Source organism: Castor canadensis, chromosome X (assembly GCF_047511655.1).
Source record: "Castor canadensis chromosome X, mCasCan1.hap1v2, whole genome shotgun sequence".
Classification (NCBI taxonomy): domain Eukaryota; kingdom Metazoa; phylum Chordata; class Mammalia; order Rodentia; family Castoridae; genus Castor; species Castor canadensis.
In genome coordinates this window covers 52,291,771-52,363,859 of record NC_133405.1, presented here as the reverse complement: position 1 = coordinate 52,363,859, position 72,089 = coordinate 52,291,771, and the positions used below count along the sequence as shown (strand labels likewise).

Sequence of the window (72,089 nt, the reverse complement as noted above, 5' to 3'; positions counted from 1 at the left end):
TCTTATACAAAGGTGATGATAGAAGCTCTGTAAACAATTACCTAGAATATGTATTCCTCTCAAAAGATACATTAACTTTTTCAAAGGGTGAAGAAGCCCAGTCTACTTAACTTCCCTCATATTTGGGACTCAACATATTTGCTAGCATCAGGACATTCAATAATAGTATAGCTATATTCACCTAGATAAGTCAAGGTCTTAGAAGTCCAGGCATAGTCTCCATATTTCCCACCATGTCCACTTTACACATGTTCCCATCAATACAGATAAATAAGTATTAAAGTTAATATGCACAGGATTTTGTTAGACTCCCTATTTTCCAGGTGCTGGGGCTTTTCTCAACCTTAGATGAACTCATATTCCAGCAAAATTCTTTTTCTCTCAATCAAAACAAATGTCACATTATTCCTAATGGGTCTTGCTTCCATTGTGTGATGTAAGATATCATGAAGGAAATATCTCCATCATCAGATCTTCAAAAATGGATGAGTTGAGAATATATTGAGTATTTGAATTACTAGTTCTTCATTTGTCCTGGCACTCTCTGTCCTTTAGCAGCAGCAAAGCCTGAACCTTATTCTATGTTTATATATTAGTGGATGCTGGTTTTCTACATATTCCAAAGATTTTTCTCCTGGAAAATTTACAAGCATTTTGTTATTCATGTTCCAAAGATAATTTCAAATATTTTCAGCCAAAGTGGTGAATAAAAATTGTGGGCATTTCGAAGAGATATTTTGAGACAAGACGTCTAATGGTGCTCCGGCCTGGCCGCTCCCTTGGCCTTCCATGTTGATGACAAGGTCTTAGAAAGAAATGTATTTGGATTAGGATTAGGCATTTCCCAATGTATGCCCTTCATCAAAGCCACAGGTCTCAAGAACTGTAACAGCTACTGAAATTTATCTTTGGCTGCATTACATCTTTCTCCAACTCTTTAATGTGTGTACACTTTTTTCTCTCTCTCTCTCTCCATGATGAGCTTCATAAGGAAAGTAACAGGAATCTTCGAAGCCTTTACAGTCTTTTGTACGGTAATTGTTGTGGTCATATGTATTGTGAATGCATCTATCTAAAGTCATTGAATTGTATGCCTAAAATGAATGAATTTCACTGAACATAAATTATAATCTCTCTAAAGGTGATTTTTGGCTTGCATATTCATTACTTTATAGTTATCATTTTTGTGGTGAGAACACTTACTCTATTTTGAGCATTTTTTAGTAACATAAAATATTATTAACTATAGCCACCATGTTGTACAATAGATTTCTTGAGCTTATCCTTCCTATCTAATTGAAATTTTGTATCATTTGATCAACAACTTCCTAAACCACCCTTGTAACCAACATTCTACTCTCTACTTCAACATTTTTAGATTCCACATACAAATGATATCATGGCATATTTGTCTTTCTGTGCTTGGTTAATTTCATATAACATAATGCCCTCTAGGTTCATGCAAGATGTCATAAATGATAGGATTTTCTTTTTTAATGCTGAATAATGTTTTATTTTGTATATGTACCATATTTACTTTCTATTGCTAGATATTCATTCATCTGTTGCTAGATATTAATTTTAATTCCATATTGAAGAGGCTGTGAATAATGCTGTGACAAAATGGGACTGCAGATATCTCTTTGACATACTGCCTTCATTACCTCAGTAAAGTTGATTTTGAAAATGTTTTTGCTGCATCTATTGAGATGATTAATTGGTTTTTGTCTTTACTTCAATTAATGTGCTGTATTGCATTTGTAGATTTGCATATGTTGAATGACACCTGCATCCCTGGGATGAAGCTGACTTGGTCGTGGTGAATGAGCTTTCTGATATGTTGTTGGAATCTGTTTGCCATTATTTTATTGAGGATTTTTGCATTGATGTTTATTAAGGAGATTGGCCTATAGTTCTCCTTTTTGGAGGTGTCTTTGTCTGATTTTGGGATGAGTATAATACTGGCTTCATAGAATGAGTTAGGCAGTTTGTTCCCTTTCTATTTCATGGAAAAGTTTAAGGAGAATTGGTATTAGTTCTTCTTTAAAGGTCCGATACAATTCAGCAGAGAATCCATCAGGCCCTGGACTTTTCTTTTTTGGGAGACTCTATTGCTGCTTCAATTTCATTTCTTGTTATAGATCTGTTTAGGTGGTTAATATCCTGTTGGTTCAATTTTAGATGGTCATAAGTATCTAGAAATTTGTCCATTTCTTTAAGACTTTCACATATATTGGAATATAGGTTCTCAAAATAGTCTCTGATGATTCCCTGAATTTCCATGGCGTTTCTTGTTATCTCCCCTTTAGCATTTCTGATTTTACTGATTTGGATTTTTTCTCTCCTCATTTTGATAAAATTCAACACCACTTCATGATAAAAGCCGTAAGGAAACTAGGAATAAAAGGAATGTACCTCACATTATAAAGGCTATATGTGACAAACCTATAGCCAACATCATACTTAACAGAGAAAAACTGAAACCATCTCCTTTAAAATCAGGAACAAGACAAGGGTGCCCACTCTCCACACTCCTATTCAACATAGTCTTGGAATTCTTAACCAGAGCAATAAGGCAAGAAGAAGAAATAAAAGGAATACAAAGGAATACAAATAGGTAAAGAATATCTCTATTTGCAGATGACACGATCCTATACCTCCAAGACCCAAAAAACTCTACCAAAACCTCCTAGACACCATAAAAAGCTTCAGCAATGTGGCAGGATACAAAATCAACTTACAAAAATCATTAGCTTTTCTATACACCAACAATGAACCAATTGAGAAAGAATATAGGAAAACCATTCCATTTATAATAGCCTCAAAAAAATCAAATACCTAGGAGTAAACTTAACAAAGGATGTGAATGACCTCTACAAGGAGAACTACAAACCTCTGAAGAAAGAGATTGAGGAAGACTACAGAAGGTGTGGAAAGATCTTCCATGCTCATGGATTGGTAGCATCAACATAGTAAAAATGGCTATACTACTAAAAGTAATCTACATGTTTCAAGCAATTCCCATCAAAATCCAAATGACATCCATCACAGAGATTGAAAAATCTACCCTAAAGTTCATTTGGAAACACAAGAGACCACCAATAGCCAAGGCTCAGCTGGAGGTATCACAATATCCATCTTCAAACTATATTACAAAGCAATAGCAATAAAAACAGTATGGTACTGGCACAAAAACAGATATGAAGACCAGTGGAAAAGAATAGAGGACCCAGATATCAATCCACACAGCTATGTCCACCTTATTTTTGACAAAGGAGCCAAAAACATACAATGGAAAATAGCCTCTTCAACAAATGTTGCTGGGAAAAGTGGTTATCTGCCTGCAGAAAACTGAAACTTGACCTATCACCCTGTACTAGTATCAACTCAAAATGCATCAAAGACCTTAATATCAGACCTGAAACTCTGAAGCTAGTACAGAAAAGATTAGGGAATACTCTGGAAGCAATTGGTATAGGGAAGGACTTCCTAAATAGAACCCCAGTAGCTCAGCAACTAAGAGAAAGGAAGGACAAATGGGACTACATGAAATTAAAATCTTCTGCACAACAAATGAAATGGTCTCTAAACTGAAGAGACCACCCACAGAGTGGGAGAATATATACACTGGTTATACATCAACGGGCTGATAACCAGAATATACAGGGAGCTCAAAAAACTAATCTCCCCCCAAATCAATGAACCAATAAAGAAATGGGCAACTGAACTAAACAGAACTTTCTCAAAAGAAGAAATTCAAATGGCAAAAAAACACATGAAAAAATGCTCACCATCCCTAGAAATAAAGGAAATGCAAATTAAAACCACACCAAGATTCCACCTCAACCCCTGTTAGAATAGCCATCATTAGCAACACCACCAACAACAGGTGTTGGTGAGGATGCGGGGAAAAAGGAACCCTCCTACACTGTTGGTGGGAATGAAAACTAGTACAACCACTCTGGAAAACAATATGGAGGCTTCTTAAAAAACTAAACATAGATCTGCCATACGATCCAGCAATCCCACTCCTAAGGATATACCCAAAGGAATGCAACACAGGTTACTCCAGAGGCACCTGCACACCCATGTTTTTTGCAGCACTATTCACAACAGCCAAGTTATGGAAACAGTCAAAATGCCCCACTACTGACGAATGGATTAAGAAAATGTGGTATTTATACACAATGGAATTTTATGCAGCCACGAAGAAGAATGAAATCTTATCATTTGCAAGTAAATGGATGGAACTGGAGAACATCATCTTAAGCGAAGTTAGCCAGGCTCAGAAGGACAAAAATTGTATGTTCTCCCTCATATTTGGACTTCAGTCCAAAACAAATGCAGTAATATTATTGGACATGGGTCACATGTTAAGGGGAGAGCACATACAGGAGGAATAGGGAAAGGTAAGAAACCCAAAACTTGAAAGTGTTTGATATCCCCACTGTAGAGAAGCTAATATAGTAACCTTAAAACAACAGAGGTCAATATGGGAAGGTAACTGGGAAGTAGTGAAGAGGTTTGGTAGAGATGAATCAATTCGTGTTGTAATACACTTGTGCATGGAAGCAATGCTAGGAATCTCTCTGTATAGCTATCCTTATCTCAAAGTAGCAGACACAATATATCTTTCTTGTTATTGCTTATGTCGTCTCTTCAACAAAATTGGAGAAGAGGGCAGACACATTCTGCCTGGAAGTAAGGAGGGTGGGGGGAGAGAAGGAGATGGCAGAGGGCAGGGTGGATAAATGGCCCAAACAATGTATGCACATATGAATAAATGAATAAATAAACCAAAAAGAAAGAAAATGTCTTTGCATTCTTTCCAGGCTTTAGCTGTGTAATGCTTATAAATGTACTCTCCTTGAATTTTCTTATTGAATTATACTGTGGAGTAGTATAAGTTTTTATTTTTTATTGCCCATTTTATTTCTTAATTGATTTTACTTTTATTATAATTATTAATGCCTTATTCATTATATATGGCAATATATTTCACTGTGACTTTTTCTGACATGCATATATTGTGCTTTGATTGTATCTACCCTCCCATCTATCCCGTTACACTCCTCTCTCTTCCTCATTCTCCAGCTCACCCTAGAATTTCCTCTACTACTTTCAGGTCATCTTTTAAACTTCTTTCTCCTCGCTGTCACAAATGAAACAATGCATGTGATATGTGCCTTTTTGCTTTTGACTGTTTTACTTAATATGATGACCTCTAGTTCCATACCTGCAAGTGGCATGATTTTATTCCTCATGGCTGAATACTATTCTGTTGTGTATATTTGTGTGCATATATGTTTTCTTTATCCATTTATCTGTTGATAAATATCTTGGTTGATTCTATAGTTTGGCTATTGTGAGTAGTGGATAACATTGATATGAAGGTATCTCTCTGTAAACTGATTTTATTTCATTCGATATATACCCAAGAATGGTATAGCTGGACCATATGTTACTTTTATTTTAATTTTTTGGAGGAACTTCCATACCATTTCACGTAGTGACAGGACTAATTTACATTTCCACCAACAATGTATAAGTGCTCCATTTTGTCCACATCCTCACCAGAGTTTTTTAAATAGTGATTCCGTTGCGGTGAGATGGAATCTCATTGTTGTTTTAATTTGCAATTCCCTAATAGTTGACAATGCTGAGTATGTTTTTCACATTTTATCAGTGATTTGTGCTTCTTTTTTAAAAATTATATATATTTAAATGTATGTATTACATTTTAAATCTATTCAACTGTTTATGTGTACCTAGGCTGATTCCATAGCTTGGCCATTGTGAATAAAGCTTCAATAAACATGGTGTACAGGTATCTCTATTGTATGCTGACTTATAGTTCCTTGGATATAAACCCATGAGTGGTACAGTGAGCTCATATGGTTGCTCTGTCTTAGGTTTTTAAGGAACCTTCATACTGATTTCTATAGTGGATGTTCTAATTTACGTTCTTACCAACAGTGTATAAAGGTTCCTTTTACCCTCAAATCCTTGCCAGCATTTGTTATTTGTTTTCATGATAATAACCATTCTGACTGGGCTGGTATGGAATCTTGGTGTTTTTTTTTTTTTTTTAGTATTTCCTTTATGGCTATGCGTTTTGAACACTTCTTCATGCATTTTCACATTTGTATTTCTTCTTTTGAAAACTGTTCAATCCATTTACCCATTTATTAATCAGATTATTCTTTTGCTGTTTGATATTTTGAGCTGGATATTAATCCTTTGTTAGACAAATAGTTAGCAATGATTTTCTACCATTCTGTAGGCTATCTCTTGATTCTGGTAATAGTTTCATTTGCTATGCAGCAGCTTCTAAGTTTGATACAATGCCATTTGTCAGTTCTTACTCTTATTTGCTGAGCTATTGGAAGTAGCTGAATAGGAATTCAGAAAGTCTTTCCCTTTGTCTAGATCATGAAGTGTTTCCCCAATGTTTTCCTTTAGTAGTTTCAAAGTTTTAAGTCTCCCATTAAAGTCTTTGATCAATTTTTAATTGATTTTTATACAAGATGAGTGATAGAGATCTAGTTTCAGTCTTCTACATGTGGATATCCATTTTTCCCAGCACCTTTATTGAAGAGGCTGTCTTTTTTCTGATGTAAATTTTTCCTACCTTTGTCAAGAATCAGATGGCTGTAGCTGTGTAGACTTATATCTGGGTCTTCTACTTATTCCACATGGTTTTTGTCTTGCTTCTTCTTCTATGTATATGGTTCCTTCAAGTATTTTCTATAGTTCTAGTTTAGAGGTCATGAGTTCCTTTAGTTTATGTTATTTGTAAGCTCTTTATTTCTCTTTCAATTTTAAAGGATAATTTTGCTGGAAATGTAATCTAGGCTAGCAGTTATTTTTCTGTCAGGACTTGAAATGCATCATTCCATGCTCTCCTGCCTTTAAAGTTTTTGCTGAGAAATCTGGTGTTACTCTGATGGATCTGCCTTTATAAGTGACTTAGTACTTCTCTCTCTGCAGCTTTCAATACTTTTTCTTTGTTCTGTATGATTAGTGGTTTAACTCTAATATGATGTGGAAAGGTTCTTTTCTGGTCATGTCTGTTTGGGCTTCTTTGAAGCTGGATGTCATCTTTCCCAAGATTTGGAAAATTTTCTGTTATTTTACTGAATATGTTTTCTATTTCTTTAGCTTGTCCCTCTTCTCCTTTATCTATGCCATTTATGTATGTTTGTTTTTTGTGTGGTCCCATAGGTTTTGAATATTCATTCATAATTTCTTATTTTTCTTGATTACTGGCTGAATCTGATAATTTACTAACCTTGTCTTCAAGTCCTGATAATCTACCTTTTGCCTGATCTTGTCTCTTGGTGAAACTTTTCACTGAGATTGGGATTTTTATTTTCAAGATTTCTGTTTGACTCTTTTTTCAGAATTTCTACCTTCTCATTAAATTGTTCTTTCATTTCCTGTATTGTCTTCCTTAATTCATTCATATCCTATTTGAATTCATCAATCATTTAAAAATCAGCATTTTGATGAACCTTTTTTGTCCAGTATTTTATCACCATCAATGATTTTGGATTCAGATATTGAGACTTTGAAAGGAGTTATGTTGTTTTATTTTTTCAAATTCATTGTGTTTCTACATTAAAAATTGTGTACCTGTTAGCTTGGATATCTCTTCTGCTTTTATGTGAGAGTCTTTTTAGAGTGCAGCCTTTTCTTGAGAGCTAGATCCCCAGTACTACTCAGAAAGGAGGAAACAAACAACAGTAACAGCACAAAAACAAACAAGACATAGAAATACAATAAAAACCAATTAAAAACAACTACTCCACCAATAACAATTTAAAAGAAAGGGACAAAAATAATATAGAATAAATAACATGGTCAAAAATGAATAAAGAGAAAATTATTAATAAAACAATAAAAAGGGAGCAGGGAAAGGGAAAAGAAAGAAGTAATATAAAAAGAAGAAACAAAGAGAAAAAAAAGAAAAAGTGAGATAAAAAATCTAATTGAAGAATAAAAACATTAAAATTTGATAGCAATGAGAGAAAAAAATGAGAAGAAAGAAAATGAAAAACAAATAAAAAATTCCTCTCAGATAAGTTACTTTGATTGAAGTTGCTTCTTTCTGGCTCCTCTGATACTGAATCTGCCAAGCATAGAGGGGGAAGATAGTGGGTCTCAGATGAGTCCTTTTGCAATTCGACCAATTAGGTTGGTGCTTTATATAGGCTGAGCCCTGGTGGGTGTTTCCTGCTGAGCATATTTTCTATAGCAGTAATGTATTCACTAGAGAAGCCTTTTCTTACCCACATTTGGAGCTGCTACTAGTCCCAACAAGATGAGGTAGTATGAGGACAGTTCAGTGGCTCACTCTCTCCACAAGTCTGTGCAACTTAGGCACAGACTTAGGGTGTTATAAATGTCCAAACTACAGTGTATCCCCTAATGCCTCAAAGAGTAGAGAAAGCAAACAGACCACTGAGATATGTGCTTGAGGTGGGAAGCCAGAGGAACCAAGAAATCCACTGGCCTTGGTCTCGGCACGCTCTGACTCAGACCCACAGTAAATCACATGTGACTGTTCTTACTTCTTACCACAGAGGGTGGGGGCACTGAACACCATGCCCTCTGTAGCTAGTGTTCCCCACTGCTGAATCTGCTCAATGGCTTTTTAACAGACTCTCAATCTCTCCATGTCTGTCTCTTGTGGCCATCTGTCACTCGCCTAATCATTTTGGTAGGATGTCCACAATCACCCTGAATTGAGATTGTTCTGATTTTCCTTATCTCCAGAGTAGGTTAGTCACTAATCAATAGGTCCCTTCTCAAGATGGCTCCTGGTGGTAGCACTCTGTGAAATGGTGAACTATGTAATGGAGTTCTTCTGTAAAGCTAGTTTCCATGCACGAGGATCACTTTCAGACCAAATTCCCACACTGTTAAAAACCCTGAGTTTCTCCTGTGACCAGGACTGCCAGTGTGTTGTTATATTGGAGCTGCTTGCACTCTCCAGGCTTACCTGGTGCATGTGGCATCAGGGTCTTCTTTCCCATATAGGAGCTGGGGTTGAAGTTGTGGAGTGCTTTGTACTTTTCTTTGAGTTGTCTTTCTGCTTCTCCATGCTTTTTAGCTTTTCTTTCACCTCTTTCTTGATTCCCAGAGCTTTCCCCCTCTTTTTCTCCTTGAATATAGTTCCTATTTTGTTGTCCTTGCTCTTCCCATTCACAGATTTGCAGGAAGGATACTTCTATTCTTCCATCTAACCCTGGAAGTCCAAGCTTTCTCTTTTTTCTTTTCTCTTTTTTTCTATAGTCAAGAACTTTTTCAGGACTTTCAGACTTCTGTATCCAACACGTGGCCTTGTCCAGATTCTTTATAAGCTCCACAAACACTATAGCTGAAACAGAACTGCTAGTGTCTGTGTCTCACACCACCTATGGTCTTTCCCTCACTTTCCCATTTCCTGAATTAGTTCCAATGACATATAATCCAAGAGACACACTTGATTCCCTTGAATCACTTATCACAAATATCTATTTAATCAGAAAGCTCAGCACTCCCAGAGTGCATTCTATTTCAAAATCCTTTCCACATCCTACATTGCTAAGACCATGGACATTTGCACTGTAACCTCTCATCTTCATGACAACAGTAGTCCCCTGTTACAGTTTGGACCTAAAATGTACCTCAAAGTCTCATACATTATAAGCTTGTTTGCCAGCTTGGGGCACTATTGAGAGGTGGTGGAACCTTTAGGAGGTGGGGCTCAATGAAAGGAAGTTTTATCATTGGAGGAATGCCCTGGAAGGGATATTGGTATCCCAGTCAATTGGTACTCCCTTGCTTCCTGGTTGTAATGAGGTGAATAGCTTTGCTTCACCATGAACTTCTCATGATATTCTGCCTCAGCACAGGCCAAAAGCAAGTGGGACTATGGGATCATGGACTGAAACCCCTGAAACCATGAGCCAAAATAAATTTTTTCTCCTTTTTTTTTGACAGTCTTACTATGTAGCTCAGGATGGCATTGGACTCAGTATGAAGCCCAGGCTGGTTTCACATATATCCTCCTGTCTCAGCTGCCCAAGTGCTGTGATTATAGGCATAAATCACCACACCTAACCTTCTTTCTTCTTTTTCAGTTGATTATCTCATGTACTTTATCACAACAATGGAAAGGTGACTAACATATCCATAACTAATTTCTTGATCTATTGTTCTCTTAGTCTGCTCTCCAAAAACCTTTCAGAATGAATGCCTAACAAAATACACTATAATGAAATCTCTTCTTTTCTTTTCTTAAAATGCAACAATGACTCCATAATAATAAGACTAAAATCCACAGTCCTTAGGTTGTCCTACAAAGCCTACCACTCTACACTCATTTCCTACCACCATTCTGTAGTCCACACTGGCATCTAAGCTGTTTCTTACATGTTTCAATTCTGTTCATACTTTAGGCCCTTTAAAAAAATTTTCTTTGCCTGTAATGCTCAACTTCTATATTCACTGTTAACTTCCTCAGAGAATCCTTTCCTGCCCTCCTCACTGTAGTTCTTCTCTATGACATTTGCCCATTTTATTTTTGTAGTAGTACTTAATTCATAAGCATAGCAACCTTTTAGAACATAAGTTCCATAAACACCAGAGCCATGTCTGTCAGCTTCTCTGCTGTAGTTCCAGGGCCCCTCATAAGATCTTGCATGGTTTTGGTAACCAATAAATATTTGTTGAATGAAAGAGTGAATGAATGACACAAATTTTATACGTAGTATATAGTTATATACATATTAAATTTTGATGAGCCTGGCAGAGTCTAGGACAGGGGATTTGGGAAGAACAAGCTCAGATGCCTCCAAAGTAGCAGTTTTATTTGGTCCTATGAAAAGTGTATTTGCAGAATGAGCAAAAAAGATAAGATAATTGAGGGAGTGCATCTAGCTTCTTGACTATAAAAGCATAGCATATATTCTGTGCCAAATACCCTCCTTCTTTTGCGATAGAATCCCAAATTTATTTTGGACAGTCATCTTCTCAGCAAAAGGCTTCATTTTTAGGCTCCTTTGCAGCTAGGTATGGCTACATACCAAATTTTGCCCACTGAAATGAATGCAAAATTGTTGTATGGTCATTCAAGGAAAGCAGCTAAAATGGAACTGAATTGCTCACACCAAGATATTTCTCATGTCATCTGTTATAGACTGAGCTGTGTCCCACACCAAATTAGCATTTTGACATCCTAATCTCCATGATGTGACTGTGATAAGCAGAATATATAGGAACTCAAAAAACTGAATTCTTCCAAAATTATTGAACCAATAAAGAAATGGGCAAATGAACTAAACAGAACTTTCTCAAAAGAAGAAATTCAAATGGCCAAAAAACACATGAAAAAATGCTCACCATCCCTAGCAATAAAGGAAATGCAAATTAAAACCACACTAAGATTCCACCTCACCCCTGCCATCATTAGCAACACCACTAACAACAGGTGTTGGTGAGGGTGCGGGGAAAAAGGAACCCTCCTACACTGCTGGTGGGAATGTAAACTAGTACAAACACTCTGGAAAAAAATTTGGAGACTACTTAAAAATCTAAACATTGGTCTACCATATGATCCAGCAATACCACTATTGGGGATATACCCAAAAGACTGTGACACAGGTTACTCCAGAGGCACCTGCACACCCATGTTTATTGCGGCACTATTCACAATAGCCAAGTTATGGAAACAGCCAAGATGTCCCACTGCTGATGAATGGATTAAGAAAATGTGGTATTTATGCACAATGGAATTTTATGCAGCCATGAAGAAGAATGAAATGTTATCACTTGCAAGTAAATGGATGGAATTGGAGAACATCATTCTTAGCGAGGTTAGCCTGGTCCAAAAGACCAAAAATCATATGTTCTCTCTCATATGCGGACATTAGACCAAGAGCAAACACAACTAGGGGATTGGACTTTGATCACATGATAAAGCGAGAGCACACAAGGAAGGTATGAGGATAGGTAAGACACCTAAAAAACTAGATAGCATTTGTTGCCCTCAACGCAAAGAAACTAATGCAGATACTTTAAAGTAACTGAGGCCAATAGGAGAAGGGGACCAGGACCTAGAGAAAAGGTTAGTTCAAGAAGAATTAACTTAGAAGGTAACACACATGTACAGGAAAGCAATGTGAGTCAACTACCTATATAGCTATCCTTATATCAACTAGCGAAAACCCTTGGTCCTTCGTATGATTGCTTATATTCTCTCTCTTTAACAAAATTAGCGATAAGGGCAGAATAGTTTCTGCCTGGTAGTGAGTGGTAAGGGGGGTAAGGGAGGGAGTGGGGAGGGTAGGTAAGTGAGGGGGTGGGGGGAAGTGGGGAGAAATGACCCAAACATTGTATGCACATATGAATAAAATAAAAATTAAAAAAAAACCCTATAGATCAGGCTGAGAGTGGTAAATCTAGCACCATTTAGAAGACATTTAACCTCCAATTCCCCTCTTTTTTTCTGCTCTATCCAAGTCCCCACAGATGAATCTGGAGATCCCCCACCTCTTCATCCTGTTCCAGATCCAAGATCAATCCTAATTTGAAGCATTTTCAGTAGTTTCATCCCCACTTCTGCACTCTCGTCCAAGAAAAGTAAGTCTCATATTTTCTTATTCTGCCTGTTAGCATAAGCCAGGGCAGTTCTCTCAATCCAATTAGAAATGAGGAAAATACACAAAAAGATATTTTCCTGATGAGGATATGCTACAGTGAAAAGGTGTTCAACATCATTTAGCCAGGCGTGGTGGCAAAGCACTTGGGGGACTAAGGCAGGAGGAGTGCAAGTTCTAGACCAGCCTGTGCTACATTAGCAAGGTCCTATCTCAACAAACAAACGAAAACCATGATTAGACATCATGGAAATAAACAATAAAACCACAGTCAATTATCATCAGAATGGCTAAAACTTAGTGACAACACCAAACGTGGGCAAGGATATGGACAAACTGAGTCACTTATCCATTGCCAATGGGAAACCAATATGATCCAGCCACTTCAAAAGACAATTTGGTAGTTTCATTAAAAACTAAGCCTGAAACTGAACACAGATAAATGAAAATTTATGTTCACACAAAAACTTCACATGAATGTTAATAACAGTTATATCCATAACAATTAAAACATGGAAACAGACTAGATGTCTTCCAACAGTTGAGTGTTTTAAGTTTTTGGGTTTTTTTTTTTTGGTAGTACTGGGGTTTCCAACTCAGGGCTTTGTGCTTACTAGGAAGGTACTCTACTGCTTGAACCACACTTGCAGACCAAAAGCTTTTAGCTTATAAATATTTTTTGATGATACTAGACTTTGAACTCAGGGCTTCACACTTACAAGGTAAGCACTCTACCACTTGAACCATGTCTCCAGCTCCAAGTCAATGTTTTAAACAATCTGTGATACAGCTATATCATAGAATACCACTTAGCAATAAAAAAGGAACAAACTATTGATGCAGTTGACAACTTGGATGGATCATAGGGGAATTATGCTGAGTCAAAGAAACCCATTCCAAAAGACGACATACGGCACAATTCCATTTAAATGAAATTTTTGAAATTCTAGTTTGACATGGTGGTACACTCCTATAATCCCCGCACTTGGAAGGCTGAGGCAGGAGAATCACAAGTTCATGGCTAGCCTGGCCTATATAGTGACACTAACTTAAAAAAAACAACTTTTTAAAAATGAAATTGGTCATATGGAAAGCAGATTAGCTTTTGACAGTTACTGATGTGGTACCAGTGAGGAGCTTAGCGTGACATAAGTATGCTATGGTTTGAATGTGTCCCTTCAAAAATTAAGATTTTGCAATGTGATAGGAATCATATGCAGGGACTTTTGAGGTCATTAGACCATGAAGGCTTCTCCCTTGTGAATGGGACTAAAGTCCTTTATAAAAGAAACATGATGCAGCATTTGTCACCTTGCCTTTCTACCCTGTTTCATGTGAGGACAGCACATTCTTTGCCTCCTAGGATACAGTAAGATGTCATCTTAGAAGCAGACAACAGCCAGACACTGATCTTGCCAGTGCCCCGATCTTGGAATTTCTGCCTCCAGAACCATGAAAAGTAAATTTTGTTCTTTGTGAATTATTCATTCTCAGGAATTTTTATAGCATCTCAAACAGACTAAGACAGGGAAGCATGAAGGAAACTTGTGTTGATGGAACAGTTTTTATATCTTGTTTGCAGTGGTGGTTACAGAATCTATGTATTTGGCAAAGTACACAGAATTATATACACACAGTTAATAACACACACACAAATGAAAGCATAGAAAACTTGCTCAATCTTACTAAGCTCTGTGGATTGTACTAATGTTTAATTACTGGTTTTGATATTGTACCATAGTAAATGCAAAATGGCATCATTGGAGGAAGGTGGGTAAAGGTTATACATGACCTTCCCACATAGTTTTATGAACTTTTGAAAACTGTTCATTGTTTCAAATTGAAGGTTAAAAACAACACAGGACTTGTGGGAAAAATGATGTTGGGTTGCAGCACCTTAAAAGTTGTTTCATCAATGGCACATTAAAAATAAGAACCTAATAAAATTATATCATTGTTTTAGACTTGTTAAGTGAGAAGAAATCTGTAAATACCACAGTATATATGGCATGTTATTTGATAACGATGTTAAATGTTTTTATAGAAATGAGCACTAGAAGGATTGTAATAGTGAATTACTACAAAGTGTTTTTTTCTCCTTTTATTTTCTCCTTTTTACATTTACTTTCATGTGTATATATTGTTTGTGCTACCTCCCCTCCCACCCCATTCCCCACCCCCACCCCCCACCCCCAGCTTCCAGGCAGAACCTATTCTGCCCTCTTTAATTTTGTTGAAAAGAAACATAAGAGATAATAAGAATGACATATGGTTTTTGCTAGTTTGAGATAAAGGTAGCTATACCGAGAGATTCCTAGCATTGCTTCCATGCACTTGTGTATTGCAACCCACACTGGTTCATCTCAACCAGACCATCTCGCTACTTCCTGGTCCCCTTCCCATAGTGGCCTCTGACAGTTTAAGATTACTATATTCACTCCTCTACAGTGTGCACATCACATTCAAGTTTTAGGTTTCGTTTCCTTTCCCTATTTTTCCCGTCCATGTTCTCCCCTTAGTGTGTGACCCATGTCCAATAATATTATTGCATTTGTTTTGGGTGTATAACTTGCAAATGAGGGAGAACATGCAATTTTTGGCCTTCTTAGCCTGGCTAACTTCACTGAAGATGATGTTCTCTAGTTCCATTCATTTACTTGTGAATGACAAAATTTCATTCTTCTTTGTGGCTGAGTAAAATTTCACTGTGTATAAATACCACATTTTCTTGATCCATTCATTGTTTGTGGGGCATCTTGGCTGTTTCTATAGTTTGGCTATTGTAAATAGTGCTGCAATAAACATAGATGTGCAGGTGCTTTTGAGTCACATTCCTTAGGGTATATCCCTAGGAGTGGTATTGCTGGATCATATGGCAGATCTGTGTTTAGTTTTTTAAGAAGCCTCCATATTGTTTTCCAGAGTGGTTGTACTAGCTTGCATTCCCACCAGCAGTATATGAGGGTTCCTTTTTCCCTGCATTCTTGCCAGCATTTCTTGTTGGTTGTGTTCTTAATGATAGCCATTCTAACAGGAGTGAGGTGGAATCTTAATGTGGTTTTTTTTTTTTTCCCACTGAGGAGTTTTTTATTTATTTATTTATTTATTTTTTCATTTTTCTTTTATTATTCATATGTGCATACAAGGCTTGGTTCATTTCTCCCCCCTGTCCCCACCCCCTCCCTTACCACCCACTCCACCCCCTCCCGCTCCCCCCCCTCAATACCCAGCAGAAACTATTTTGCCCTTATCTCTAATTTTGTTGTAGAGAGAGTATAAGCAATAATAGGAAGGAACAAGGGGTTTTGCTGGTTGAGATAAGGATAGCTATACAGGGCATTGACTCACATTGATTTCTTGTCGTGGGTGTTACCTTCTAGGTTAATTCTTTTTGATCTAACCTTTTCTCTAGTTCCTGGTCCCCTTTTCCTATTGGCCTCAGTTGTGTGGTTTTGATATGCATTTCCTTTATGGCCAGGGATTGGGAGCATTTTTTCATGTGTTTTTTTGGCCATTTGGATTTCTTCCTCAGAGAAAGTTCTGTTTAGTTCAGTTGCCCATTTCTTTATTGGTTCATTGATTTTGGGAGAGTTTGGTGTTTTAAGTTCCCTGTATATTCTGGTTATCAGTCCATTGTCTGATGTATAGCTAGCAAATATTTTCTCTCACTCTGTGGGTGGTCTCTTCAGTTTAGAGAGACTATTTCTTTTGTTGTGCAGAAGCTATTTAATTTCATGTAGACCCATTTGTCCATCCTTTCTCTTAGTTGCTGCGCTGCTGGAGTTGTGTTGTTTAAGGATTTGATTGTGTGTGGTTGAATCAATGCTACTCTCTGATTGCTTGTCTTTTCTTCTCCTGTGGTTTGATGCTTCCCGTCCTCTCGTGACTTTGTTTCCTTTCATTTTCTGTGTGCAGAATTCCTTGTAGAATCTTCTGTAGTGGTGGCATGGTGGTCATATACTATTTTAGTTTCTGTTTATCGTGAAAGAGTTTGACTGCTCTGTCAATTTTGAATTATAGTTTTGCTGGGTAGAGTATTGTAGGGCTGAAGTTATTTTCATTCATAGCCCGAAATTACTCACTCCATGCCCTTCTTGCTAAAGTTTCCATTGAGAAATCTCTGTTATTTTGATGAGTTTACCTTTATATGTTATTTGAATTTTCTCTCTTACAGAGAACATTCTTTCTCTGTTCTCTGTGCTTGTTGTTTTATTGATAATATGCTGTGGGGAGGTTCTATTTTGGTTAAGTCTGTTTGGTGTCCTGGAGGCTTCCTGTACCTGAATAGGGAAAACTCTCTGGAGATTTGGAAAATTTTCTGTCACTATTTCATTGATTATATTACATGTATCTTTGCCACACCCCTGACAGTTCAGCAGTAAGAGATTGGCTCTTTGCCCCTTCCTATTTTCCAAGGTGGGATCAGCATTCCACCCCCCTCCAATGCTGGTATCAGATTATAGTTCGCTGTTTATGGCTTTCAGTTTTGGTGAGGGGTGGGGTTCAGTCCACCCAGGGGCTGAGCTGAATTATTTTCCTGGGGTGGGGAGATGGGTAGGGGAGCAGCACATGGTGCTTGATGCTCACCTGTATCTTCTGCAGTTTAATGCAGGCAGCTTTGGAGCCAGCTATCAGGGAGAAATGGTGTGGTTGTTTTCAGTGTGGTGTGGCATAGAGAGGCTTTTCAAGGGCTAGGGGTCTAGGATATTGCAGGGTTTGATTCTGATTGATGCTCTGTCTTCTGATTGTTGGGAGAAGAATGAAAAAAAAAAGGAAAGAAAGAAAACAGAAGTGGCCAGGGGCTTTTTTCCCAGGGCCCAAGCCAGACATGCCTTGCTGGCTATGCCGGTCAGGATTTTTGTGGCTGTCAGGTGCAATTAATGGCTGATTTAAGGGTCAGTCTTAGACTTTTATCTGCACCTAATGTGATGGTGGTTATTATTTTGACTAGGAGTAATCAGAATTACCCAAGTGTGGCTCCAGCATCTCAAGGAGGTTTCTGAAGTCATGGAGCTTAGGAGATCTGATTCCCTACCTTTGCCACCATTTTTTTCTCCACTACAAAGTATTAATGTTAAGCTATGGGGACCAAAGTGTAGCTTTTAAGCCAGGTGCTGGTGGCTCACACCTGTAATCCTAGCTACTTGGGAGACTGAGATCAGGAGTATCGAGGTTCAAGGCAAATAGTTTGCAAGACCCCATATCCAAAATAGCCAGAGAAGAATCGACTGGAGGTGTGGCTCAAGCAGCACAGCACCTGCTTTGCAAGTGTGAAGCTCTGAGTTCAAACCACAGTCCCACAAAAAATGTGGCTCTTAGAATAGTCCAGCATTTAAGTCACTACTCTATAATTTTTAAGCACTGTGGAGACCTGCTATAAATGCTAGATATCAATCAAGGCCAGATGTGATTCTGCATGCCTGTAATCCCAGCTATTTAAAAGACTGAGGTAGGAGGATCATGGTCTGAGGTTGGCCCCTTGAAAAGCATGAGACCCTATCTGAAAAACAAAGAAAAAACAAAAAAGGAGGGGGATGGCCTGGGGTGTGGCTCAAGTGATAGAGCACTTGCCTAGCAAATGTGAGGCCCTGAGTTCAAACACTAGTATTACCATTAAAAAAAGTGCTAGAGACTGCCAGGGACGAAAAGAGAGATGGGATCTTTTGGTCCTGGCATTGTTGACTCATGGTTGGAGCAGGAACAGACATACAATATACAATGTTTTCATTATTATGAAAAGAAACAGAGATGGGTAAGAAAAACAAAGAACAATTTCATTAGACCTATAAGGCAAACTTTGCCTTCCTGATAAAGCTGGGCTCCAAACCTCAGTCATAGATATTCCCTCAATTTGGAGGAAAGATATAGCAAATAGATGGGGCTGAAAAATAAGAACATCTAAGGGCTCTTTAAAAGGCTTTATTTATTTATTTTTGGTGGTACTGGGGTTCAAACTCAGGGTCTTACACTTGTTAGCCACTTTGCCAACCCTTAAAATTAAGGCTTTATTTTTAAGATCCCAGGTCATTGAAGGATCCAAGCTCTCTTCCAGAACAAAGATCCTTTGTTTGGAGAAAGTAAAGGGAAACATTTGAAAGATCAGCAGAGACAGAAGCCCTGAGTTTCATTCCCAAGCCACTTGGCTTGCACACTTGACCTTGCTGAAAGCCTAGAAACCCATTTCTTTTTATATCTGAGATCTCATACCCTGCCTTGAGATGAGTGAAGAATTTTGGAAGTCCTGCTATAGTCCAGTCATTGTACTGAAGGCACCTGTGGTGGGGTTGACAGATTACTTCCTTTGGGATGAAAGTGGAGACACTTTGACCACACAATGTCACAGAACCACTCTTCCAAGTTTGCTAAGATGTATGTACTGGGATGAACAGCAGTTACTTACTGTATGTAAGGGAGAAAAAATGGTGAAAAGGCAAATATATATTAATAATAGCTTATGCCTACTAAAATTCATTATTTAGTATGCAGTCATTTAAGAAGAATAAGGTAGCTTAATATATACTAAGAGGAAATTTATGTTGGAGTTAATAATATATAATAAATGATAGAAGTTTCAAAACAGCATATATGATAAGAAAACATTTAGCTTTACAGTATATTTAAATGTTTTAGTATAAAAACATTAGAGAAAATTCTCACAGGGGAACTTTTGTTAAAAAAAAAAACAAAACCAGTAATCCCAGCTGCTCTGGAGAAGCTAGGAGGATTGCAGTTGTAGGACAGCTTAGAGAAAAGTTAGTGTGAGACCCTATCTGAAAAAAACAAAAGCAAAAGGACTGTGGGAGTGGCTCAAATGATACAGTCCCTGTCTAGCAAGTATGAGGCCCTGAGTTCAACCTCCAGTACTGCCAAAAAAAAAAAGAATAAACAGCTTTTAAATAATTGCCTGTTAGTGTTCATTATTAATGCCTTTGCTCTTCTGAGTTCATCTTCTTCCCGTGCATGTCTAGCACTCACTTTTTTTTCATTTTTCGGACATGTTTATTGGAAAGTCTTTAAGATCACCAAAGGCATGTTACTTGGGGGTCATTAAGTCTATCAGAGAGATTAGACCTGGTCTATAACAATGTACGTGCCAAAGCAACAGTTAGTCACAACACATCAAATTCTTCATTCAATTTTATGCCCCAAATTAATATGCTTCTGATGAAGAATAATGAGACTATTGAATGAAGATCCAAAGACAACTCATTCCTTCTAAATTGAATGTTAAACTCTACTTTCAGTTTCCATCCGAAAGAGCAAACATGTTTTTATTCAATCCCAAATATCCAACTGAGTATTCACTTCTTGCTTCTGTCAATCCAACAAGAAAAACGAACTTTCTAGTACAGTTTTCTAACAGCACGGAACATACTTTTAACACCTGTCTTCACTAGACATGAATTTGTCCTGCATATATTTTTTATCTGTTTTTAGCATTTTATTGGCATATATTAGTAGCACAGGGTCTTTCATTGTGACATTTCCATATGTGTTTACAATGTACCTTGATTAGATTCCCATCCTCCATCACTTTCCCTCATCTCCATGCTCCCTTCTCAAAATAATTTCAACATGTTTCATTGTTCTGTTTTCATGCAAGTATACAAACTACATCAGCCATATTCACTCTCCTTCACCCTCTCCATTCACCTTTCTCCCTCCCTCCTACTGGTACTCATCTTCTATCCATCAGTACATGTTTCACATTCTAAAACCTGGCAGAGCTCCATTAGAGAATAGTTTTCTTTAGTTGGATATTCTGTCTTTTGGACTTACAGGGGGGACTTTTCCACCTTCTGGTTGCTGAGGTAGTAGCCTTGCCTCCAAAACCCTGCACATAGCAGACTGGCCTGCTGAAATTGATGTAGTTCTACTCTCTGATACTAAGGAGGAGATATTTCTATCTTCAGGGTCATTCTTACCTTTACTGGAAGTATATTACAGCCAGATAGCTTTATTATCCCATCCTGTAGAATTCCAGAAGTCCTATAGCCTCCCTTTGTCTTATCTCATGTCTGTCCCCTTCAATAGAAGCTGACAGTATTTCTTCTGCTATGATCCCATCTCTATTACTGGCTTCTGCAAATATGATCTATTAGATTCATGGGGCACATCTTAATCTCTTTATTGTGTGATTGTCCAGCCACACCCTTGGTGTCTTCTCCAGAACATGCTTTCTTTTATTTTGCAATATATATACTGCAGGTTTGCCAAATCTTCACGTGCTAGTGATGTTTTACTTAACAATTCCTTCTCAAGTTTTTCTACTTTTACATTTTACAATAAAACAACAAGAGAAACTAGGCTGTACCTTAAACATTTTTTCCCAGAAATACCCAAATTCATCATTTAAATTTTCTATTTTCACAAAACACTGGAACTCAGTTTGATCAAGTTCTTTGTCACTGTTTTAAAAAGGGTTGCCTTCGCTGGTAAATGGATGGAATTGGAGAACATCATTCTGAGTGAGGTTAGCCTGGCCCAAAAGACCAAAAATCGTATGTTCTCCCTCATATGTGGACATTAGATCAAAGGCAAACACAACAAGGGGATTGGACTATGAGCACATGATAAAAGCGAGAGCACACAAGGGAGGGGTGAGGATAGGTAAGACACCTAAAAAACTAGCTAGCATTTGTTGCCCTTAACGCAGAGAAACTAAAGCAGATACCTTAAAGCAACTGAGGCCAATAGGAAAAGGGGAACAGGTACTAGAGAAAAGGTTAGATCAAAAAGAATTAACCTAGAAGGTAACACACACGCACAGGAAATCAATGGGAGTCAATGCCCTGTATAGCTATCCTTATCTCAACCAGCAAAAACCCTTGTTCCTTCCTATTATTGCTTATACTCTCTCTACAACAAAATTAGAAATAAGGGCAAAATAGTTTCTGCTGGGTATTGAGGGAGGGGAGATGGAGGGGGTGGAGTGGGTGGTAAGGGAGGGGTGGGGGCAAGGGGGAGAAATGACCCAAGCCTTGTATGCACATATGAATAATAAAAAAAAATAAAAAATAAAAAGGGTTGCCTTTCCTCTAGTTTCCTATAATGTTTCTCCTTTCTTTCTCAGCTTTCACTAGATTTACCTTTAATATTCATATTTCTACCAAGTTTCTTTAAGACAACCTAGACTTTTTCTGTCATGCACTTCAATACTTTTCCAGTACTGTCTGGAAAAGTGTCCAAAGTCACTTCCAATTTTTAAGGCATTTGTTACAGTAGCACCTAACTTCTTAAGTTTTTTTTTTGACAGTACTGGGGTTTAAACTCAGGACCTCATGCTTGCTACTCAGATATTCTACCACTTGAGCCATGTGTCAGCCCCTTTTGCTTTAGTTGTAATTGTTAAGTATGGGCTCACATTTTTTCCCTGTGCCAGCCTGGACTGAGATACCCCTGCCTATGCCTCCTGCATAGTCGAGACCACAGGTGTGTGCTACCAAGTCAAACTTATTGGTTGAGATGGGATCGCCTAACTTTTTTCCCAGGATGGCATCAAACCAGGATCCTCTTGATCTCTGCCTTCTGAATAGCTGGGATTACAAGTATGAACCACCACACCCAGCCCCTGTACCTAACTTCTTGATACAAAATCTGTTATTGGTTTGGTTTCTCCAGAGAAACAGAACATTATGGAGATGATAGATAGATAGATAGATAGACAGGTTTTAAGAGATTATCTCACAAGATTTTGAAGTTTTTGTGAGTGAAAACTCTGCAGGATAGACCTAGACACTGGAGACCGAGGCAAGAGTTGCAGTTCAAGTCCAAAGGCAATCTGCTGGCAGAATTTCTTCTTGCCTTGCAAGTAAGTCTTTGTTTTAGTAAGGCTTTCAGCTGATTGGATAAAGACCCACTCCTATTATGAAGGGTGATCTGTTTTACTCAAAGTCCACAAATTCAAATGTTAATTTCATTAAAAAAAAACCCTTCATAGAAACATGTAGAATAATGTTTGACCAACTATCTGGGCAATTTGGCTCAGCTAAATTGACACATAAAATTAACCATTACAAATGCTTTCAGCAAATGTTGCCTGGGAAGTTGCCTCAGCTGTGGGAACTGTCCAAGTTAGGAGATACAAAGGGAAGCCCTTGAGACATTCCTTCAGGGAGCTGCCAGACAGAGCAGCTCAACCACGATTATTTGAGAATAAGGTCTGTACTGTTCCTTTTGGCTCTTAGCAACCTGCACTGGGAATCTTCATGGCTGCTGCTGATCTGGGGAGTGGGGATGGAAAAAGAGCTATTTAAAATGCCACAGCATTCTCTTACTGCAATATTGCAGCTTTTTTGTCACTGGACTTTCCTCTGGTTGTTGTAAGCTTCTGACTACATTCCAGAGTGTTGTGAGAGTTGATTCAGACAGTTTTTGTTTTCGCTTTATTAGCTGCGTTTATAGAGGGATAGGGCTCTGGAGCTCATCATACTGACGTTTTGAGTGGCATTTATATACATATATGTATATTGTTAATACATTGTCATCAGGTCCCTATTTTTATATCAGGTTGAGGCCTGATAATAAACAAACAAATTTCACAAAAATGATATATGGCACTGGACCTTGAAATTTAAAATATTGTGTTTTTGTCGTTTGTTATATGAGAAATTTGGTAAGGAAAGTCTGCCCTCAAGGAGACTGAAGGAATACAGTCTCAATACAGTTTTCAGATTATTGCTTTGTGGGAATCATTTATTTTACTAACAGCTAAAATTGTGTAACAGTGGATATGTAAATTAATAATTATACTGCCTCACACTGGTTAAATTTAAGTTGGTAAACCGTTTTCACATGCCACTGTCATTGGCTTTAGCTTGCAGATGAGAAAATTAAGGTTTTGTTGCTCCCCGAAAAACAGAACTCCCTACATGCAGATAGTTAATACATGCTCATCTTAGTGGTCTAACTTATCAAACATCAAATTCTCTGATAAATAAGGTACTACTTGAAAGAGTGTAATATTGTCATCTGCCAGAGATCCTCTGCCACCAAAAACACTAATGATTTCCCAAGTATCTGAAAAGAGAAAAGGAATACTCATTCTTCCAAAAGTACAGCCCTTTCCAAAAGAATGAGTTTCAATTCTGTCAAGAAGGCTTAAATTCTGTGGATTAAAGAGTGTTCTTTGTAAGAATGCAAACACTCTGCAAGGAGTAATTTAGTCAGCCATTAAGAACCATGAATTTCCCCTGTGGAAAAAATGGCAGATGATTTCCTAGAAGAGAAAAAATGGAAGACTCAAGAAAGATTCAAACACAAGGAGAGGGAATTAGAAATAGATTTTTGAGTATTAATATTGGGTTAAGCACTTTCACAAGTTATCTCTGAAATTTTACACTAATTCTTAGAACCAAGTGAGAAAAAAGAAAGATGAGTCTCAAAGTAGTTAGGTCTATTCCCCAAGATCATAGAGATGAGTGCAGAGCTAAGAATGCAATCCTCACTCTTCTGACTACTGAAACTGCCCAAGTTGAACTTATCCATTAAGCACAGTAGGCACAGTGCCCAGGTCTTATAATATTTTAGGGGTCCACAAAAAAGGCTCAATCTAGTCCTTCAATAATATTGTGAAGTATTTTTTTTAAATCTCCATGTTACAAACCAGGAAAAGTAATATCTAAAAAAGGTTAAATGACCTGGCTTCAGTGATCCTAAAACAAATGGGTGTTAGAGTAGGCATTCATACCCAGGTCATCTGAATCTGAACCATGGTGAGATTGGACATCATAACAGCCAACATGTGTTGGAGCAATGTAGCTCAGCTCATGGTAAACAAGAAGCAGAAAGAATGAAAGAGGAAATGGCCAGGCACAAGATTCATCTCTAAGAGTTGCCAGAGTCTTAATTGTTCCAACGGTTTTCAAAAGTTCAAGTTAAAAGTCTCTTGTGAGACTCAAGGCAAATTGTTAGCTGTGAGCTCCTGTACAATTCAAAAGGCAAGTGTTAAGAACCTGTGAAAATACCCCAATCACAATAAAGGAAAACAAAAAACAAAAAGCAAGTCACATACTTCTTACATAAAAATGTACAGGGTAAATGTTACCATTCCAAATGTGGAGAATAAAGGCATAGAAAGGAGAGATGAGACCAAAACAAGACTGAAATCCAGTAGGGCAAACATTAAATCTTCTAGCTTCATGTCTGCATCCAGGTCACATGGTATCATGATGTAAGCTTCAGCAGGCTTGGGCAGCTTCACCTCTGTAGCCATTTTCAGCCCACATAGCCTCTTGTTCTGGCTCTGTTCACTGCCTATGGCTTTCTTCTGCAAGCATTCCACATTCCTGGCATCTCTGTTTCTTGGGTCTCCATTGCAGTTTTGGCTTCTCCCTTGCAGCACTACACATTTCCATCTCAGAAGTTTCCCACAGGGGTTTTGATATGCCCTACTTTGCCCAGTCTTCCAGGCCTTCCTTTGAAATCTTGGTGGAAGCCTCTATGACCTGGCAACTCTCGCATTCTTCATGCCTGAAAAACCAGCATCATGTGGATGATGCCAAGATATGTGGCCATCTCAGGTACTAGCTGGGTCACTCAAACTATGGCTGCAGCAGCCTCTGAGTGTCTGGATGAGTGAACATGGGAAAACAAATCCTGAGGATACATAAAATTATTAATCCTTCTTGGTCTCAATTAAAAGGTGCCCCAAAACTTAGATTTGTAATGAAACTATTCAGTTTCTTTCAATCTGAAGCCTTTTTCCTTTAATTACAGAATATGTTTGATTTCTCAGTATCTATCATTATGAAATTATCTGAAGCAGTGCTTTGCTTTTTTTTCCTCCTACCTCTAAACTGGTATGTTTCTCAGACATCTATAACCCAGGCTAGCATTTCAGTTTTGTTAAGAGGACTTCAGTCTCTCTCTATCTGCTTCTAACTCCAAGTTCTCTCTGACAGTACCCTGGTCCCTAATATCACATTTGGATTACTGTACAGACTCTGTGTCTGGTCTCCTTCTCTGCTGATCCTTTGAACTTCACACTAACATTCTTTTATATAAGTACATTTGATTCATTTAAGACCATAAGAGATCCAACTTTCTGTTTTTTTCTTTTTCTGCTTAGAAATACTCTATGACTCCTGTCACAGTCCATTTTGTGTTGTTAGAATACTGGAGACTGGGTAATTTATAAAGAATAACAATTTTCTCATAGTTCCCAAACCAAGGTGCTGGTATATGTGGTGTCTGGTAAGGGCATGGCATCCACTTCCAAGTTGGTGCCTTGAATGCTGCATCCCCCAAGGGAATGAACACTTTCCCTTACTGGCCAATAGTGCCAATGTTAGTGAAGCCACTTCCACAAGCTTTTTTATAGTGGAAGCCTTGCCTCTAAGCACTATTGCAGAAGTAAACACGTCCATTAGGCTCCATCACTCAACACTGTTAAATTGAAGATTAAGTTTCCAGCACATAAATTTTGGAGGGGATAAAAATTATTCAAACCATAGCAACTTCTGTTTCCTAACAGACCGAGTCTACAGTCCTGTCTGTTTTTGAAAGTCCTTCAGGTTTGACCTTACCCTCTCTTTGAACATGCTCTGCTTTATATCCTCAGGTGGGCTGCCCACCCATTTTCTCTGACTGTCCCTTCCCTATGCAGCTCCTCCCGAAAAACTCCAGACTTCTTACAATCTGGCCATAAATTGTTTGACCTTTGAGCCCAGTTCCACCAAACCTCTTCCTAGTTTTTTCCTTCCCTTAGGATGTATATAATACCTCTGTTTCACTCTATCAGATCAGCACTTCTCAGGCCAGGTTAAGTTGCAATTAGACCAGTTACTGAACTGGTGGCCAGCATAAGTAATGGGAATAAATGCTAGAGGAAAGTGCTTGCTCTCTTGCAGGCAGAGAACTAAATAATATCTTCAAGCAAGAGAGGATACAGCCATTAATTAGGTAAAATGGGTAAGGTTTTGGGTTGGGTTATGGTTTGAATATGAAATGTCCCCCACAGGGTCATGTGTTAAAGCCTATATCCTTAGCTGGTAGCACTATTTTGGAAGTTCTGAAAAGTTTAGGAGGTGGGACCAAATAGAGGAAATAGGTTACTGGGTGTAGGTCCTTGAGAATACCTTTTTCCTGGCCCCTTCCTGTTTCTCTCTCTCTGCTTTCTTTCTACCACCATGTGAATAGTCTCCTTTTCCACTTGCTTCTGTCGCCATGATATTCTGCCTAACCATTGACCCAGAATCAACAGGGCCAAGGAGTATGGGTTGAAATCTCTGAAGGAACTGAACATTAAGGGGAATATTTTGGTGATATGAGATATGATCAAGAGGAATTTCTTACTGCTGAATGGATGGAAGAGATGTTCAAAATGATTTTTGGCTTGAGCAATTTTTTTTGTGGTACGGGGGTGTGAACTCAGGATCTACACCTTGAGCCACTCTACCAGTCCTTTTTTGTGAAGGTTTTTTTTGCCCAGGCTGGCTTCGAATTGTGATCCTCCTGATCTCTGGCTCCTGAGTAGCTAGGATTACAGGTGTGAGCCACCAGCTCCCAGCTTATTTGAGAAATTTGATGAGGGAAAGTGGGAGATGAATGATTGGTAATGGCAGATGCAGGCATTGTATTTTGGCTATGTTAAGTTTGATGTATATATTAGTCAATGTGGATACATCAAAGAAATAAATCCTTGAACTGTATGCCTGTATGCCCTCTTCCCATTCCATTATTACTCTTGCTACTCACAACACCCTTTATCACTCCTATCTCAGCCTTTATCAAATTTGTTACAATAACATGTTTATTGGTCCATTTCCTCTATTGCATTGTGAACTTTTTGTGGAAGTGAACTTGTGTTCATTTTTCTTTCTTCAGGATCCTTCCTGGCAAAATACTGAGAGTTATTATTATTTGCTCAATGTATGCAAGTGACAAGGTAATCAATTTTTTCTAAAGACAGTAATTTTTTTGAAAATTCTAATTTTGGAAATTTATAATTTGAAAAAGTTGAATATTATTTTTCCAAATTCAGCCTGTTTGCCTCCTGTGTCTTTTATCTAGTTCAGGTTGTATCTCTGAAGTTAGGTACTATTAATTAGCTTCTTCTGAATACTGTTGTAAATATATTTTCCTCAGTTCATATGTGATTTTATGTCTGGATATTATTCTTTCAAATCAAATATGTAATACATCTCCCAATATTGTTTTCCCATGTAATATCTTAAACTGTGTCTTTTCAAATATATTTTTGTATTGCCTTCAATAACCAAGTGCAGGATTTACAATCTATACTATTAAATTTCATCTAATAGATTCAGCACTCAACTCCAGAAGTGGAGTTTTGATCCTGCATATGTATTTAAATATCTTGACCTACATATACTCTTATCTCCAAGTGCTTAGAGGCAGAGAATGGGAGGACAGCAAACGCACCAAAGTTGGGCTCCAGGTCCTTGTCACCAGAAAATTAAAAGTTTTGTAGTTAGCATAACATTTATGTTTGGCAAAATAGCTTCTGTCCTAAAGTCTTTGAAAAATCATTTTTCTAGGGCAAGTCAATAGTGACTGGAATCGATAGGTACCCTTTCACTTTCTTCCACTATCCATTTTTTTTTAAAAAATGCATGACTTATCCACTATAGATTAAAATGATGTGTAACTAATTTTTTTTGATAGTACTGGGGTTTGAACTCAGGGTCTTGCCTTTCTAGGCAGGCACTCTACTGCTTGAGCCACACCCTATAGCCCACATGTGGCTAATTTTAATGCAACTATTTTCATATATTTTGGAAAAAAATCACAGTAATTTGGTATCTATTCAATATTCTTATGAAATATATTTTTGAATCCCTCCAACAGATTTGGACACAAAATGACTTCTGCAAATGAATTTATCAATTTAAAAAGTTAACAATTCATCTAATCTTGTCTAACATTTGCTGTGACAAAGTCCATTTTTGTGTATTTTTTTTTCAAAATAGAATTTGCCAGTTTTGTGGCTGACAATTTAGCTTACTTGTTCTACCCTGGTTCTTCACCCTCTCCTTTCACTAGTACACCAAATGTTTGTAAAAGGAGGAGGGGGGATACTGTGGCACAAAATAATCTTATACCAACAATCTCATGGAAGAAAAGTTGGTTTCATTACCATCTCAGTGTTTGGGACTATTCATTCAACTAGGTATAAAGCCAAACAATAATATAATGCTTCAGTATATATTTACCATTTTATTCGAATCTCAAAGGGGAAAAACAACTACTAAATTGCTTGCCTAACTGCAGATATGCTGCTATCAAAATTTACTTACTTTTTTGATAGGATTAGCATATGAACGGACTACTATGGCTTATTTTTTGGACTCCATTTTGGATTCTGATTCAACATACTGCATCAGAATCAATTCCAACCTATTGAATACTTGTACTTCAAACAGTAACTTGATGGAACTATGACCAGAATCTGGGTCATCACACTTTCTATGATATAATGATGTTTAAATGCTTACAGGAGGTGCTGATCATAAAAAGGGAGCACTAGAATAAAAAAAAACAAAATCAAACAAACTCTCATGATCTTTTACTACTTATAAAATTTTCCTTCTTCAGTTTCAAGTATTTAATTGATGATTTTTCCAACCTAAAACTGAGCTTAAGACTAAGTATTAGTTTCTACTAGGCAATATGTAGAAGTGAAATTATTGCAGCTTTACAGTGTGATCTCCTCAGAGGATTAAGTGCAGACTCTTTAATTACTGCCCTTCTCACTCTTAGAACAATCATCTTCAGGAGGAAAATGATCATTTACATAAAGCAATATGTAGAAATTAAAACACTTTAATGTAAACATTTCCAGAATATAGACTTTTTATCAGCACTTTCTGAGAACTTTTAAAAAGTATATATCATCTAAGCTTATTATAGACTATTTTTCCACTTTCAAAACTAGAAAATACAAAAATACACTGCAAATTAGATTTAAGAAAGAAAACAAATCAGCCTAAATTGTTTCATACATTTTCCTTGGAGAAAACTGAGAAGCAAGAACAAACACACAACTATAATAAAATGCCACCAGCAGTAACACAAACCCAAAAAAGAATGGATTCTGCAAGGCCTGATTTCCCACAGGCTTGACTATGTTTCCAAGATCAAACAAGATGGGGTGAATTCAAGGTGGTATGGCTGTCGAATGCAATGTTTGGTAATTCTCTCATTGAAAATAAATTATCTTCCATGGATAAGTAATTCACTATCACTGCAACTTGATGAACAAAGTACAGACAACTCCACTTAGGAAAATTACATAATATGTATGAAACAATAATTTTTCTTTTTTTTCAGAAAATGAGGGATAATATTTTGAGAAAAAGACACATTGAATACTTTTTGCTTCTCCTGGCTTGTCCACATAGAAAAATTCAAATAACACAAATTTACGAAACCAAAATTTTCATCCCATTTCTTCAATCTTAAGAAAACAAATGGGAAAGTTTAAACTCCAAAAGAAGACTCATCCCAAACACTGAGTCTTCTGTCTTTTCTTCAATAGATTTCTTTCTCTGTTTTGATCTTCTTGTGTTCTTATATTCTTTTTTCTCAGAGGCCAGCTTTAGGCTTTTGTGTTTCTTCTTTCAATTAAGTTTCAAGAAAAAGAAAAAAAGAGGAAGGAAGGAAGGAAGAAAGGAAGGAAGGAAAAAAGGGAGGGAGAGAGGGAACGGAGGAAATCTAACTTTCCTGAACTGACACTGACTCATCTACTTCTTATCTGATGTTCTTGTTTTTATCTAAATTCATTTTCTTAACTGATTTTTTTCAATTAATTCTTGGGTATACAAAACTAAAAGTTCAAAATCCAAGAGCAGACTCACCTCAAAGTATTGACTCTCCTGTCTTGTCTTATGTTATTGTATTTTATGTTCTTTCTCAAAGGCTAGATTTAGATTTTCTTGTATGTTTGTTTCTTCTTTCAACTCAATTTCAATTTTTGTACACACACACACACAAACTAAGCTTTCCTGAACTGACACTATATCTACCTCGCCTTTTGTTATATACACCTATCTTTATCTAAATCAATACTGTTTTTCTTTAAATCTTCCGTGGGTAAACTTAAAACTCAAAATCCAAGAATTGACTCATCCCAAAGTATTTCCTCTTCAGTTCTTTCCTCAACAGATTTTTTTTTCTCTTTCCTGTGCTTACGTTCTTTCTCAGAGTATATATCATGCTTTTTTTTCTTTTTTCGATGCTTAAGCTTTGAATTGACTCTGACTTTATCTTCCTTTCTTTTACTATGTTTGATGTTCTTGCCTTTGTCTAAATCTATATCCTCATAACTCTTTTTCCTTTTATGTTTGGTCTGATCTTTCTCTGACTTTTCTTTGCCTTCATCCAGGTATTGTTTTTTCTTCTGATGTTGTCGTTTATAATCTGCTTGCTGGTGACTGGTATTGTTTTCTGAGGAGAGGTGCTTGTAAACTTTACATTCTATACTGTCTGAATCAGAGTTATGTTTTTGCTTACTGAGACTCAAGGGTACTGGTTTTTCTAGATAGTCTCTGGTGAGCTGACAATGGCTCATAGAGTCTTGTATCCATTTGTTGTTGTAAGTTTTCAAAGAGCTATTGACTATTTTTCTGAAACAAGTCTTTGGTTCTAACCCTCTGGATTGCTGCACTTTGATGTAATCTTCAAGTTCCTCTTGGAAAGAGTCATTTGTCCTCTTTGAATGAGATGGTAACCAATGAGGTAACTGGTCTTCCACTGGAGAACTATTATATTGTCGTTGGTAGGTCTGAGAAGTCTCAAATGAAAAACTTTGCTGACATGTTCTTTGTCTGGGTTCAGAACCAACCATTTCTCTGTACCCATGGTCCACAGAGTTTTCTCTCATGTTTCTAAAACAAATCTTGGGATCTAATCCTCTGGCTTTCTGCACTTTGATGTAATCTTCAAGTTCATCTTGGAAAGAGTCATGTGTCTTTGAATGAACAGGGAAGCAATGAGGTAACTGGTTTTCTACTACTTGTGAATTGTTATATGGACCTGGGCATGTCTGGAAAGTCTCAAATGGGAGTTTTTGCTCAAACACTTTATGTCTGTAATCAACAACTTCTCTGTGCCAATGGATTTCCAAAGAATTCTCTTCCATCTTTCTGGAACAATTCTTGGTCTCTAGTTCTCTGGATTTATACACTTTGATGTAATCTGCACATTCATCTTGGCAATAGTCTTGTATCTTTCTTGAATTCTTCACTATGTTGATAACAAAGGATTCTCTGAAAAGAAGATAATAGGAACTTATTGTTACTAGAATATTTTATTCTGAGTGCTTTCTTTGCTCTCAGAAATATTAGTCTAAACAAACAAAATAAAAGCCAATCAAAAAAGTAAATAAATTATAAAAACCTACCTCATAAAAACTATAAAATGACTTTTATTTTAGCATAAACTCTTACAGGCACCTCACAATTTTTATGCAAAAAACATTTTTTGGAGTTGGAAGATGGCAGGTTAGAGGCACCCAGCACTTTACTATATCTCCAGGAGACTAAAACAAAAGAACAAATGCGTGTCTACACCTGTCCCTACAGGTGGGATGTGATGGAAAGGCACTAGAGGGAAATAGTAGATAGTCAGCAATCAGGCAAAACGCAGAAATATTGGACAATAGAACTATAAAAGAAACAGAGAGCCTAATATCCAATGTGTAGTTTGAGGTTAGGGAAAGGGGTTATAAGCAAAAAAGTGAAGGAAACTCTTGGTGAGTTTCCAGGAGTGTGTAATCTGGAACATTGCAAAAATAAAGTGTAAGACAGGAGATTTATGATCTGCACTAGCGAGCTGGTACTGTATGTCCCAGTTCAGCTACAGGTGCTGCAACAAAATAGTCATGTAGGGGTCATTGTCTTAACTTGAGTCTGCAGTCAAGAGGTATACACAGCAAATTAAAAAGCTTCTGCACAGCCAAGCAAACTATTACCAGAGTGAAGAGAGCCTACATAATTGGAGAAAATCTTTGATAGCTATTTTCTGAAAGGATTAATTTCAAGAATATATGAAGAACTCAAAAAATTAAACAGCAAAGAACAAATAATCCAGTGAATCGAAAGGAAAATGAAGTGAAATAGAAATTTTATAAAGAAGAAATGCCAATAGCTAATAAATAGATGAAAAATGTTCAGTATTTTCAGCCATCAGGAAAATGAAAATTGAAATTACATTGAAATTCCATCTTACCATAGTCAGAATGGCAATAATTAAGAAAGGAAATAACAATACTGGTGAAGCTGCAGGGAGAAAGTGACCTTTGTTCACTATTGTTTGGAACGTAAATTAATCCAGGCACTATAGAATAAGTATGGAAGATCCTCAAAAACCTAAAAATAAAACTGCCATATGATTCAGTTATACCTCTACTGGCTATATACCAAAGGAACCAAAATCAGCATATGATTCACAATAGCCAAGTTACAGAATCAGCCTAGTTACCAGTGACAGATGAGTGAATAAAGAAAATGTGGTATATATGCAAAATACAGTATTATTTGGCCATACAGAACAAAATCATGTCATTTGCAGAAGAATGAATGGAACTGGAGAACATCATATTAAGCGAAATAAGCCATTCTCGGCACAATGAGTATTGCATGTTTTCTCTGATATATGGACTCTAGATTTTTTAAAAAAGATGTGAAAATAGAAGATGTACTACTAGGGAAGGGGGGATTTAGGGGGAGAGAAGCTAATAGAAGGCAAATATGATCAAATGTGTTATATACATGTATGGAAATGTCACAATGAAACTCATTATTTTGTGCAATCAATATATGTTAATAAAAAATTCTCAGGCCTGAGATAAACAGGAGGATGGGCATAAAGGAATAGACATATCTACACGGTGGTAATACTACAAATACTAAGACATGTTAGGATGTATGAATAAAAACCATTAAAATTTAATGCCTTAGCAGATGATCTGATCTGAATGCCATAATATTTTCAATGTATTAATTCACCAGTACCTTGTATAGATGTACAAACGTGATGGGCATTTACTTTTTTCCCCTTTATTGTTGTGCTGGGTGGGGGTACACTGTGACATTTACAAAGGTTCTTACAATGTATCAAATATATCATAATTGAATTCACCTCCTCCGCCACTCTCCTTTATTCCCCCCTCCCCTAATTCCTGGAATAGTTTCAACAGGAATCATTTTTGCATTTACATACATGTGTACACATTTTTTTTTTGCAGTACTGGGGCTTGAACTCAGGTCCTACACCTTGAGCCACTCTACCAGCCCTTTTTGTGATGGGTTTTTTTGAGATAGAGTCTTGGGAACTATTTGCCCAAGCTGGCTTTGAACTGAGATCCTCTTGATCTCTGCCTCCTGAGTAGCTAGGATTATAGGTGTGAGCCACCAGTGCCCTTCCCTGCCACTTTCCCCTTCCCACTGGTACCAACCTTCCCTTCCCCTGGCAGAACCTGTTCTGCCCTCCTGTTCTCCTATTTTGTACAAGAAAAAAAGAGAAAAGATAAAAAAGAAAAACATGACATTTTGCTTGTTTGAGATAAAGGTAACTACCCAAGTAGTTTCCTTGTGACATTTCCATGTATGTATGTGTTATAGCCCCGACTGGTTTATCTCCTCTAATTTTCTTCATTTCTTAGTCCCTTTGTTATAGTGGTTTCAGCTGGTTTAAGATTTCTATATTCATTCTTGTGTAACAAGTATATCAACCATATTCAAGTTCTTAGTTTCCCTACCTCTCCTGTGCATGACCTCCCCTTAGTGTAACCAGAGTTTCATAATATTGCTGCATTTGTATTAGGTCTATATTCCACATATTAGAGAGCCTTCTGAGCCTGGCTAACTTTACTTAAGATGATGCTGTTCAGTTCCATCCATTTACCTGAAAATGACAAAATTTCATTCTTCTTTGTAGAGTTTCTTTTTAAAAATATCTAACCGTAACTTAATTTGGCAAGTCTGACAGTTTAGCTCCTAGATATTCAGATTCAAATAATATAAACACTTTTCTTGAATAAAATGCTGTGATTTTAAACAAAAGCCAACTATAACACTCCTCAGTTCTCCTCTCCATAAAATAACAGTATTGACTAAACATTTATTGAACTCCTACCATGTGCCAGTACAGCTACCTTATTCTTCTAATTCTATTTCCTTATAAGAGTCTTGTGTCAAAGCTGTCCAATGTTACAGACTTTGTAAAAAGATGGATCAGGCATTCTGATTTACGTCTGTTTAACAGCAAGACCATTATACCTTACTGGAAGAATGATGACTGGATCACTGAGTCCCTAGAACTAACCCAATTTTCTAGAGATACTTTGAATTTGTATGGTTAAGCTGAAATGATCCTTGGGCATTTCTCCAAAGAATGACAATGCTGTCTGTTCAGGAAGGTTACCAACTTATCAGCTGTCAGTACACTACTGAGACCAGAAAACTTCCTTGGGGTCATTAGGGTACAATATGTTACAAATATTGCCAACCATATGTAGGTTCAACTCATAGGGAAATGAATATTAGAAAGTTTGTAAAATATATGAAAGAGTACTTGTGCAAATATTTGGTCTTTGTTATCATAAGAATATTTTGGCAAAAACACTTACTTAATTTGATGTTCACTTCCTTGCATGTGGGACCGGAACATATCCAAAGATGTAAAGGTGATGGTGCAAATATGACATACATAGGTTCGCTCATTAACTGCTGAAAAGTAGAGTTCAAGATAAAAAGGTCAGATGGATACAACTGTTAGAGCTGGATAAAAATTTATTGGAGATCATCTACTTGAATTTTCCCAATACAGATTGAGTCCAGAGAGGTAACATGACTTAGCAAAGTCACCGAGCCAGTTAGTGGTAGAGTTAGCCTCTCAGAGCTTGTGTTTTTTAATTGAATACCCAGAATTCTTTACACTACACAATGTCTCTAGCCTTGATTTATTTTCTAAGAATCTGCTATCTGCTTGCTTATTGTTGCTACATGTATTATAGCAGGCACCTAAAATTTAGCATGGCCAACCAAACTTTATTATTAATTCCTCAGCCAACCTCTTTTTTTTAATTTACATGTGCATACATTATTTGAGTCATTTCTCCCCCCTGTCCCCCTCACCGCCAACCTCTTTTTTTTGCCCTTAACTTTTTTTCTTTTTGATGGTACTGAGGATTAAACTCAAGACCTCATGCTTGCTAGACAAGTGCTCCACCAATTTGAACCATGCCTCTAGTCCTTTTGCTTCTAATTTTTGTTTTTCAGACAGGGTTCTGTATTTTTTTTGTCCAGACTAACCTTGGACCACGGTCCTCCTACTTCTACAGCCCAGGTAGTTGGGATTACAGATATGTGCTACCTTACCTAGCTTGTTTTTGAAATAAGACCTCCTAATTTTTTTTTGGCCTGGGCTGATCTTGAACTATAATCCTCTTATATCTGCTTCCCAAATAGCTGGGATTTAAGGTATGCACCTCTATGCCTGAGTGTCTCTAATTCTTTTTCCACCCAACCAAAACCTGAAATATCTCAAACAATTAAAAAGAAACAAAAGCAAATTTTTACTCTCTTACCTGAAACCACTGTACTGCATTAGTAACCAAAAGTAATTTCCACAGATTTTAGAAAAGAGAGAGATTCAGTGAGCCCCACTCACAGGATAAAAGCTGAAAACAAAATTCTAAAAGAAAACTGCTAGTTACCACATCTAAAAAGTCAATAAGTTAAAAAACAGGAACTGTATAACAGCTACCTCGCTATTCTGTTTCTTAGGTAAAAATTAAAATCAGAAGAAAAACGTTTCTTTATCTCATCATGTATCCACTTTCTCCCTGGTCAGAAAAAGCAAAATAATAAATTTAATGAGGCACATAAAAAAGCAATTCCACTCCACGAAGGAGGCAATCAACTGGCTCTATAGAGATTTTAGGAGGAACCAAGGTCATATTATTTTAAAACCAACAACAACCTAATTATTTAAAGGAAGCTAATAATCATTATCAAGTGTATTTGCCTTGTCTGAGCAAAGATTACTCATACAATCAAGAGACTACTGTCAAGGGAAAGTAAAGATACTGACTTTGAAGAACATGGAACTGTTTACTATTGACCCACTTTTATTGTGGGAACAGCAAGCAAGCTCAGGAGCTTGCATTAAAATCTGAGCAAATGTTTCAATGAAAGTGCTAAGAACACACTTTGGAAGAGGTCAATCTTTTCAATAACTGGTGTTGAGAAAACTGAATATTCACATGCAGAATAAAATAACTAGATCTCTATCTCTCTCCAAATACAAAGATCAACTCAAAATGAATTAAACACTTAAACATAAGAACTGGAGCTCCTAGAAGAAAACACAGGGAAATGCTTCAGAACATTGGAACAGGCAAGGATTGTTTGGATAGGACCCTAAAGCACAGTAAACAAATGCAAAAATAGACAAATAGGATTACATCAAACTTAAAAGCTCCCGAGCAGCAAAAGAAATGCTCGACCAAGTGTAGGGATAACCTACAGATGGGAGAAAATATTTGCAATGTAGACACCTGACAAGAGGTTGATATCCAGAATATATATGGAACCCCAAAAACTCTATGGTAAAACAATAGCATGATTAGAGGCAATTGATGTAAATTAGACATTTCCCAAATGAAAACACGGTTGGCCAATAGGTCCATGAAAAAATGCTCACCATCACTAATCATCAAGGAAAAACAAACCAAAACCACAATGAAATGTCACCTCACCTTAGTAAAACTGGCTGATATCAGACAGACCAAGTAATGGTAAGGATGTGGAGAAAAGAGAATCTATGTACCCTGTTAGTAGGAAAGTAACTTAGTATAACTATTATGGTAATCAGTATCGAGGTTGCTAAAATAATAAAAAAGAATTGCCATATGATCATGCAGTTCCACTACTAGATACGTATCCAAAAACAATGAAATCAGTATGTTCATTGCAGCACTATTCACAACTGGCAAGAAATGTATACAAAGTGTCCATCAACTGATCAATGGATAAAGAAAATGTAGTGCATACAATGAAATACAATTCACCTTTAAACAATAATGAAATTCTGTCATTTGGGACAACATATATGAAATTGGAGATCATTATGTTAAAGTGAAATAAGCCAGACACAGAAAAACAAGTATCAGATGATCTAAAAATTTGATGTCATAGAAAATTTAAAAGTTGAATGGTCATCACCATAGGCCAGGGACAGTAAGGAGTCAGAAGGGATAGGGAAAGGTTGGTCAATGAGTACCAAGTTACAATTAGATAGTGGCAAGAAGCTCTTGGGCACTATTGTATAGTATAGTTAAGTATAAATAATAATTATGTACTTTCAAAAAGCTAGAAGGAAGAATTTAGCAGCTTTCAAAGCTGGCTATACATTAGAATTATGTGGAAAAATGTTCATGTTACAGCTCCATATCAGATCAATTAAATCAGAATCTCCAGGGATGAAAGAAGACATTTCTACTTTTTGGAAGCTTTCCAGATGACTTTACTATACAGCCATTCTTGAACACCTGTCTTAGATTATTGAGGGAAAGATTTTCATTATGATTATGATTAAATTTCAGTATTTATGCATTTATTTTGTGCTTTTAATTATAAAGTATATATATATATATTTTCTCATTTAGTTCCTCCTTAGTTTCTCCACAAATTACTTCAGGGGTAATGTGCTAATAAAGGTGATATAGGGGTTTAGAAGAGTTGCTGGTCACATGTGAAAAGAACAGAGGCATTCTAGAACTGTGGTATGAATACTGTTACCTTAGTTCTTGGCTTTTCTAAACACTGATAATATTTAACTTTTTCTAGGTAATGAGCATCTCAGAAAATAATATACTAAAACTGTGTGAACCTCTTCTGTGAAAATAAGAAGCCTATTCATTAGCCCAAAGGTCAGAATTCCTGGTCTAAGCCTATAATCTGCCTCCATTGTTTCTCACCCTCTCCATTCTCTTACCTCAGAGACTGCTCCTTGGTCCTGTTCAGATTTGCTGTACTCAGCCCTGCAAGGATTCTTTGTTTCTGAGTACACCCTAAAACTCACTCATCTTCATACCTTGTACCTTTCAGAATCTTCTATAACCTAACATTTGTGAGGCCTACCCCACAAATCACAGTCCTATCTCATACTCAATGAACTAATAATGTCTTTTTTTTCAAAGCATGGATTGAGAAGTACATGTATGTACAGCCTAACATTGTGGTTCTCAATTTGATTCTGTATCAGAATCATTCAGGGAATTAAAAAAGAGAAAACAAAACATTAATGCTCAGATTCCAGGGATGGTAACTGAAGGAATGGCTTGAATATCAGGATTTTTAAAAGTTCCCCACCTAATTCTAATGTATAGTCAAAGCTGAGAATCATTGGTCTAATATCTTAAATGGGAAAAAAACTAATTGAGAGCTATGTGAAAATTTAAAAGCAGCTTAATTGGAGACTTACGAGGAAAAATAAAAAATGTCCAATTTATGTTTTCAAATTATGACAGGAGAACAAAAAACTTTGTTGAGAACCTATCCTGTGATGGGCACATATATATATATGTATATATATATTTCTTAATCCATTCATCCTTATTCAATCCTTTGATATTGCAAGATTTTCATTTTCTGCTCAATGTATCTGAGGTTCAACTGGGCAAGTGACTTCAGATATATCTCTAAATCTATGTTTATCCTCTATACAATACTGCCTCTCAATAATCAATAAGCAAATATGAATTGAGAAAAGCTATGTAATCATTGCCATATAAAACACTGAGAAGAATATTTCAGAATAAACAATAATCTGTTATCTCAAGGAGAGCAATTCATTTAAGGGGCTATAAATTGATGCAATTCTTAGTTAGTAGTAAAGACTACCAGAAATCAGGTAAGTGGGAGAATACTAAGAGCTGAAGTAGTGAGGGAATTTGTGATAAATCATGCAGGACAGGAATGATTTGAATTGTAAGGAAAGCAGAAGTAAACATATCAGATCAGAGATGGCAAAGACAGAAATGAGCATGATATGTTGAATTCACTCTGTCCAACCACGATTGAATACTATGTATGTGGAACCAAGCATCATGCTAGATGCAAAAACTACAGGATGAATTTAACAGCCAGGTTGCCTACAAGTCCACTATGGAAAACAAAGGATTTGAATATCATTTGGTAAAAGTAAGATGGCTGGCAGAGTGGCTCAAGTGGTAAAATACATGCATAGCAAGTGTGAGGCCCTGAGTTCAAACCCCAGTACCACCACTAACAAACAACAACAACAACTATATCTTATACCTTCTTAGCCTTTTGGCTAAGATCAAGTATGAAGTAAGAGAGGTATGACAGGAAACTTAAAAAACTAACCTTTTAAAGAATCAACAACCCACTGAATACATGGGCAAATTGACTGAAGAGAGAATTCTCAAAAGAAGGAGTACAAATGGTCAATACACATATGAAGAAATACTCAACATCCTTGGCCATAAAGGAAATGAAAATCAAAACTACACTGAGATTCCACCTTATCCAAGCCAAAATGGGTGACACAACATTAACACAAACAACAACAATAACAACAACAATTGCTGGTGAAGATGTGGGGGGAAAAGGAACAGTTCTACACTGTTGGTGAGAATGTAAAGTAGTGCAACCAACATGAAAAGCTATATGGAGATCCCTCAAAAAACTAAAAATGAAACTATCACGCGAACCAGTGATACCACTCCTAGGCATGTATCTGAAAGAATGTACTCCAGGATATGATAGAGACACCTGCACACTCATATTTATTGATGCACTACTTACAATAGCCAAGCTTTGGAAACAACCTAGATGCCCCACAACTGATGAATGGATTAACAAAATGTGGTATACAACAATGAACAAATTGAGATAGAATATAGGAAAATAATTCCATTTACAATGGCCTGAAAAAAGTAAAATACTTAGGAATAAACTTAACAAATCGTGTGAAAGATCTCAACTATAAACTATTGAAGAAAGAAACTGAAGATGACCTCAGAAGATGGAAAGATCGCCCATGCTCATGGATTGGTGGAATCAACATAGTGAAAATGGCTACATTATCAAAAGCAATCTACATGTTCAATGCAATTCCTATTAAAATTCCAATGGCATTTATCACAGAGATTGAAAAATCCATTTGGAAGCACAAAAGACCATGAATAGCCATGGCAATACTGAACAAAAAGAGCAATGCTGGAGGTATCACAATACCTGACTTGAAAGTATACTGCAGAGCCATAGCAATAAAAATAGCATGGTACTGGCACAAAAACAGACATGAAGACCAGAGGAACAGAGTAAGATGCAGATATGAATTCATGCAGCTACACACTCCTGATTTTTGACAAATGATGGATAAAAGACAGCCTCTTTAACAAATGCTGCTGGAAAAACTGTATCTTGACCTGCAGAAAACTGAAACTAGATCCATGTCTGTCACCCTGTACAAGTATCAACCCATAGTGGATTAAGGACCTTAATATAAGACCTGAAACTTTGAAGCTAGTGCAAGAAAGAGCAGGGAATACACTGGGAGCAATAGGCATAGGCAATGACTTCCTCAGCAGAACTCAAATGGCTCAGCAACTAAGAGAAAGGATTGACAAAGGGAACTCTATAAAACTATAAAGCTTCTGCACAACAAAAGAAATGGTCACCAATTGAAATGGCTGCCCACAGAATGGGAGAAAATTTTGCTGGTTGTATATCTGACAAGGGTTTGATAACCAGAATATACAGGGAGCTCAAAAAACTAAACTCCCCCAAATTCAATGACTCAATGAAGACATGGGCGAAAGAACTGAGCAGAGCTTTCTCAAAGGAAGAAGTCCAAATGACTAAAAAAACACATGAAAAAATGCTCAGCTTCCCTGGCCATAAAGGAAATCAAAATCAAAACCACGTTAAGATTCCACCTCACTTGTACTAGAATGGTTACCATCAAGAGCGCAAACAATGACAAATGTTGGAGAGAATGTGGAGAAAAAAGAAAATACACTGACATAGGAATGTAAATTAGCATAACCACAATGGAAAAACGTTTGGAAGCTCTTCAAAGAACTAAAAACAGAACTGCCATACAATCCAACAATTCCACTCTTAAGGAAATACCTGAAGGAATGTAAGTGAGTCTGCAACAAAGGTACCTGCACACCTATGTTTACTGCACCATTATTCATAATACCTACACTGTAGATACAACCAAGATGCCCCGCTACTGATGAATGGATTAAAAAATGTGGTATTTATGTACAATGGAAATTTTCAGCCACAAAGGGGAATGAAATTTTGTCATTTGCAGGTAAATGGATGGATCTGGAGAACATCATCTTAAGGGAAGTTAACCAGGTTCAGAAAACCAAAAGCTTCATGTTTCCTCTCATATGTGGGATATAGACCTGATAAAAATGCAGCAATATTATGAAAAACAGGTCATGCTTAAGGGAAGATCACATATGAGAGGGGGAGAGTAAAAGAAGGAAGTTAACAAGGTGAATATGGTTGATGTACTCTCTATACAAGAATGAATATAGAATTTTTAAACTGGTTGAAACAACCATAAGAAAGGGACTACAGTAGAAAGAAAAAAAATAGAAGAGATGAACCAAATCAGACTATAATACATATATACATGGAAGTGCCACAAGGAAACTCCCTGTGTAGCTATCTTAACTAAGCAAAAATATAATTTATTGTCTTTTACAAAATTGGAGAACAGGAGGACAGAACAGGTCCTTCCCAGGGGGTTGGTACCAGTTGGAGGGGGAAAGAGGTGGGAGAAAGGTGTAGGAGGGTGAATATAATGCAAATACTGTGTACACATGTATATAAATGGAAAAATGGTATTTGTTGAAACTGTTCTAGGAATGTGGATGGGGGGGATAAATGGGAATGGTGGAGGGGGTATGATATACTTGATATGTTTTAAGAACTTCTGTAAATATCACAATATACTCCCACCCAGCACAAAAATAAAAAAAAGAAAATGTGGTATATATACACAATGGAGTTTTATTTGGCCATAGAGAAGGATGAAATTATGTTGTTTGCAGGTAAATGGATGGAACTGGAGAACTTCATGTTAAACAAAGTAAGCCAAGCTTACATCAAAGGTTGCATGTTTTCTCTTGTATATGGAAGCTAGACCTGTAAGTTAAATATATAAAGAAACACATACGATAATATATATTTGATCATATATATATATATAGTGACAGAACAAAAATGTATTAGTGAGTCTGTTTGAGGGGGCTACAGGAGGTGGGAGAGAGAAAGAAAATATCAAAGAACGAAAAGTAGTGAAACAACCCATCTGTATATGAATATAATCTAATACACTGTATAGTAAACTGTTGATTATGGCAACATGGTGATAGAAAATGAGTAAGCAATAGAGGGGAGAGGATTAATTTGATAAAAGCAGGATATATATAGACCAGAAGCACCAAGACAAAAGCATCTTGGACTAACAATACACATTTAATTAAAAAAAAAAAAACGAAGGGCAGGAGGGAAAAATAAATCTTTCCAGGGGTCAGTACCAGTGCGAGGGGGTGGACACAAGGAAAGGGGAAATGGTGGATGTGTTTTGTATCCATAGATAAAAATAGAAGAATGAAACCTGTTGAAATTGTTCTAAGGAGGAGGAGAGAGGGAAAGAGAGAGAAAAATGGAGGGGGTAAATCTAAGATGCACTGTAAGGACACATGTAATGATTACAATGTATCCCCCTGTACAACTACTTTTTATTTATTTATTCATTCACATGTGCATACATTGTTTGGGGCATTTCTCCCCTGCACAACTATTATATGCTAAGAAAATCATAAAAAAAGTCAGAAAGGTATGCTTAAGAGGTATGGGAACACAATGAAGCAGAGGAACTTAACACAGTATGGTGGCCTAAAGAAAGGTACTGGGGTGGAGTATTCCAAGATGGCAACTAGAGGGAAGAAGCAGAAAGCATGCTTCCTAAAGTAAAATCTTGGAGAGATGCTAGAGATATGCCTTGTAGGAAAAACCACCAAGAAGCAAAACTCTGACACCTCCACATCCCCAGCCTGTGCATAGCATCCCCACTCAATGGTAAATGGAGAAACCAGGAGGGCTCTGGCACCACCAGACACCATTTCCTACCTGCTCGAGAGACGCAAACCACCAGGTGAGCTAAGTGGCACACGGTACTCCCACAGACAACCCTGGACCAGACCAGCAGAGCCCCCTGGACAGACCAACTCCCACCCAGGGAAAAAAAAGAAAGAAACAAACTGAATAATAAACAAGCAGCTGAAAAAAGAGACACATAGCAAAGAGGCAGGGCATCCTGAGCTCTGAAGAGTGGGGGAGGGGCACTCCCCACTTGAACTGTAAATAAAGAAGCTGGCCAGAGAAGGGAGGAGGGGTGGGACCCGCCAAGCAACCTTGGAGAGGGGAATGATTGTAACAGTGGCTGTCATGTGGAAAGCTCCACTGGAGTGGGGGGGAGGGACACTCCCTCATGGAACTGTAAATAAACAAGGGCTGGAGAAGGCAGGAGTGGCACCTCCTCCCCCACTGTGCTTGGAGAGGGGAAGGCTTGTAACAGCTGCTAAAGTGTGGCACACTCCACTGGAGGGTTGAGGAGGGGCACCTCTCCACACGAACTATAAATTTAAAAAAGACTGCAATTGCAACAGGTGGGTAGGGCTGTATACTGGAGAAAACAAAAGGCAAGAAAGTAGAGAGTAACACTGATTTTGCTACACACAATCAAACCCTCAAACAACTAAGACAACTAAATGACAGGAATCACCACATACCTATCAGTACTAACGCTTAATGTTAATGGATTTAATTCACCCATCAAAAGGCACCGCTTGATGAAATGGATTAAAAAGGAAGATCCAACAATTTGTTGCTTACAGGAGACCCATCTCACCGACAGAAATAAGCATAGGCTGAGGAGGAAAGGCTGGAAGAAGATTTACCAAGCCAATGGCCCCCGAAAACAGGCAGGAGTAGCAATACTTATCTCTGACAAAGCAGACTTCAAACCTACATTGATCAAACGAGATAAAGAAGGACATTCCATACTAATAAAAGGGGAAATAGACCAACAGGAAATAATAATCATCAACCTGTATGCACCTAATGTCAATGCACCCAATTTCATCAAACATACCCTGAAAGACCTAAAAGCATATACTAACTTCAACACAGTGGTTGTGAGAGACTTTAACACCCCATATCATCAATAGATAGGTCATCCAAACAAAAAATCAATAAAGAAATCCTAGATCTAAAACATACCATAGATGAAATGAACCTAGTTGATGTCTACAGAACAGTTCATCCAACATCTACACAATATACACTCTTCTCGGAAGACCATGGAACTTTCTCCAAAATAGATCATATCCTAGGGCACAAAGCAAGCCTCAGCAAATATAAGAAAATAGAAATTATACCATGCATTCTATCTAATCACAATGCCATAAACTAGAAATCAACAACAAAAATAAAGACAAAAACCATGCAAACAGCTGGAAACGGAGTAAATCATTCCTTATTGAACAATGGGTCATTGATGAAATAAAGGAGGAAATTAAAAGGTTCCTGGAAGTCAATGAAAATGAAAACACAATCTACCAGAACCTATGGGAACAGCAAAGGCAGTCCTGAGAGGAAAGTTTATAGCCATAAGTGCATATATTAAAAAGACTGAAAGATCTCAAATCAATGACCCAGTTATACATCTCAAACTCCTAGAAAAAAAAGAACAAGCAAATCCCAAACATAGAAGGCGAGAAATAATAAAAATAAGAGCTGAAATCAATGAAATAGAAACCATACAAAGAATAATTGAAAAAAAAAGTTGGTTATTTGAAAAAATAAGATTGATAGACCCCTGGCAAACCTGAATAACATGAGGAGACAAAAACCCAAAACAGTAAAATCAGGAATGCAAAAGGGGAGATAACAACAAACACCATGGAAGTTCAAGAAATCATCAGAGACTACTTTAAGAACCTATATTCAAATAAATTTGAAAATGTTGAAGAAATGGAGAGATTTATAGATACTTATTATCATCCAAAACTGAACCAAGAGGACACTAATCACCTGAATAGATCTGTAACACAAAAGGAAATTGAAGCAGCAATCAAGAGTCTCCCAAAAAAGAAAAGTCCAGGACCTGATGGATTCTCTGCTGAATTCTATCAGGCCTTTAAAGAAGAACTGATACCAACCCTCCTTAAACTGTTCCATGAAATAGAAAGGGAAGGAAAACTGCCAAACACATTTTATGAAGCCAGTATTACACTTATCCCAAAACCAGGCAAAGACACCTCCAAAAAGGAGAACTATAGGCCAATCTCCTTAATGAACATTGATGCAAAAATCCTCAATAAAATAATGGCAAACCGAATTCAACAACACATCAAAAGATCATTCACCATGACCAAGTAGGCTTCATCCCAGCAATGCAGGGGTGGTTCAACATACGAAAATCAATAAATGTAATAAACCACATTAACAGAAGCAAAGACAAAAACCAGTTGATCATCTCGATAGATGCAGAAAAAGCCTTTGATAAGATCCAACACCATTTCATGATAAAAGCTCTAAGAAAACTAGGAATAGAAGGAAAGTACCTCAACATTATAAAAGCTATATATGACAAACCTACAGCCAGCATTATACTTAATGGTGAAAAACTAAAACCATTCCCTCTAAAATCAGGAATGAGACAAGGATGCCCACTATCTCCACTCCTATTCAACATAGTACTGGAATTCCTAGCCAGAGAAATTAGGCAGGAAGAAGGAATAAAAGGAATACAAATAGGTAAAGAAACTGTCAAAATATCCCTATTTGCAGACGATATGATCCTACACCTTAAAGATCCAAAAGCTACGCAAAAGCTCCTAGACATGATCAACAGCTATAGCAAGGTAGCAGGATACAAAATCAACATAGAAAAATCATTAGAACAAACTGAGAAAGAATATATGAAAACAATTCCATTTACAATAACCTCAAAAAAAATCAAATACCTTGGTGTGAACTTAACAAAGGATGTGAATGACCTCTGCAAGGAAAACTATAAACTTCTGAAGAAAGAGATTGAGGAAGACTATAGAAAGTAGAGAGATCTCCCATGCTCATGGATTGGTAGAATCAACATAGTAAAAATGTCTATACTCCCAAAAGCAATCTACATGTTTAATGTAATTCCCATCAAAATCCCAATAACATTCATCAAAGAGATCGAAAAATCAACCATTAAATTTATTTGGAAACACAAGAGGCCACGAATAGCCAAAGCAATACTCAGTAAAAAGAACAACTCTGGAGGTATCACGATACCCGACTTCAAACTATATTACAAAGCAATAGCAATAAAAACAGCATGGTACTGGCACAAAAACAGACATGGAGACAAGTGGAACAGAATAGAGGACCCAGATATGAAGCCACACAAGTATAACCAACTTGTCTTTGACAAAGGTGCTAAAAATATACGATGGAGAAAAGACAGCCTCTTCAACAAAAACTGCTGGGAAAACTGGTTAGCAGTCTGCAAAAAACTGAAACTAGATCCATGTTTATCACCCTATACCAGTATTTACTCAAAATGGATCGAGGATCTTAATATCAGACCCCAAACTCTAAAGTTGGTACAGGAAAGAGTAGCAAATACTTTGGAACTAATAGGTACAGGCAAGGACTTTCTCAATGGAACCCCAGCAGCTGAGCAACTAAAAGATAGCATAGATAAATGGGACTTCATAAAACTAATAAGCTTCTGCTCAACAAAAGAAATGGTCTCTAAACTGAAGAGAACACCCACAAAGTGAGAGAAAATATTTGCCAGCTACACATCAGACAAAGGACTGATAAGCAGAATATATAGGAACTCAAAAAACTGAATTCTTCCAAAATTATTGAACCAATAAAGAAATGGGCAAATGAACTAAACAGAACTTTCTCAAAAGAAGAAATTCAAATGGCCAAAAAACACATGGAAAAATGCTCACCATCTCTAGCCATAAAGGAAATGAAAATTAAAATCACACTAAGATTCCACCTTACCCCTGTTAGAATAGCCATCATTAGCAACACCACTAACAACAGGTGTTGGTGAGGATGTGGGGGGAAAAGGAACCCTTTTACACTGCTGGTGGGAATGCAAACTAGTACAACCACTCTGGAAAAAAATTTGGAGGCTTCTTAAAAATCTAAACAGATCTACCATATGATCCAGCAATACCACTCTTGGGGATATACCCAAAAGAATGAGACACAGGTTACTCCAGAGGCACCTGCACACCCATGCTTATTGCAGTGGTATTCACAATAGCCAAGTTATGGAAACAGCCAAGATGCTTCACTAATGACGAATGGATTATGAAAATATGGTATTTATACACAATGGAATTTTATGCAGCCATGAAGAAGAACAAAATGTTGTCATTCACTGGTAAATGGATGGAACTGGAGAACATCATTCTGAGAGAGGTTAGCTTGGTCCAAAAGACCAAAAATTGTATGTTCTCCCTTATACGGGGACATTAGATCAAGGGTAAACACAACAAGGGGATTGGACTTTGATCACATGATAAAGCGAGAGCACACAAGGGAGGTATGAGGATAGGTAAGACACCCAAAAAACTAGATAGCATTGTTGCCCTCAATGCAGAGAAACTAAAGCAGAAACTTTAAAGTGACAGAGACCAATAGGAGAAGGGTACCAAGAACTAGGGAAAAGGTTAGTTTGAGAAGAATTAATTTAGGTAACACACATGTACAGGAAAGCAATGCAAGTCAACTTCTTGTATAGCTGTTCTTATCTCAACTAGCAAAACCCCTTGGTCCTTACTATTATTGCTTATACTTTCTCTTCAACAAAATCAGAGATAAAAGCAAAATAGTTTCTTCCTGGTAGCTACGGAGGTAGGGGGGCGAAGGAGGGGGTGGGGAGAAGGGGAGAGAAATGACACAAACATGGTATGCACATATGAATAAAAGAAAAAAAAAGAAAGGTACTGGAAGAGATGGTGTCTTACCTAAACTTGGAAAAATGAAAAAATTGTTAAGTTGATGAAAGGATCTCAGAAGAACATTGTAGGTACATGGAAATAATAAGAAAAAGCATAGATGTGTTCAGCAAAACTTTTCTTAAAAACCTGGAATTGCTGTAGAGTAAAATATAAGGGGACAAGATGGGAGAGGTAAAAGGGGTCAGATCAAAGAGGGACTTATATGTTATGCTAAGGACCCTGGACTTTTTTTTCTGCATTAGGAAATCTTCAATGGTTTAAACAGTAAATGACATGGTTGGTCAATTGTGTGTTTTAGAAGGGTATCTCCTTTGGCTACAATAAAAAGGATGAATTTAAGCAAGACTAGAAGCAAGAGACCACAAATATGAGGTGAACATAGTAGACAAAAAAACTGGCAAATTCAAGTTGGCTTTGGAGAAGATTACTAATTTAGTTTTAGATATATTGAGTTATAGATGAAGGTGAGGCATCTTAGTTCAACAATGGGGTTAGAAACTAGTAAGATGAAAAAATACAATAAATAAAAAATGCATACATACTTTAGTTGCATGTTATTATGGTAGCCATTCCTGTGCTAATAAGACCTGGGTTGGATAAGGAACATAAAGAATGCAGTGAGAATAATGAAAAAAAAGGGAAAAAAATTAGATATGGGAGAAACACATATAGGCAATAGCAGATAGAGAAGAATGTAGAGACAGAAAGGTGAGAATGAGCAACAAGTGAAATAGTTAATATGGCATAGTTTAAATTGTTTTTGTCTTACCATTTGTTCACTTATAATATAGGATTCTGCTTTCACTGTTCTTTGAAATCCTCACCAGCTAATTTAAATTCTTTAGCTATTTTTTTAATACTCAAATATTTACTGCTATTGAAGCAATAGTCAAGACAGGAAAAATCTGTACTTCGAGCTGTAGCTTCAGAGGTTACTGTAAAATGACTTCAATGGCTGGGGTAAATTATAATGATGATCATCTCTCTATTCCATCATTAGGTGAGAATTTCAGCAAAATCATTCTTTTCCCATTCTATTAAGCTTGAAACTTCAGAGTGCTAAAATGACCCTTCCTTTAGTTGAGATGTGTGTAAATACTTTATATAGTTGATTCAGTTAAATTTTACTGAATGCCATTACACTAGAAGCCATTTATTTCAGATACCCTCAGCTCAGAAATAGGAAAAATACTCTAACAAGTGGGAGTTTGTCATTTCTTCAAGCATCTCCTACTTTCAGAAGCCCTATCACTTCTATTTCTACATTTACCTAAATCAACATTCCTTAAAATCCTAGTTAAACCATCTATTTCTATGGACCTTTTTGGGATATGCTGAACCATGTTAAGTATGAAACTGAAATAGTACAAACAAAGGATGAGCACTCCACAAAAAATGATTAATAGTTCACTGATTCATATATTAAACTAATCTCTGTTGAGGTAGGGCTACTTCTGCATCAGTTTTTATTTCTAGCATTGGAAATAAAGATAAATTATATGAAGTCCCTTTCCTCAAAGGCCTTACATTATAATGGGAGAAAATAAAACATGGAGAGATAATTAGATATGCAGGTTAAGGAAGCACAAAAGGTTAGCCTTGAAAAAATAAAAAGGCTTCCACACAGCAGCAACATGTTTAAGAATGAGTAGGAGTTAGTGAGAACAGAGTCATGGGAATGTTATAGACAATATATAGCATGAATAAGGACATAGAGACAAGAAATAAGGTAATGTTTTTCTGGAAACCATGAACAGTTTGCAGGTACTGGACTTGATAGATTATGGCAAGAAATAATAGAGGACAAGCCTAGAGAAGGAAGGCAGGGATAAGAAGGTAGAGAGTTATGGAGCTTAAATTTTTCATCCTTAAAAGATGGAGAAACAATGAAGGTTTTTAAAGAATGTGAATGTCATGGAAATATTTGTATTTTAAGTGAAACATTCTGGTTGTTGAATTGAGGGTGGATTTTGGGAGACAAAACTGGAGGTAGGGAAAGTATTTAGAGGTTGTGACAGTAGACTAGGTTAATATTTCTCAAAATTTATTAAGTATAAATCATCTAGGAGTCTTGTTAAAAATGGTAATTATTATCCAGTAGGTCTGTAAAGGGGCTTGAGATTCTTTTCTTTTTTAGTAACAAGCTCCCAGGTGATACAAATGATACTGATCCACGACTCATAGTCTGAGTAATAAAACTCTAGAAAGATGTGAAGGACATAAACTAGTGTGGGAAAAATAGGATAGGAGGTAATGGAATAGTAATAATCAGCAGGTAAAGCAATCATAACTTGTGCTTCATTAGAAATAAGAAGTGAAGAAGGTGCTGAGGAGTTCATAGACAATTGAAGTTTTCTACCTTGGATGAATGGACTTGGAATGTCTTTGAAGTGTCCAGGTGAAACAGTCTCTGCCATTTAGACACATGAGTATAAAATTTGACAGAAAGATAATTAGAATACACATGAGAAATAAAACCATGGGAATAGATTGAATCATGTTTCTGGAGTAAGGTCAAGAATGGTATGCTGAGAGTACTTTCGATCTAGGTAATGAATGAAAAAAGAGCCCATACCAAAAACAGATAAGAAACAGAACCACAGGAGAAGAAACAGACCATGAGAAGTTAAGTATGACAAAGAATAGAACTTCAAGAAGGTGGGAGTAATGAACATCTTCACATGAAGCAGAAAAGTCCGGTAAGAAAAGAAATGAAAAATAACAGTGAGTTGAGGAAAAAAGTGAGTAAAAGAGAGAATATCAAAGTGGAATAAAAAACACTAGTAGTGAGAGTGTGCCTGTGGGGGAAAATGAAAAAAAAATGGTTAGCAGAGCAGGTGGATCATTTCAGTCAGGATCAGTCTCTATATTGTGCCTGAATTATTTCCATTCTTTCTAAGTTCCAAACCTTTTGTTCACATTTTCTCCTTCCCACTTCTATCAATCAAAATCATGGAAACATGTAAATATATGACTATGGTCTCTTGCAATGCAGTAATATCAGCCCACTTAGTTTACATACTTGCTTCCTCAGGGAGAGTGGTATGTTCTCATTTATATTCCTAAGAATATAAGTGGTGCTTGCAAGAGACATTTAAACAATACTTAGTGAATGAATGATATCACCAAAGGAGACCAATTTAAAATATGTTCTTATGTTCCTAAGATAACATTGAACCATGTGAATACCTGTATTTGATTTAGAAAACAATAAATGTCTTCCAAACATTCTGGGTCTCATTTCTAGAAAATCAAGCCACATGGCTTGAAAGTCTGTACTTGTCTAAAATTTTAGTCAATAAGACTAAAATGGTATATAAATAAACTAGTATGCTTTATAAAATACAAATTTATCATGGAAGAGTTTAGAACAATTTTTTCTGTTTACCATTTGCATTTGATTTTGCTGGAAGAGGTTTCTTTCTTATCTTGTCTACAAATGTCTTCCTAGCTTCCTTTCTTTTGTATTTGTTCCAACATAAAGGTGTTGGGCAATTACTGGACTATTAAAGGAAGCAGGACAGAGCTTGCAATATTTGTTTGGATTATTCAAATCCAAAGTACCATTGAAGAAAGGAATAATGTTATATTTAATCCCACCTTGAGGAGGCTTGACAGCAGGAGGCTTCAGGAAGGTTGACTGTGGAGAAGTGGCAATAGGTACACCTGCTGAAATAGTTGTAATGAGAAGTGATCAACATGTGTTCAGATGTTAGAGCTACATCCATGATAAAGTATTAGAGAAATTTAGAATTCTCTAAAAAACCTCTATCTTTGGACTTTGTCAGCACAGGGCTACCTGATAAAGGTATTCTAATAAAAGAGAATTCCCTTCTGTGAGAACGGAAATTTAAATACTAGTCTATCACCAAATTTGTCCAATAAAGTCATGGAAAGGAAGGAATGTTCTGCACCAGGCATTACTTATTTGAGGAATAAATTAAAGCATGAGAGCCATCTCAGGATGATTCTTTGAAATTAATGAGAGTAAATCAGATGACACCAACTTCTAAGTTGATGGGGTTTTGGTGGTGGTGGTGGTTTTTTTTTTTTTTTTTTGGCAGTACTGGGTTTGAACTCAGGGCCTCGTTGTTGCTAGGCAGGTGTTCTACCACTTCAGTTACTTGGCCAGCCACTTTTTTGTGTTGGGTATTTTTGAGATAGGGTCTTGTGAACTATTTGCCTGGGCTAGCCTCAAATTGCGATCCTCTTGATCTCTTCCTTCCAAGAAACTAGGATTACTGGCTGAGCCACTGGTATCCAGCTGTTGACTTTTTAAAAAAATAATAAGGCATCCATTCTGTCTAGGTTTGTAATGTCTGTATCAGAATAAAAGTAACTGTTGATTGATGATGCTAGTGGTACTTTCTTATATTCATAAGAAGAAAGGAATGTGCTATCAGGATAAAAGGAGATTCAGTAACTTATATTTTTGGCTACAGTTATATAGTTAGGAAACACTGCATCCATAACTATGTTAGGGTAAAGACACTGATCTGAACACACAGTATAATGTTTTATAAAGGGGTATAGCAAAAAACTATGCAAAGGGGAAGAAATAACAAACAGCTAATATTTTATTATTTCATTAGAAACTGAAAGGTCTCTAGTTTCTTACTGTTCTAGCAGTATTGCAAATCACTTGCTCTTATTTTGATTTAGTAAACTGAAAAGGAATGGTCAAAACATTTCTTAAAATTCAGCTCGCATTCATAATCTCCACAAAAAAGAAAGTATCTGAGCACAAAATGAGACACAGAAAGATATTAACTGAACAGAAGAATAATGAAGTTATTTATATCAAGTTTGCTCAACCTAAATGGGTGGTAGGGTCAGACAGAAAAGGTACATTCTGTTTCTAAGATAGAGAATAGGACCTTACCCATCTCTGGCTTAAATCCTGATGGAGACATCTGATCATGTTCCTCCATGAATTGTTTCAGTTTTTGAGCATGGATGTTCCCCACATAATGAGACTGAGAAACAACTGAAGAGCTAAAAATCATGCTGCAGAGATCACAAAATTTATTTCTGTCCACTACTCCACTATTCTGTACCTGAAATATAAGAACAATCTTGTTGGAGAGATTAAAAAATTCAAAGTTCAGAATTACAACATTCAACATAGACCACTCACCTGAAAACTCCCAATATGCATTTTCATTTTCTTACCAGGCACTTCATTTTGCTCCCCATGCATTTGAAAATAAAACCTAACATTTTGAGCATGTTTTTCACTCTGAAAAATATATAATAAGACTTGTTTATTCAAGAAAAAGACATTATGAAAATTGATTCATTAGAAACATATCCTTTTTCAAATTTCCTTTGAAAACTCAATATATTTCTAAGATTTGTGCATATTGATACATATAGCTCTAGCTCATTCACATTATATACTATTTTATATTCCACTCTACATGCTACCCATTCCAGTCCCCTATTGAGGCAATTTGCTTGCTTATTTTGCTATTATAAAAGAATAAATTTCCCTTGCAGATACTGTGAGTTATAAAGCTATAATTTAAAGGTAAAATTGTTAGAGATAGGAATATAGACCAATACAGTAGATCAGAAAAATAGCCTCAAAATAGACAAGTATAAGTATGGAAATTAGCATATAATAGAGGTGCCACTACAAATCAGTGGGGAAGAATGGACTGTACAATAAATAATTCTGGGACAACTGGGTATACATATGAAAAAATATTATCACCTTCCATACACAAAAAGCAATGCCAGAAGGATTAAACACTTTAATGTATGAGGTAAATCTTTGAAAAGTTTTAGAAGATATCAGAGAGAAGTATCTACAAGACAAAAATATATAGAATGGTTTCCTAAACACATAGCATAAGTATAAAGAGAAATATTAGTAAATGCAACTTCAAAATTCAAAACTTCTACAGCACTGTCGTACTTTCATGTATAATAAATACTATAGTCTGACAGTATAACCAAGCAGCATAATAAAGAGAAAAAAATCACCTTTTAAAATAGAACATCTATATTGTATGTTTTCAAATATATGGAAAGTCATGATCATTTTGATTTGATGATTTATTTTTTTTAATTTTTATTTTATTCATATGTGCATACAATGTTTGGGTCATTTCTCCCCCCTTCCCCCGTGTCCCTCCCTTACCCGCCTCCCCGCTCCCTCCCTTACCCCTCGTTGCACGGCAGAAACTATTTTGCCCTTATCTCTAATTTTGTTGAAGAGAGAGTATAAGCAATAATAGGAAGGACCAAGGGTTTTTGCTAGTTGAGATAAGGATAGCTATACAGGGAGTTGACTCGCATTGATTTCCTGTACATGTGTGTTACCTTCTAAGTTAATTCTTCTTGAAATAACCTTTTCTCTAGTTCCTGGTCCCCTTCTCCTATTGGCCTCAGTTGCTTTAAAGTATCTGCTTTAGTTTCTCTGCGTTGAGAGCAACAAATGCTATCTAGTTTTTTAGGTGTCTTACCTATCCTCATACCTCCCTTGTGTGCTCTCACTTTATCATGTGATCAATAAGCTTAAGCACCTAAATGCAGATGGTACTGAAATTTAAATTTTAAAATCTGATACAACACCTACATAATACTCTATAGCACTTAAATTATTGTAGAAAAAGATGTAATGATTTGACAAAACATTCAGAATATTCTCTTATTTGAAAAAATAAGTACAGTATAATGCATGATTCTTTTTTATAAAAATACATATTTTGTGTGTTCAGAATATATGTTGAAATCATATATGCAAAAGAGAAATTAAACAGTAATTGCAAGTGATATAATTATGATTGATGTTTAAGTTTTGTATATTTTGTATACCTAATAGTACTTTATAATCTAATAAAAAGCTGGTTTTAAATTTTAAATGGTTCTGATCAGTTATCACAGAACTCACCAATTATCTGTCTCTCTTTACTTATTCTAACTCTGAACTAAGGCATTTGAGAATGTGCTTGGGACTCTCACACATTTTACTTAATTCTTACAAGTATAGTGAAAGAGATGTTTATTTCTCTGATTTTTCAGGTTCAAGAAACATGCTCATAGAGGTAAAGTCACATGCCCATGGTTACAAAATTAGCAAATTGTGGATTAAGACTTTAACCTAACTCTTCTTAATATACATTCAGCACAAGTTTTTAATGTAATGTAATCTTAATCAAGATAAGGATTAAAAATACAATTATCAATAAGATGAGCAATGGACAAAGTTAGATAAAATGTTTACAAAATAGAACTGGCATTACATTTGTTTGAAATAAATGTATGTAGTACTTTTGGTAATCTAGATAGCAAATATGAAAGAAACCCAATAGCTCATTATATGATGTAGAATGTGAAGAAGTACCAAATGAAAAAACACTGAATATGAAACCAGAAGAAATCATTTTTAAACTTAGTCATGCCAATGATAACTATGAAAACTCATTTCGGGTCTCAGTTTTCTAATATATAAACTGAGAGTAAGATAATATTAAAGACTTTTTTTAGCTCTAATGTTCCATGGTTTAGAGCATAAAAACATGAAGCCAAGTCAAGTGCAAGTCTTGTAAAAGAAGACGGAGTTCTACAATATCCTTTGATTGATATTAATTTCCTATTCAAGTTTTATAATTACTCTCTTATATTTTCTACAAGGATAAATACAAAGGGAGACAATAATATGAAGAAAAGAAAATGAGCTTTAAAGTCAATACAGCTGAGTTTAACCTGAATTCCCCAAACTTAAGGTCATATGTTATGGTCCTTCTCTGAGCCAGTATTCTCATCTATGAAAGGAAAATAAAAGCAACTATTTCAAGTTCTTATAATAATCAAACAAGTTGGTTTATATGAAGTTTACTTGCTATATTTAAAAAATTGCTTCAGAGCCTATTCCCATTGTTTTTAACCAACCTTGTAATGGGAAATCCTTTGTGATTCAAACTGTAATACCACTCCACAAACTTGACAAAAGCTATCTGTAAAAACTTCGGCTTTTTCCTGTTCATTCCAAGTGCCATCTATGAATAAAATGAAGACAATCTATGATCTTAATGAATCTTTTTAGGTACCACTTTCATTCCTCAACTATACATTATTTCATATATTACTTCAAGTTTTCATGCTTGTGAGCTTTTCTCTCAAGGATGCAATTTAACATGTACATATTATGTATGCTTCTAATGTCTAACATGGCAGGAGTTATTTAGTATGCTAAGTCTAGGTGATGATAGTCTAAAGTTATGAGGGCACCAGTAACCTTATGAACTTCATGGGGGGGGTTGGAGAAACAATAATGAAGGCAGCATTTTAAAACCCAGCCTTGATATTTTGTGTTTTACAGCAGAAAACCCTAAGAAATACATTATTTTAAGACTGTCACTTATCTAGAGAGATGGCACCAATGTTATCTAAAAATCACATGGAACCACAAATCATCTTTTTTTATAATGAGTAAACATCTTCCAACATTTTACAGTGGGACATTCATTTGGCCACACAAATCTCACATAAGGCCACCACATATATAAAGTAATGGTCATGTACTAAGATCTAGAAATTTATACTATACTGTTTCTCACTGTAATAAATAACACATGCTAAATATTTACACTTGAGGTCCACACTTCCATATAAAGTCCTTAATAGATTTAATACATTTTGCCAAAGTTTATTAGCTTATCTATAGAGTATGAATCACAAAACATCAAAATTTTGCTTATTATTTGATATTTCAATGATAAGCTGGTACCACACATGGAGAGATGGTAATGGTATATTAAATAAATAGAAAGTTGTAGAACAAGCATAACATATCCAATTCCTAACATCAATAAAAATTAAAAACATGCATAGAAAAATATGGAATGATGTAAACTAAATTTACACATAGTTAGCTTTGTAAAAGGGGGCAAGGAAAGGAACAAGAGGAGAAAATTTACTATTTTATGATCTGTACAATTGTCTTATTTTAATTTTTGCAAAAAGCATGTAGTACTTTCTAATTAAAAATTATTAGGGTGGATGTAAGCAAGACTGTGAAAAAGGACTCTCCAGTTCTCACCTCTCCCTCAGAAACCTTGATTCAAATAACTATCCACACACAAAAATACTTTTATCACAAGAAGCCAGGATGGAGATTATATTACCTGAGTGTATCACAGAACTAAGACACACTGAAGAGTCTCTCGAGCTTTCTTGAGCTCCTGGCTTCCTGACCTAACTAGGGGTGACTGGAGATGCAGAAAGGACAAAGGATAGAAAACAGACATGAATAAAGTTGGGGACAGGTGTGCTGGGTGCTCGGATGGAGACACACAATAGCCTCTTTGCTTCTTTTTCTCTATTATTCTCCTCTTTTACTTTGCTTCTTTTCTCAATCTTTAATACCTTACTTCTAAAGTCTTTCTTTAAAATCTCGCTTCTTTTCTATTCTTTAAAGTCTCTTTCCTTAGATTCGCTCTGTCCCATGTTTTCTTTAGCATAATCTCTCTTAGAGTCTTGGCCCTCAGACTTGCACTGTCCCATGTTCTCTCTTAAAGTCTCGGTGCTCAGACTTGCACTGTCCCATCAGACTTGCACTGTCCCATGTTTCCTCTAATCTCTAGCATAACTCAGCAGCAGCAGCAGCAGCCAGCTGTGTCATTCAGCAGCAGTCTCGCAAGCAGCCAATCAGAATTCCTCATCAAAAACTACCGCATCCTCCTTCAGCGAGTCTTTTATATCCAGCGGTAAACAAGGAGGTGGAGCAACAGTTCTCAGGGAGGGGCATGACATTGTAACAAGAGAAACCTGCCTTTCCTACTTATCTGAGCATAAACAATTTAGGAAAAGCAGCTGTGCTGCATTTCGCCTCTCGCTGTCTTCTGCGGCTGGGGCTGTGCCAAACTCAGCCTGTAGAACATTGAGCACAACTGTGTTAATGTCAAGTTCTCAAAAGCTTCTCATAATCTGCTCTCCACAGAAGAGTATAGGAAGGATAGTTTTACATTACCTGTGCCACATCCCCAAATCCCAGGTGGTACAAGATGAAGAGAGATACTTATTTGCAAGGGAAGCATAGGGAAGTGAGAACTAGACTTTACCTTGAACCCTAACACTGGGCTCACTCTGGCAAAACCCAGCACCAAAGCACTAAGTAGGTCCCCAAAGCCTGCAGACTGAGCTTCCAGGCCAGCTCCAGTGCCAGTTCAGATCCCACCATCACAGTACAGGTCTGTGCAACAGACTGTCTCTATCTGATACAATGCCAACCCAGCCTCAGGGATCCTGGACTCTGTACTGTCCCCATAACCAGACTAACCTCCACAGCCCCAAGCTTCAGACCAGCTTAGAATCAGGATGCCTCCTATAGCCTTAGTAATCAAGCCAGCCCACATGGACCCAACTGCCAAGCCTGCTCCTGTGAATATAGGCTCCACCTTTGTAACACTGGACAGAGCCTTCTAGCCTTTCCAGTGCCTGGAAGGATCCTGTAGTTCCACCCTCACCCTCCAGCCTGGTCCCCACAGCAGCATCCTCTATCAGATCAAAGTCCAGGTTTGGCCCACTTGACCCCAGTGCTGAACTAACCCCGACCGACCTGGGTTCCAGGACCACCCCTGTGTACTCAGATCCTAGACTGGCCACTGAAGCTCCAGGAGCTGTGTTAAGCCTTTTGAACCAAGCCTGTAAATCAGCACCTGTATATTTAGGCTTCAGACCAGCATCAGCAACCCCAGTCTCTGGGGACCAGTCAAGTACCCATTGTCTTAGGCTCCAGATGAGACTCTGCAGAAGCAGGCTCCATGCTGGCTCCAGCACCAGACAAACCTAGAAGCTCTAGACTGGTTGCTGTGGCCCCAAGCTCCAAAGGACCTAGGATTCAGGCATGCTCCAAAAAACCCAAGGCCCAGGCCCACTCCATTAAAACCTGATGCCAGGCTGAACTCCTTGGACTGAGGCCTATTTGCTCCAGGCCTAACCCAGAACTAGGACAGCCCTTGCAGATTTAGGATTAAGGCCCAACCCAGTACCACATCAACCTCTATTGGCCTAGGCTTCAGGCTAGCCTGTGCAGGTGCAAGATGCAGGCCTGCCCTTGTAGACTCTGGCTCTAGGCCTATCCCTAATGACCTGATCAACAGGTCTTCTGCACTGGATTCAGGCTTCAGGCCCAATCTTGAGGACCCAGAAACCAGGCCCACCCACCTTCTGGTCAAGGCACCAGTCAGACTGTCCAAGGACTATAGCAGTAAGCCCTCTTGAGGATCATTATCAGGGAACATACTCCAAATATCCAGATAGGTTACCTGTTGGTGGCAATAATATTACAGAAGTACTATGTTTCTGTAAAACGTAGGGAATCAGTAATTTAGAGGTTTAAGAATTCCTAAAAATCAACTGATTTATCTCCTATGTCAACCCATAATTTCAGGTTTCCCCACTATTAAGAGAGTTTGAAACTGACACTCAAGTTGGTGAATGTCAAGGCTGTTTTAATCAACCTTTCATTACTGGTGTTCCAGATCAGTTCCATTAAGTCCATGAAATTACTGGTACTCCTAATAACTTTTCCTTTAGAATAGTATTACCTAGATTTACTGTCTTTGACTCATTTCCCTATACAAGGCCTTGGTCCATTTTTCTTTATCAAATGCCAAAATATTCTTAGGCTCAAAATCTCAGTCATTCTCAGCAAATCACTGATTCATGTCAATTCTAACATAACATACTTTCCTATTTACCTCTTCCTTTTCTTTCCACATAACCCTACCAAGTTCAGGCCCTCAGTGTCTTTGGACATCATTTAGCTTTATTGATATTGAGCTTAGTTTCAAACTGTTATTTTGAAATGAGCTAGGAAAAATGAAAGAATATTAATTGAGGGTCTTCTATGTGTCAAACTAAATTGCACATTATCCCTTTACACCTTAAGACAAACATATATGGCAAGTGGAATTTCCTACTTTGTGAAAGTTAGGAAATTTGGATTAAGTGAAGTCAAAATAACCTGTGACATGTATTATTTGGTGGAGCTGGAACATAAACTTTGCTTCACCTTCACCCCATTATATATACATAACTGTTTTACATGTTGGAAATGACAACCTAAACAAATAATTCCTACTCTCAAGTAGTGTGTAATTCAGTAAAGAGGATAAGATATGCACAGAAATAACTACAATCCCAAGACAACAACATTTTAGGTGCTATAAGATGTAAGAAGGTATAGTATATTCCTGATAAGGAATTTGGGAAGAACTCTGTAGGGAACAGGTTTTGATCTAAGCTTTGAAAGATGTATAAAATTTAAATAAGCAGAGTAAAATAAAGGTATTTCAAGGGAGGCAAGTGTATAAAAAACAATAATGGAAGCTTAGAATGGAGCCAAATCATGATATGTTTCTTTAGGGCATTTGGATTTAATTTTACATTCAACAGAATGAAAAACTTAAAATGGGTATGTCAATTAGGAGTCAGTTGCAGACTTGAGGCTTGAACCAGAAGAGGGGCAGTGAGCACAGAAAGGAATTTTTAAAAGGCGTATTTCAAAGAACTAAAGGGTATTAAAGAATGAGCTTAGAATTTGCTATAAATTTGATAAACCCTTAGATACATTACATTTAAACTTAAGTAATGCTGTTCCTGATACTAGAGATGGAGAGTTAATCTTACATCCAATAAACTCACCCAGAATTATTTGTGTAAAGCAAATTCTCTTTGTGGGTGCAACATGAATGTGTTGATGTCCTGATTTCAGGGAATTAAAAGTTAAAATATATGAAAATATGAAATTATAAAAGAAGAAACTGGAGTGATGAATCACATTTGAAATGTTCTTAAAAAGATTGACCCTAACTTTATCTAAACAGCATGCTCTCCTAATCAACTCAAATATGATTAAATCTCAAATTTTCAGGAATAACTCTTCAAATAAAAAGAGCTACAGATTAGGCTAAATCATAATTTAACTCTTAATATTCTAAGTGACAAGAATATTTTATAGTTTGGTTTATTTCACCAAATATATACCAAACAACCATTATTTGTAAGAGTCTGAGTCCATCCTGTAAGGCAAAGATCCCCACCATGATTGATCATCCAAATCACTTGTGAATAAATGGAACCACCTGCAGATTAATTTTAATTCCATATGCATGATTTTTGAAAAGCTGTGCATATGGATTTGATGTGAAGTCCTGATTAAGAAAAATTTTTTAAAAGGAGGGAGGGAAGAAGGGAGGGGGAAGGGATGAATGTACATATTCCTTGCCAGCTCCTCAAATCTATTCAAATCTTCATGATTGATGCAGACACCCAAGGAACCTGTGTTTGTCTGTAATCTCTTAAAATAGCCAAAGTTAGAAACCTAGTTTAACCTTCCATTATAGTAGTTCTCAACCTAGGCTGCATATTAGAATCACCACTTAAAACATACTAATTCCTGTGCTCCACCCAAAATCAGTTATTCAGAATCTGTAGTTGAACTGTTCTTTGGTTATTCTGACAAATTTAAATTTATTTAAATTAGGTGAGTGTGGATATAACTGTGTGTATATATATATGTATATATATATATACATATATATATATGTATATATATATATACATATATATATGTATAGTGAATCTAACTTGAATTGCTTAAATTATAATTAGATTTATTTATACAAAACATCAAATTTCCTCCTCATGACAACTCATCAAATATTTATGGCAAGAACTTGCTATTAGCTGTTTCAATGCTTTGCTGGAGTGGGAATTTCATACTGTAACTGATCTTGATGCAAAGAAATCTAGCATTGTAAAGAATTATTTGTGCATCCTATTTTAGTGAACTGATAAAATGGAGTGAACCCCAAAAGGATTGTCTATAATACTAATTTAAACACAAATCTCATTCTTAGACACAGAGAAATCTGAAAAATATTTATTTACTCATGCAAACAGCACATGTGCTATATTCTCCATGATTACATTTTTAGGGGTAACCTCCCTCAAATAATCTTTTGTTATCATTTTTTTCCTTTTTTATTATTGTCGTACTGGGGGCACATTGTGACAATTAAAAAAGTTCTTAAAATATATCATAGTTTAATTCACCCCTTCCATCATTCTTCTTTATTCTCCCTTCCCCCCCCCATTCCTGGAACAGTTTCAGCAGGTCTCATGTTTCCATTTTCATACATAAGTGCATAATATTTCCACAATATTCACCCTCTTACACCCTTTCCTTATATCCTTCCCTCTCCCACTGGTACAAACCCCCAGACAAGGCCTGTTTTACCTTCCTGTTCTATTTTTGAAAAAAGACATTTTGTTTGTATAAGATAGATACAGAGGGAGTTTCATTGTGACATTTCCATGTATTACGTATTATAACCCAAACTGGTTCATCCCCTCTATTTTTCTCCTTCCTACCTTAGTCCCCTTCTTATGGTGATTTCAGTATGTTTAAATATTCTATATTCATTCTTGTACAGAAAGTACATCCTCAAACATTCTTGATTAAATATTATTTTTATTAGATCATGTAATACCATCATAATCTTAGGAAAAAATAAGCAGAGCACAGTACTAAGATATAAGAGATGGAGGAACTGTGTTAACTTTGCCAAGGTGTTTTATTTATTTATTTATTTATTTATTTATTTTTGATGCCTTGATTTAAATAAAATTTCTATTACTATTCATTACCACTCCTTCTTTTCTTTTTTATTTTATTATTCATTTATTCACATGTGCATACATTGTTTGGATCATTTCTCCCCCTGCCCCCCTCCCCCACCTTCTCCCCCCTTCCCCCCTCAGTTCCAGGCAGGTTGTCAAGGCATTTTAACTCTCTTTTCTCCTTAGAGCCACACTCCATTTAAGGAGGTTTCAGAAACATTATTTATGCAGATTGTACAGATGTACCTGTTGACATGATTAATACTTATAGCTATAGTACTATCTATTACCTAATTTTTCAGGTTGTTAGAATGCTATGTGACTTATGAGTTTGGCATGTTTTAGCTACTTCACACAGATTATCACAATCAAACAAATAATGGTTTCCTATGGCACCTCAACTATTACAAAACAAAGAGAATTAACAAAATAATTGGGAATGCTAGGCATATGTTTAAAATTTATGTTGCCTTTATTTAAACCAAGTCCTTAACCTTTACAATCATAGGCCTCTGGAGCCAGGAGTCACGCTTGTGAAGAACCTTAAGCTAATGTCTATGTAATGCATTAATTTTCTTGATCCTATGATGGCTACTTTGTATCAGAAAGCCACTAAATATATGTCATTGAATCCAACAGGCTAATAAATGAGTGAATCTGCAAAACTGTTTCAGAAGAAAAACATCAAAATTCTATCCTAACAGATATGAATATAATAGGCTTGCCTTCATAATAAGCTTAGTGACTGTTTTCACATATTAATACCTAACACAGACAGAAAGCCAGAAATTAATAAATGGCCTTAATCTCTCCAGACAACCACAACCAGCCAAATGCAGAAAATGAAAATTTAATCCTAACAGTTTATTAATTATTCTTCACCATTAGATTTATAATATAATGTGCTTCAGTGTGCCTATAGTATATAAGATGCCACAGTCAGAATGCAGATTTATAAGCAATGGAACAGTGCTGATAGTTTAGGAGTCTGATGAGTCATATTTAAAACTCTATTTCCCTCCACTTACTAATTAAAAAATTTTACTATTAAGCATTGCTATTGTACTTTTTATTATCTAATTTGTCTGTAAATTCTCAGCATTAAGCATAGTACCTGGCACACCCATATCTAGGTGTTCAATAAATGATCAGTGAGTAAACGAAGGGAAGATTATTAACTAGGTCTTTTATGGTGGACTTAACTGACACATGACTCAAAATTTTACTGAAATATATGGAAACAAAGGAAAGCCTATGAAGGTAATTGCTATGCAAATGGATTAATAACTAAATGGAAAAGGCCAGAAGACCTTCCAACTTAAAACATGAACTACGTCACGATGTTTTTTCTTCTTTTTCTCTCTCTTCTCTTTGATGTATTGTAAGAACATCTGTAAATGCCACAATGTACCCCACCCAGCACAACAATTAAAAAAAAAGGAAAGACAATTTTCTTGAAGAAGTAAGCAAGGAGGTTTTCAATTTTGGTTTGGTTTTTACTCTGAGTACACAGTAGCCTCATTACTGAGCAAAAATTCATTTTTGAGTCATTAAACATTGAAAACCTTCACTTAATGCAACATGGTATCCTACAAAACCTCATGATTTCCCCTCCCATAAATTGTGTGTGTGTGTGTGTGTGTGTGTGTGTGGTTTCGTATGTGTGTTCACTTGGCATTCCTTTCATTTGTTTTCTTTTCAAGTTTATTGCTCAATATTCTATTAGTAATTTTTGAAAGTTTCTAATATTCCCTACTTGACAATTTCTAACATCCACTGGCCTTTGCTCATTACCAACCCCAAGACAGATGAGATCCTCAAATGTGAGCTACAGCTGAAATGGATCAGTAAATGCTTTTTTAAGCCACTTTTAATGATGTTATCAGGAATGGACTTGTAATAACTGGAATCCTGACAATTCTTTGACATCTTTTATAGCCATAACCTAACTAGGATTTAGAAAAACACAAATGGAAAAAAGAGATTGGAATACAATCAAGTAACACTTTTCTCTTGTCCTTTATCCACTTTAACTGAAAACAACTTATGGCTTTTATAAATGCATAAACAAAAACACTGAGGCTTAACAGCATTTTGGAATGGTATAATGTCACAATTATTTACCATTGTTAAGTGAAAAGATAAGAGAGTTTTAGTTCAGATTGAACAGTTAATGAAGGAGATTTAGCTAAAACAAAATGAAAAATATTTTCAGGTAACAATTACACTTATGTGGTTTTTTTCATGTTCTAGTAAATTGTCTCAATAGCAGTTCGACACAGATTTCACTACTAGTGAATGTCAAGTGATAACTATCAGTCAAAGTTTCTTATGATTTATGAATTAGTGTTCTAGTACACAGGCATAGAAATGCCACCAGAAGAATTATCAGTCCAGAACTCCCAAATCATAGTTCTTACTTTCAGATTAGAAATTAATCTCAGAGTTTGGCTAATCCAAGTTTCCTACTTCAGAAATGTCAAAACCCAAGTCTAGAAAGCTTAGAACTCATTCAGGGTCACAAAATGTAATGGGTTAATGAGCAACATAAGGTATGTTTACTGTGCCAGACTCCTAAACCAGGGTTTTCTTCATTCTACCACCTAGAAATAGAACAGATAAAGTATTACTGCTGTTTATGAACTTGTATCATCTCTTAAAGCGTATCTTCAAAGATACTACAACTAAACCAGTTACAGATCTAGGCAAAAATCTCTATTTCTGTGAAATCGTGGTCGTAAACCTTACTGTGAACAAGTTATGAGAGCCAGACTGAGTAGTGATCCTTATGCTTACAAAACTGCTCTCATGACTACCTGCTGGTTATGAAGAAGTTTGGTATTAAAGTTAAAAATCCAGAAGTTTCAACCTGGAACAATGACAGAGATCGTGGCTGCCTGAAGACACTCATCTTTCAAAGGCTGCATTTAATAATAGTTGATAAACAATCATTATCATATTACAGTGTATTTCTCACTTCCATGTTCAATAAGTGTTATTCATATAATGTGCCTATCACAAATATTGTGAAGGGATTGTTTTGACTGCTTTGCCATTCCACCAAAGTGAAAGGTGTGAAAAATTACAGAATAACACACAGGGAAATATCATTTACATAAGAGGAACTTATGTGTATGGGATAATTTTAATGGAATGTTCTTATTGGAGGAAGGGGAACTTAAAATATTTTGTATATTTTGGCATCTACAATCTTTCACTTTGGAGTTAAGCTAGCAAGACAAGGTAACACAATAAATACCGGAAAATTTATGACATTTACAATGGCAAAATTTTCTACTGAGATCTTCTGCAGTGGAATCTGTCTCCACCATCTAAGAACATTTCCCAAATTGGTTCAAAACACATTTCAATGGCAAGTTTTATGGTCTAACGGGCTTTTTACAAGTATATAGTACTTTGGGTGAATTAAAGACCGCTTACATTGAAATGTGTTGGTAGCAACAACAGCACTTATTGATACCCAAAGAAATTTAAAAATGGGCCCCTAAACCTTGCTTTACTTAGGACACAACTTCAAGGAGCCAAACAAAACTCTCCAAAGTGACTTCTGAAATTCGTGTTTTTACCAAACTCTCTGCCTCTTTCTCTAGTACAGCCCCCTCCACTAGACCTTATCATTCTAAAATCCAACAGATTGCACTTGAAAGCTCAAGTATACATGCCAACCTACCCAGACTCCTAACTCCATCTCTATAAATATTCTACACCAGTTTCTATGCTGCAGGACCTTGAATTTCACTTAAGGCTGTGTGTGTGTGTGTGTGTGTGTGTGTGTGTGTGTGTGGTGTGGGGGGGGTTCTTCCTCTTATATTCTTGACCTTGAGTCTTTCATCTCCTTTTCCTTTCCCTGACCCTCTACGTTCTTGGCACTTCTACCTTGCCCCCTCTTCTATGCAAACTGCACATTAGGTTTATACAGCACACTAAAGCGTCTGGCTGGGAGAAATTATGTTGGTTTCCCCTCCATTCATACTCCTGCCTTTTAAGTACCTACAGTTTCTCTGCCTGGGGTCTCCATCCTTGGCTGAGGGGTAGGCAGGGAAGCTCCTCTTTGCTTCAGTCAGTCTACACACTAGGGGCTAATACAGCGGGGCGGGGCGGGCTGAGCTTGGCCTTACTGCGCCACAGCAGGTGGGGGGTTGGGTGGTGGCAAACCGCGCCCTACAGGATCTTGCACTGGCTGAACAGAGGCAGCGAAGTAGATGGGGCCGCCACCGCACCCCGGGACGGGAACTCACCTTCTCTGAGCCAAGGGCGGGTGTCTACTTTAAAACTACTGTCCCCCCTCCCCGCCGCCGCCATAGTGGAGCCGCCAAAGCCACCGGCAAGCTAGCAGGCAGGGGGTGAAGGTGGCGGAGGAGGCAGGCAGAATCACTGTTACTGCCGCCGCGCAGGCGACGTAGGAGGAAGTGGCGGCAGCAGATAAGGTAGCTTCTGAGGGGAAGACTCCGGCGCTAGCGGGGTGACAGTGCCGGGCGCCGCCGCCATCGTAGCGAAGCGCTCACAAGTGCACTTGGCTTCTAGATTCGTCAGGCTTCTTTAACTCCTCCTTCCTCTTAGCTCCGCCCCCTCGCCCCCCTTTTCCTCGCTTCAGCTTTAGCCTCGTTCTCGCTCCTTATGGCCACCAATAGGGAAGCTGCACATCCATAGAACGCCTCTCCCTATCCCCATTGCTTGAGTCCCTGACCTCCCTTTGGAGGAGAAGTGAGGATAGTCAAGGGCAAAGGACAAAAAGCGCGGGGAGGTGAAAGCATGTGGGCTTCACACAGTGAGGATTCATCCCTTGGAGGAGCTAATCTAAAATCAGTTTTTAAAAATGCCTGGAAATCTATTAATCCCATCTCCAAAATATCTCTAAAAGATATCTCCTCCTGTCTTGTAGACTTTAGTACAGGAAACAGAAATAAGCAGAATCTTTGGTCACTGCCCATTGTTTTCATGGCCTCTTAGACGACTACGTAGCTATCCATCTACCCATCTAAATTACAGTAAACTCCCGTGAATTTCAGTGGAAGAACTGAACCATCATTGATAATGTAATTCTCCTCTCCATCTTTCCCCTCAGCCTCTCTTCACCTAGAAAACAGTATTCCGATTTATATTTATTATTTCCCTGCCCTTTTAACATATTTACTTGTCACATACATATATGCCTAAATAGTGTAATTTAGTTTCAATTGTTTACAAATTTCATAAAAATTTGTAATGTTTTTATGAAACATCCTGGGACTTGTTTCTTTCAACATTTCGTATCTAAGATGTATCTATATTGTCACTTGTAACTGAAGTTTTTCGCTGTCAATGTTGCACAGTATTCCATCCATTTCTTTGCCAATGGGACACCTGCTAATACATTTGTGCAAAAGTTTCTCTTGTGTATAATTTCTTTTCCAATTTCACTTCCACTGCTGTATTTCAAGTCCTTATCATGTCTTGTCAGAACTATGGCATTTGTCCATTGATCTCCTTTCCTCTGCTCTCAGTCCAATCAATCTATTTCCACATTTATGTCATTCACCACCAGCAATCCATTGATTGATGGATAGTCAAATGACGCAGTTTTGCACTACTGGTCTCCCCCCATCCCCCTCACCTCCTTGATTTCACCACTTTCTGCTGTCCCTATTTGTCCCCCCACTTTTTTGTTGTTTTGGGAAATATGATCTTGGTATATAGCTCAGGCTGGCCTCAGCCTCCCAAGAGCTGGGATTTAAAGCTGTGTGCCACAATGCCCAGCTTCCCCTCTTTTATGATTTCAGTAATATTAAATCTTACAGATTCAAGTGACAACCATGATATTTCATGCTGCAATGTTATTGTATATGTTCTTTCTCTTCCTGAAATGCCCCTTTCCCCACATTTGGCGCCTGTCTAATGAACTATATATACATTTGTTGAAACCCAGATAATGTAACACCTTCTCCAGGTAACCTATTTTCTTCCTGCTTAGAGTTAATGTCACCCTCTTCTGTACCACACCTATATCTGGTGAATATTTTTATTGAAATGAATTTTACTTTGTTCCTCTCTTCTCAAGAGCCTGAGACCATTTTGAAATTTAATATCTGTTTTATTTTTGACTCCTCATGCTCCAGCCTACTAAAGTCCTAAGATAAAGGTCCAAAAGCACGGCCCCCTAGCTGCAGGTCTCTACATCCCTAGGTCTAAGCCATATATATTTCTGTTTTATTTGAGCAATTATTTATTTACTTCCTTATCAATACTTAAAAGAGGTATTTCATGGGAAAAGTCACCTGAAAACAGTCAAAGACTTGGCAGCAGAGGTTGTACATTCCTGACTCACAATAATTGGCTAATGCTGAATAACAAATTCAGAGACTTGGAGTGCTGGGCTCATAATAACCTATCTTTAGGTTATTTTCGGCTTCAGTAATTTGTTTTTCACTTCAGTAATTTCCCCAAGATTGCCTGAGTCATTGATTTCTCTACACTAGTATCCTGTTATTAGTTTAGTGCAACTTTTACTCATTAAAGAAGTTACTGGATAGTCCAGGCACAAGAAGTATTCTGCTGAATGTGGTAAATATAAAAATAGGGTGTGATTCTATTGCCTTCCCCATAAAACATATTTCTCAAAATATGAATCACAGTTCACTTGCATAAGAAATTTTTACAGGTCAGACAGGATGGCACATACCCATAATCCCATCTACTTGGAAGGCTGAGACAGGAGGATCATGACCTTGAGACCAGTCTGGGCATCACAGCAAGACCCCATCTCAAAAAACAAAAAGGAAATAGTAAATCAGAATATCTGGGGGAGTATTATTCAACATTGGGTCAGCAATAGAAAAGATTCATGTAGAATTTTGGTGCTTAAAGGAATATAAAAGATCAGAGAAGTGAAACTTTAGAGGACTTTCCCACATATTGTTGTCTGGCACTTGGAAACATTTTTAACCCCTTCTATGATCTCCCCCATTGCTACAGCTGGAATCCGATGAATTACATTTACCAGACTTCTGAGCCAGTAGGATTCTGAATATGGTTTAGGTCGCACCAGTGATATACATATGTATGATATTTTATATACAGAAAAAAGTCATTTTATGTGGAATCCAGCACATATAAAACATGAATTTTAGGAGGTGACTTTAGCATTCTTCTGTCACAACTTTTCAAGAATCTGAGAGATTAGCAGTGTTTTTTTGCAGTTCCCTACCCTTGTGTGTCAATAACAATTATAGCAGTTAACAAATATGTATTAAATTATGGAATTGCTTCTTCCTCCTTAGGCTCCATGGAAAATTCTGTGTTTGCCATTCAATAAAATAGCAAAAACAAGAGAAAGGATAATGCATGGAATAAAGTAGTTCATTTTCTTCCCATTCCCAAACTCCATATGGTGTCATGCTATTATTGTTAGCCAGTAGGCCAGTACTTTTAGGGACAGTCACTTAAGCTTATAGGAAAAAATCTGCTACCCCCTTGAATGACCATAAGCCCTACTATAAAGTCTCTTTCCTTCTTCACAATTCCATTAGTAACTCATCCTAAGAGCTATTGAATCTTGAGAATAATGTGATATGCTTTTCTCTTTCCTCTGCCATGCATGCCAGTATTGTTCACATACATTACCCTGAAAGATGAGATACCATATGATAGGGAATAAAAAACAGTACTGTGGCTGTTGAAGAGGCCATTGGAGTAAATTAGGAAACTTCTTTGTGATCCCAGTGATAGACTGAACTTAGTAACTGTAACAACCTGGAATAAATCCCTTCATTTCTCTCTTTTACTTCACCTACCAGCCTGAATTCCACCTACCTTGCTTCTCAAATATACAGAATTCTTTAGGAAGATAATATGAGGATTAAGTGAATTAGTTTAATTAAATACCCACTGGTTCATGATATTGAGGCATGGTAGTATTTAGCGGCACACCGAGGCTAATTACTAGCAAGAGTAGAGTTCTTAGATTAGTAGCCCTGATTCCAGTTTTATGAGAGGGATGTTAAAGAATACTGAAATAAATTTATTAGTTATCATTCTATAAAATGGAATCCACCTTAACAAGTACCCAATGAGAGTCTATCAAGTCTCCATCAGACTAACATATGTCTGTTGCTTAAGGACACTATGTCCTCTCCTAGATTACACACACACATACACACTTCTTTCTTCTCATAACTGGAGACCTCATTTCTACACTCAAATAAAAATGAAGTAATGAGGTGCGTGTCTGTCCTTCCTCATCAACACTATAATTTAAAATGTAAGGCACGATTGCTCTTCTAAACAGATTTCCACAAGACCATACATCCGTGCAGTAAAGTTGTCATTGATGAAGACATAGATCACAAAACAACCAGTGTGTGATTTTCACAAGACTACTAGGATGCCAAGAGCTCAGCCGATAAACTCAACATTTTTTCTGTTTTCCTAACATAAAATCAAACCATATTCCCATTTACAGAACCCATATGATTTGAAAAACACATGTCTCCATATCACTTTATCTACTAATATGCCTCCATATGAAACATTCATGTATAAAGTATTGTTGACTTATGGAGTCAGTTCTAATATTTTTACCTCAGGTTCTTTTTAAAGATGATTCCAATGCTAAAGGCAACAACATTGACTATAGTATCATAAGGACATGAGGTACAATATAAATCTTTCCATATAGTGGCTGTGTTATCCAAGATATCATCTAGTGAATGGAAATAATACGCCACATCAAAGTTATGTTGTAGGGAATA

General features: G+C 36.8%; 1 protein-coding gene across 2 annotated transcripts; it reads right to left on the bottom strand.

The window, feature by feature from the left end:
* Positions 1-28,808: 28,808 nt before the first annotated feature.
* On the bottom strand, positions 28,809-67,907 carry Zmat1 (zinc finger matrin-type 1). 2 transcript variants are annotated; one of them, XM_074064090.1, is made up of 7 exons: positions 67,602-67,907; positions 56,605-56,711; positions 53,843-53,944; positions 53,588-53,762; positions 52,306-52,374; positions 35,236-35,335; positions 28,809-31,873 (listed from the first exon to the last, which is right to left on the bottom strand). In XM_074064090.1, the coding sequence occupies exons 1-7, from the start codon at positions 67,663-67,665 to the stop codon at positions 30,712-30,714; spliced, it is 1,779 nt and encodes a 592-aa protein (XP_073920191.1). In that variant the 5' UTR covers positions 67,666-67,907; the 3' UTR covers positions 28,809-30,711. The 2 variants fall into 2 exon arrangements, with proteins under 2 accessions (XP_073920191.1, XP_073920192.1); XM_074064091.1 differs by lacking the exons at positions 53,843-53,944; positions 56,605-56,711; positions 67,602-67,907 and adding an exon at positions 51,065-51,503 and having other exon boundaries at positions 52,306-52,371; positions 53,588-53,723.
* Positions 67,908-72,089: the final 4,182 nt, after the last annotated feature.

Bases quoted from the DNA above. Each gene is read 5' to 3' on its own strand.
- Zmat1 (XM_074064090.1), bottom strand. From the start codon at position 67,665: ATGGCGGCGGCGGGGAGGGGGGACAGTAGTTTTAAAGTAGACACCCGC. The intron at 53,763-53,842 runs GTGAGTGGTCTA...CTTATATTTCAG, and splicing joins TGCATATTGGGAGTTTTCAG to GTACAGAATAGTGGAGTAGT. The intron at 31,874-35,235 runs GTAAGTGTTTTT...TCTTCTTTTCAG, and splicing joins GGAAGTGAACATCAAATTAA to AGAATCCTTTGTTATCAACA.